The sequence below is a fragment of the Crocodylus siamensis genome, chromosome 2, assembly GCF_052110815.1.
Source record: "Crocodylus siamensis isolate JL-2025a chromosome 2, ASM5211081v1, whole genome shotgun sequence".
Classification (NCBI taxonomy): Eukaryota; Metazoa; Chordata; order Crocodylia; family Crocodylidae; genus Crocodylus; species Crocodylus siamensis.
In genome coordinates, this window is record NC_143396.1 from 169,557,417 (window position 1) to 169,616,488 (window position 59,072).

General features: G+C 49.0%; 4 protein-coding genes across 4 annotated transcripts in view; all 4 read right to left on the reverse strand.

The window, feature by feature from the left end:
* Positions 1–3,235, reverse strand: part of CBLIF (cobalamin binding intrinsic factor) — a 17,352-nt gene extending 14,117 nt beyond the window's left edge. Inside the window, exon 1 of the mRNA XM_090034602.1 lies at positions 3,164–3,235. Within this exon, the coding sequence (XP_089890728.1) occupies positions 3,164–3,235 (72 nt within the window). The remainder of the gene's footprint in view (positions 1–3,163) is intronic.
* Positions 3,236–9,074: 5,839 nt separating this feature from the next.
* TCN1 (transcobalamin 1) lies at positions 9,075–21,926 on the reverse strand. The gene is made up of 9 exons (XM_090034889.1): positions 21,831–21,926; positions 16,143–16,325; positions 15,424–15,573; positions 15,053–15,208; positions 12,863–13,032; positions 12,273–12,444; positions 9,936–10,125; positions 9,444–9,562; positions 9,075–9,136 (listed from the first exon to the last, which is right to left on the reverse strand). The coding sequence occupies exons 1-9, from the start codon at positions 21,907–21,909 to the stop codon at positions 9,075–9,077; spliced, it is 1,281 nt and encodes a 426-aa protein (XP_089891015.1). The 5' UTR covers positions 21,910–21,926.
* A 4,829-nt stretch (positions 21,927–26,755) lies between these two features.
* LOC149871254 (transcobalamin-1-like) lies at positions 26,756–35,205 on the reverse strand. Its single transcript, XM_090034891.1, has 9 exons — positions 35,103–35,205; positions 33,522–33,704; positions 32,877–33,026; positions 32,494–32,649; positions 30,941–31,110; positions 30,351–30,522; positions 27,849–28,026; positions 27,336–27,454; positions 26,756–27,028 (listed from the first exon to the last, which is right to left on the reverse strand). Exons 1-9 carry the CDS (start codon positions 35,179–35,181, stop codon positions 26,967–26,969), a joined length of 1,269 nt encoding a protein of 422 aa, XP_089891017.1. The 5' UTR covers positions 35,182–35,205; the 3' UTR covers positions 26,756–26,966.
* A 5,416-nt stretch (positions 35,206–40,621) lies between these two features.
* LOC149871255 (transcobalamin-1-like) lies at positions 40,622–44,244 on the reverse strand. Its single transcript, XM_090034892.1, has 4 exons — positions 44,146–44,244; positions 42,175–42,334; positions 41,694–41,812; positions 40,622–40,711 (listed from the first exon to the last, which is right to left on the reverse strand). The coding sequence occupies exons 1-4, from the start codon at positions 44,222–44,224 to the stop codon at positions 40,650–40,652; spliced, it is 420 nt and encodes a 139-aa protein (XP_089891018.1). The 5' UTR covers positions 44,225–44,244; the 3' UTR covers positions 40,622–40,649.
* Between the last annotated feature and the right edge of the window lie 14,828 nt (positions 44,245–59,072).

Consider the following 59,072-nt stretch of genomic DNA (forward strand, 5'->3'; position numbering starts at 1 on the left):
TGCATGGATCCCGAAAAGGGGTGCCTTGAGCCCCAGACAGCTGAGAACCAGTGACTTGGGGCACAGACAGCTGTTTTTTCTCCCTGAGAGATTGCTCTGTGCTGCCTCCAGGTGTCACCCTCTGCTCACACTCCGTTTGCTTCCCTTTGCGTACATCCAGCTGAGTGCTGAACTTGTTCAGCTTTCCCAAAAGCAAGGGAGACTTTCACATGCACAGGGTTTTCTGACCACAAGGGAGCTTGTGTTTTCAGGTTTCTAAACTTCTCTGCAGTGGTTTTCATTATTAACCTGGAGCCCTGGTGCATCCTGAAAGAGCAACCAGCTCACCCCTCCCAAGGTTGAAGGTGTGAGGAGGAGGGGAGGTGATACACCACATGAAAGACTTTAAGGGTCAGTTTTGACCTGTGAATGATCATTCATTGCCTTCCTACACTGCAGCATCACTGCTCTGCTTTTGCAACCATAGTTCCCGCAGCCGCTTCTGTCAGCATGTGGAGGTCTCAGGCATCAGCCTGCAACTGCTGATGACCTGTTTCTTGTGACCTGTAGGCCCATTTGGCCATACTGTCCGGGTTTCTGATTCTGATGTGTCACTGCATCTGTGGCTGTGCTCTCGGTTTCTGTCTACCTTGCAGTTCAGCTGTGATCTGGCATCTTGAGTGGAGCTGGGGAATGAGCAAGTATGTTAGCAACAAGGGGAAGATCAGGGAAAGTGTGGGTCCCTTACTGAATGGGGGAGGAGATGATGATGAACAGACTGAAGTACTCAATGCCTTTTTTACCTCTGTCTTCACAGGCAAGGTCAGCTTCCAGACTACTGCACCAGGCAGCACAGTTTGGAGAGGAGGTGAGCAGTCCTCAGTGGTAAAGGAACAAGTTAGGGACTGTTTAGAAAAGCTGGACGTGTACAAGGCCATGGGCTGGATGCAGTGCATCCAGGGGTGCTGAGGGAGTTGCTTGATGTGATTGCAGAGTTGCTGACCATTATCCTTGAAAACTTGTTGCAATTGAGGGGAGGTCCTAGATGATTGGAAAAGGGCAAATATAGTGCCCATCTTTAAGAAAGGGAAGAAGGAAGATCCAGGGAACTACAGGTTAGTCAGTCTTACTTCAGTCCCTGGAAAAATCGTGGAGCAGGTCCTCAAAGAATCCTAAGCACTTTGAGAAGGTGATTAGGAATAGTCAACATGGATTCACCAAGGGCAAGTCATGTCTGACCAACCTGATCACATTCTATGATGAGATATGGCTCTGTGGATGTGGGGAAAGCAGTAGATGTAATATACCTTAATTTATTAAGGCTTTTGATACCATCTCCCAAAGAATTCATGCAAGCAAGCAGAAGAAGTATGAGTTGGATGAATAGACTGTAAGGTGGATAGAAAGCTGGCTGGATTGTCAGGCTCAATAGGTAGTAATCAATGGCTCAATGTCTAGCTGGCAGCCAGTGTCAAGTGGGGTGCTCCAGGGGTTGGTTCTGGGGCCAGTTTTGTTCAATATCTTCATTAATGATCAACCCCAAAATGAAACCCCTAATGTGTCAAGCAGTGAGTTAATATCTTAAGTGCTCTCCGTATATGAGAACATCAAAATGGAAGAGAAATGACACGAAAGAAGAACACACGGAGAAGAAAAGTTTCCAGCAGGTACTGGGATGGAATATAAAACCTCTTATCTAGTCTGCAAGCCCAAACTGGGGAGTGAAGAGCTTAAAAGGGAACAAAGAAAACTTTTTTTCAGCATTCTGTTGCAAAAGCAAAATTTATGGTTTTGCCCCAGACATGCATATAAGAACAGTACATTCATTTACTATTTACATTTCCTCACATTTAAGCAGTAAATTTTGTCAGGTAAGTAATCCTTTTTTGGGGGGTGTAGCTTAACTACACTCACAGCAGCCAGCAGACCTGCTCAGTCAGGACTGACACTACTCAATCAGGACCATCTTTACTTTTAATCTCTCCACCCCTGTTATTACAAGCGTGTAGGCAAAGTTCCAGTTTTTCTGCCCCTAGATGGGCTTCTGAAGACAGAGGAAAAACCTTGAAAAAGTATGAATAACGCTTGAGGATCTCTTGTTCCTATTAGGTTACATCACTTATGAGAGGCTATGAGAGTCGAGCTGCGCCTGCAAAATAAATCACAGTCTCTTATTTTAATATGAACTGGTTAATTTCCTTTATTTCTCACCTGCCACGACTTTGATGGAATAAGGTAGGGACATAAACACAGTCCTTAGAGACGAAGAAGATATTGCGTCTGCGGTTCAGCAAAATAACTCTTCTGCACAATTATTATGCCTCTCTTAGACAAATAACATCTTAGATATATTTAGTTCCCTCTCTCTTTGGGAACTCTCACTTCCTTGGTTGCTTGACCTGTTCTCCTCTGCACGGGTCCCAAGCAAATGGCAACCCTGTGCCACCTTGTATTTTTTACTGATATCAAAATGTGGGGTTCTCTTCCCTTTGTTAATTCTCATCCGCTCCTGTTTCTTTCATTTTTGGGTCCCCAGGAACCTCACTTCAGCTTCCCAAATAAGTCTCTGGGACTCTTTTTCCATTCCTTTCTCTCTGCCATCTGTCGTCTCTTTCTTATAGCTTCTATGTTTCTTCTGGGTTCCTTTCTTCTTCTTTCAGGAATTAATTCCAGGCTCCGTTCCTCTTTAAATCCTTCTGGCTACCTCCTGCATCTCTCTCAGCCACCTCCCCTCGCTTCCTTTGCACACGCAGCTCTTTGTTTTTGTTTTCATTTGGGTCTCTGTCTCCTCCATCCGGGTATCCCTGCCCCTTCTCTCCTTGGGCTCATTGCCAAGGTAAGTTCTCTGTTTCCCTTCACTCCCCTAGACTTCTGTGGCTGGGCAGACTTATTGCCCTGTCACAGTGGCATACATTCCAGTGAGGAGGGGGGAGAAATATTGTACAGTAAAATCTCTGTTATCTGGCATCCCTGGGGTAAGGGTATTGCCGGTTATGTAAAAATTCCAGTTACCAGAGCCCAGCCATGACTTCTATCACCTGACTTTGCCAGATCTCATGTTATTCCTAGACCCCTGGACATGGGAACAGAGCTGTTTCTACTTTCTCTGCTTAAATCATTGGCCAACAGAACTTTCTCAACCTCCAAGACTTCCTTCCCCCTCTCCCTCCCACCCTCACATTACCAGTATGGCGGGCTTGCCACTTTTGCCTAGCAGGCCCAGCTTGGAGAAGGACACTTTGGATTGGTGGAACATTTTGGCATGGGGAAGTTTCGGCATGAAGCAGACAGACAGTGCCAGGACTAACCTGACTGAGTGGAAGACCCTGAGTCCCCAGTTGATGGCTCCTCAGAGAGAACTGTGAGTTGGTGGCAGAGTCGGGTTCCGCAGGGGAGGCATTTCTGAAATAAGTCTCCCCCCACCCCAGAGGGAAGCCCTGGGTGAAAGGTTCCCTCCCAGCTAGACCCATAGGAGGGGAGGCACTCTTGTTAGCTGGAGTCCAGGGGTAGACATGCCTATTATTGTGTAAAGCTGCACCTTATATTTTGTAAGATTATTAACATAATTATGGATATGTTGTACAATATGTGATGGAATTGGTTTAGTTTTATATAATTGGTACCTCATTGGTGTGCTGCCTGTTTATACCATTCTCCCCTTCCTTTTCTACCTGGTTGTACTCTGTCGTTGTTTCCTCTGGTTTCTCTGCAAACTACCCGTTGACCCCAGTGTACCTGGTTCACCCATCTGGGTATTCGCTTCTCCTCCTCACACGGACATCCTGAGGACTAACCAATTGCGCCAGGCCTCTGTAGGGTGCAGGGTTGAGAGAGCCACCCCCAAGAAAGGTTGCTCATTTGGACAAGCAGTCCCAAGAGGTGGTTCTTGGTTTACCGTATTGTAAATATTTATCTGTATACACTTGGTGTTGTTGAATGGTATAATTGGGGATACTTATTGGAAGTTTTTCTTTGATATTTATTGAAATATTTACCTATATATATATATATATATATAGGTTAAGAACAATGTGTATATTATAATTTAATAAACTGTAAATAATTAAGAACATTGGTGTGGAGTTGACTCTATAGAGGAAAGAGGGACCCAAGGTCAAATCGCCAGTGTCCCTCTCACAGCAGTGTCCCTTGCCTCATCTATCCCTTCCAACTGAGAATGGGCACAGCATTGGGTGTTCATGGGTTACACCTGCATCACACCCACTGTCACCTCAGCTATAGGAATGTGGCCTCTTATCCCTCAACCTGACCTGCTCAAGGGCTCCAGGAAATGTGTTAGATTCACTAGGAAGGATATATGCAAGAAAGAAAAAAGAAGAGAGAAGAAAGAAAAAAAGGTCACGTTTGTAGTGACAAGTATAAAAAGTTGAGCTAGACTGGAAGTTTTGAAGGTGCTTACAAAAAGTCAATCCTTGTTTGTGGTTCGACACGTGCACACCCTATTCTGTTCCCATGAGTCATGAACATTCAGCTTAACTATTTGGAAATGTAAGTCGTTACCCTGTCGGCACAGTACTACAGACCTTGCTCTTTCCTATACCCCACATTCCACGGTGGATTGATTCCCATGGAAACAAGTGGAAAGGTAACAGGCTGGGGGGATTTCCAGATTTTACAACACACACTTGAAACCTGCAATGGTCTTAAACTGGAACAGGGGAAGTGTTGGTTGGATATTAGGAAGAACTACAAATGAGACTTGAAATATATTCCTTAGAGAGATTGCAGAATCCCCATCCGTGATGAAGGATAGTAAGTGGGCGAATTTCTATCCCGCAGCTTGAGTGGGGAGCACTTTGTGGGGGCTCAGTGTATCTCAGGCTTTAATGTAAACAATACTTGTAAATAGTTCCTTAATTAGGACATCTAGATGCCTTTTTCACCACAGGGCTAGATGGTAGTCTAGATCTGACAGTAGGCCACAGAGATTGCTTTTTGACTGGTTCTTCATGACAAAGTTTCATTGAACTGGGTAAGTGTTGTTCCCAGGTTAGGACTATAGTTTTGTAACTGTTTTGTTGCAAGTGTGACTGAGTGGGCTTGAGGAAAATGTGTGACTTTCTGAAAGAGCTGGGGGGAGGGAGAAGGCCTCAGCAAGGACAGTGAAGGAGTGGCCCCAGGGTGAACAGAGTAAGGTCTGAATGAGGACAGAGGGAATTGGAGTGGCACAATGAAGACTGTTTGTTTGGAAGCAGCATCCACTGTGCTGTTTGGGACAATCAGCCCTCTGACACCCCTCCTCTTTTAAAGAAGAAGAAACACCCTTCCTCCTTCCCAGGAGCTGGCCAAAAAGAAGGAGCTCCCAGAGGCGCTACATATCACTGGGGAAGCTGGGACTGAGAAGAGCCAAGGTCTCAAAGCCAAAGGCTTATCCTTTGTGAAGCCATGCTAAGGCTGGCTGCAGGGGGTCCTCTCAGGAAAGGAGAGGGAGACCAAATAAAGGTGCTTCCGGGGGGGCTTCCAAAGAAAAGCTTTCCCCTTCCCCTCTAAAAGGGGCAAGGTGATCCTTTTCCTTGTTTTTGTGACACCATCCTTTGAAGTCCTTAATGGCAGGTTAGAGAAACACTTGACTGGAATAGTTTTGACAGGCAGGGGCTGGATTAGATGACCTATTGAAGTCTCTTCCCTCACTGTGATTCTGTATGGGTCATTCTTTCCTTCCAGCTCTTGGTTTAAATGGCCATGGATCAGTTGGGAGGCTGTAGATGATAACACGGAGGCAGGAAAAGAAGGGCTCCTTCAGTTTTTCTCACAGGGGTGGCCATGCAGCAAGGAGAGTCCCAGTGTCAGCTGGGAAACCTTGGAAAGAGGGTGAGAGGGAGCTTCAGGAGGTAGTATGTGTGGCAAGTCACACAGTGTCCCACGATCAGCGGGGATTGAGAGGCTTTCTCCACGTGGATGCTGATGATCTCATCATGTCAGGAAGGAGTCATATAGACTGTTTACAGCACAGGTTATAAATCTATAAAATATGAAGCATAAATTACAATTTCCAAAAAGGCTTATCAAAACACAGTTCACCATTTGTCCTTGTGCTAGATCCATTTGGCCTCTGCTTCCCCCCTCTTTCTGCTTTATCACATCATACAGATTTAAAATAACCACAAACATCCTTTCAGGGAAAGGTCAGCATGTTTAAGCAGAATGAGGTTCCTCAATTTCCACAAGGCAGCTCTGCAACGTGTTACAAGTCACTGTCTTTTTCACACTGCTGTCCTTGAGCTCTGCAGAAACTCACTCCACAGTACCACCTGCAGTGTTACTGTCTGTACTCTTAAAGCTGTGTGAAGGAGGTCCTCCACAATAGTCCATATTATCTTTGCACACACCCCAGGAGGGCACAGGTGGTGTGAGTCCCTGGATCTGCATGCAGGGCAATGGTGGGCTGCTGCTGTGGGCGAGGGCCGGAAAGACACTGGGATCTTCTTGACAGGGGGCTGGGCTGGGCTGCATTTGGGGTGGGCAGCAACAGTACTGGGAGTAGGGCTATGGGGGGGGGGGGTGGCTGGAGCCACTCAAAAATTCATCGTTGCCCCTCCAACTCCCCCCACTTCCAGCACAGCCACTGCCTGCCCAAAATGCAGCCCCCACCATAGCCCCACTCCCAGTGCTGCTGCCTCCTGCCCAGAGCACAACCTGACCCAACCCCCCACCAGGAAGAGCCTCGTGCCTCCCTGGTCCCAGCCCACAGCAGGCAGCTGGCCCTGGTCTTGTGCATGTGACCAGCTAGCTGGCAGTGACCTGGCCCAGGGGTTTTGAAATGGCAAAAGATAATTGGAGGACTTGGGATTCCCTTTCCACACCAATCAGGCCCCAGAGACTCACCCCCCTGTGTCCCCTGATTAGCCCCGTTGGTCACCTGGAGGGAGCTAAAAGGGGCAGCGTGGGCTGACTCAAGGGGAGAGACCAGCAAGGGACAACAAGGAAGGAGCTTCACAGAGCTGCTAAAAGCTGAGCCAGCAGGGCAGGGGCAGTGCTCTGGAAGAGCCTGAAGGAGCAGGACCCGCAGGCAGCAGTGGGACCCTCAGCAGCATGGCGTGCAGCCAGCAGGAGAGGCTCCCCACTGGGCTCCAGGATCCCCTGGGAGAGGCTGCAGCCAGCAGGAGAGGCTCCCCAGCTCCAGCAAGGATCTGAGCAGCGACCTGAGAGGTTCCCAGCTCTGCTTCCAGCTCCTCCAATCACAGGTTAGGTGGCTCAAGTGAGGCCAGGGCTCTGGGAAGGTCAGGATCCCTAGCAGGCTGGAGCAGCACCATCAGCGGTGGCTGTATGGTAGTATCCCTGACTACCACATGAGAGATCTGGGTTCAAGTCCTAGATGAAGTGTCTTAGGGTGAGTATGATATCAAGCAGCAAGTCTTCTTGCAGTGGAAAGGGGCCATTGTGTTTCCCTCATTTCTCCCCCTCCAGGTAGCAAGGCCTTATATTTCCTTGTAATTTTGCATTTTGTGCCCTTTGTATATTTCACCAACCCGTATTGTTTGTTCTGCTGTTTGTGTTTTATATTTTGTTAACCCTGTTTTGGTGGTGATTGTAAGTGTCTAACCTTTGTTGAATCCTGCCCCCTTGGGGCATTGTAGTGTCACCTATACCCTCTGATTTATGCCTGTTATGTTCCCAGTATTAAAAGGTGTATGGTTAAGTCCCCATTGGTGGTCTGGCTCTGCTCTATAGGGGAGGAAAGTCCCTACACCTCCCACAGCGCTTGTGCACCTGCTTTGATCCCTTCAATTGGAGAGGGGGTACCTCTTGGAGTACCTCCCGGGTTACACACAGATCCAGGGGCACACGCCCCCGCGCCTCCCAGGGTGCATGCCTCCCGTGGTAGGAACCGGCATCCCCACCCCGCACCCCCCGGATGAGCCACTTGTGGCTTTGTCCCGCACCCTGCCCCAGCTGTGCAGTGCCTTCCCCTGCCCCAGCCCTAGCCACAGACCCAGCCCCACTCCTCTCATGGCTGGGGCCTTGATCTACACTCCCCCACACCCCTTCCCCCACAACAGACTTACCAGCCAGACCCGACTGCTCTCCACTCTGCCAGGCTGCTCTCCTGGCTGCCTGTGTGCTGCACTATGGCTGCACACATGCACAGGGCAATTTATTGGCCACATTATCAGCCACGTCAGCCAAAAAAGGCTGATTGCCGATACTCTTAATTCTCCTTATATTGGTACTGATCTGATATGGGACCTATGTATCACCTTTAGTGTGACCCAGTAAAAGGGGCAGTGTGAATGGGACCCAGTTATGGTACGTGAAAGAGGCCTTGCATAGGGGCAGAGTTAGGCCCTGGAAAGGGCTACATGAAAGTCAAAAGTAAATTCTAGGAGAGCCCAACACACCACTGACCATCACCTGGGAAGAAAGGGACACTTCTCATTACCTCGAAGTCTGACATCCTGCAAGAGACCGTGACTTCGGGGGTACCTAGCACACAGTGTGATAGTGATTGCAGAGCAGGCCTATTAAGGAGACTGCAGAACGTATCCAGTGCCCTTTAGCCAGTACCATAGAGGGACAGGAAGCTTCAGTGTGAGCCCAGAACTGCACTGGCCAGTGCCATACAGGAGGTGGTAACTCCAGGTAGAACCAACCCCCGCCCCCTGAATTGCCAGTGCCATGATGAGTACAGTAACTCCCTGCCTGGAAGCTGTGCTCAGTGCCCCACAAGCCAAAGTCATTGAAGGGATTGTCACTCAGGGTGTGTGCCCAGTGCTGTGGGAGTGACCTCCCTTTTGTGCTGTGTTTGCAGAGGAGAGGAACAGGTTGGAGGCCCCTTTACCACCCTGTCCCAGTTCTTCCTCCCCTCTCTTTGTCTGGCACAGACCAAATGATGCTGCTCATTGTTGCAAGGTGTTTATTTCAGGGAAGAGAGAGAGAAAGAGAGAGGACTTGGGAAGGATCACAGGACTGTGAATACAAGGCAAGGCCATTTTCTGCACTGAGGGGGAGTCTTGTGCTCTGAGAGGGGATGGGCCTGCACTAAGGAGAAGGCAGGCCCCCCAAAGCCCCTGTACAGAGAAAGAACTGGAGCTGGAAGCTGGATCGTTGCCACAATGTCCTCAGAGCCTTGGAGCTCAGTACTTGCTATATCTGACCTCCAGCCTCTCCTTATTGGAGACAATATAGTTCCCAGCACCTGGAACAAGATGGGAGAGGCAGGGTGAGAGATTGTAAAAGGGCTCAGCACCCCCTCAGGCCTTGCCACCTGGCTTTTCCCTCTGGGGCCATTTGTTTTTTCTCTTTTGCTCATTCTCCCTTTCCCATATACTTCTTTCATCTCTCACCACCCTCTGCCTTACTCCACAAGCTCCCCCCACAGTCTCCTTTCCTTATATACCCATTCCCATCTTACACCGCACCGCAGTCTCTCTACCCCTCACACCTATATCCCTTCCCCAGAGCCCCCCGACAGTTCATCTTGTCCCGTTTTTCTAGTGTCTCACCTCTGTCCAGTGGAACATTCCCACTCAGGAGCTGCCAGTAAGTTCGCTGGTTATTATTAGCCATCAGCCCCTGCACAGACGTGATGTATGGGCCCCAGCTTGAATTTTCATATGTGAACCTACCAGGAGAAAGAAAGAGTCCCACAGGAGATGTGGTGAGCCCTCAGTTCTACACACAGCAATCAGCAGGAACCCTGTCTCCTGACTCCCAATTTGGAGGAAACTCACACCTGCTGGTGAGAGATATAGCAGAACCAAGATGCACCACAGCCTTCTCTTACCTAGCCTGCAGCCACCTCCCACCAATGGGACACCCCCGAGTTGAACAATGCAGAGAAGCAGTTTCCTTATTCTTATCCTCCGCTGGGTCTATCAGCTGACAGCAAGCTGCTTAGGGGAGCAGATCTATTTCCCCACTGCTCTGTGCTGCAGGCTGGCCCACTGCCAAAGACACCAACAGCATATGCTGTGTTTGCCATGCCAGCAGGGTACCTGAATATGGTTGAATTTTTGTCCTCGGCGACCTTCATCACGTCAAAGAAGGAAGAGCCCTGTGGCACGTGAACAGGGATGGTGCCATTGATAAAGTTCTTGACCTTGGCAGAGACAGTATAGTTGACACAAATATGGGGTGGCGGGCTGGTGGGTGGGCTGGGTGTGGTAGTTATGATGTCAAGATCATCTGTGTGGGGAGAAGGAAAGGAGAAACGAGTAAGGAAATGTTACCTTCATGCAGTAGGGACAAGTTTCCTACAGGATAAAATTAGCTACAGTTGAAGTCCCTGACAGGCATTGGGAGCATCAGCGTGATGGGAAAACACCAGGGGAGAGAAAGGGGAAAATATGAAAAACAGAGGGATAAGCTGTACAACAGCACTTCACCAAGCCTATCAGCTGGAATTGAATCCAGGTGTCAGGAACTGTTGTTTAAGAAGGCCTTTGACACTGTCTCTCACCCCATCCTCATCAATAAATTAAGCTTCTGTGGCATTGATGCCTGCACAGTTGGATGGGTAAAAAATTGGCTGATGGGGCACACTCAGAGAGTAGTGGTGGACAGGTTGTACTCAACCTGGTGAGATGTGAGCGGTGGGGTACCTCAGGGCTCTGTCCTCGGGCCTGCACTGTTTAATATCTTCATCAGCGACTTGGACGAGGTGTTGGAAAGCACTCTGTCCAAGTTTGCTGATGACACTAAAATGTGGGGCGAGGTGGACACACTTGAAGGGAGAGAGAGGATTCAAATAGATTTAGACAGACTGCAAATGTGGGCAGACGAGAATAGGATGATGGGGTTCAACGTAGACAAATGCAGGGTGCTGCACCTTGGGAGAAGGAATCCACAGCATACATACAGGAGTTCCCCCCTTGAAAGCACAGAGGCAGAAAGGGATCTTGGAGTCATTACTGACTCCAAGATGAACATGAGCTGCCAATGCCAGACCACAGCCAGCAAGGCCAGCCATACCTTGTCATGCATCCAAAGATGCATCTCAAGCCAGTCTAGAGAGGTGATACTCCCCCTCTACACGGCACTGGTCAGGCCGCAGTTGGAGTACTGCATCCAGTTCTGGGCACCGCACTTTAAAAAGGATGTGGCCAGCTTGGAGAGAGTTCAGAGGAGGGCCACCCGCTTGGTGAGAGGGCAGCAGGACAGGCCCTATGAGGAGAGACTGAGGGACATGAACCTGTTCCGCCTCGACAAGAGGAGGCTGAGGGGGGACCTGGTGGCTTTCTGCAAACTCATCAGGGGAAATCAACAGCAAATAGGTAGAGCCCTTTTTCCCCCAGCACCACCTGGGGTGATGAGGAACAATGGTAATAAGCTGATGGAGAACAGGTTTAGGTTAGAGATCAGTAGGCAATGTTTTACAGTTAGGGTGGCCAGAATCTGGAACCAACTTCCTAGGGAAGTGGTCCTCGCCCCTACCTTGGGCAAATTCAAGAGGAGATTGGATGATGCCCTGTCTGGGGTCTTGTGAACCCAGCATTCATTCCTGCCTGTGGCAGGGGGAGCTACTATGAAACTAAAGCAGGGGGACCATTGGTTTGAGAACCACAGGAGATCTATAATCAGTTACACATCTTAGGCCTGAGGAAGGATACGTAGATGAAATGTGAGGTGTGTGCACATGACACTTTAAAGTGGGCTAAATGCTTTTGCACTGCATTAATGGTGTTGGTGTTTGCACACCTCGGCAGTGTATTGCGCATTAATTCCAGCTGCTGTAGGAAATTTGGCGGCGTAATGCATCTTAAATGACTTGGGGTGCAGCAAACGGAAACTCTTTCAAGGAGTTTTAGAATATTTAGAAAACATTCTATATGGAAAGGAAATCTTTTGTTCAACTTTTTTCAATCTTTGTTTCTGAATTGTCAGTTTACTTCAAAACGTTGAAGAAATTGCACAACAGGTCAGCCCAAAATGTGAACTTTTGGAGGGAGGGAAGGCTCTGAATTACCATTGGAAAGAAAGATGTGATGTTTGCAGCTGTGTGAAAATACTGAGCAATATTCCAGTGAAGTAGGATGTCCCCTTTGCACAGTGTGAAACCATGAGGTGCCTTATGCAAGGTCTAACAAGGAATCACTGGTAGAGAAGGCAATTGAGGGCACTAGTTCAGGACCAGGAAAACCCAGAATTTACCACTAAATGTCTTTCCTCTCTACTTGTACATAAATGGTGAATTAATGGGCTGTGTTCAGCTGCAGAGCCTGTCAGGAGATTTTCCATCAACAGTAGGAGTCACCAGTTCTCAAGTCTTGTCCTGGCTGGACAGAGCTGCTGGGGTCCCTGCAAAGCTGACGTGTTTAGCCTGCTGACCATACCTTTGTCTGCAGAGCAGTTGAGCCCAATTACATTTAGGTAGGTCCGGCCTTCCAGGGATGGGATGATCTGGGACGCAGCCATGGGTAAATCGAACGTTCCCTTGGGAATCTGATCCAGGATCATTTTCAGAGACTCTCTGCAGTTCCACTGGATGCCAGACACAGTTAAGGCCTGTAGGGGAGACAAAGTAGATCTACCTGCCTGGGCTTGGGGAGCCCATGGCCAGCACTGCTCCCATTCCATGATGGTGGATGAGACAGGGCGAGGGAGAGTGCAGACATGGCTGGAGAAGAGAAAGGGTAAGTGGGAGGGGGAATGCAAGGTAGACAAGAGGTCTGGGAACTTAACACCATCTATCTGCTAGTGAGTTTGCTCACAGGCCCACACCCCTGCTTTTCTCTCTGCCTTTATAGCACTGAGAGATGCCTCCATTTGTTGAAATATGTTGACTCTCAAGTCCACTGCTAACATCACCATTGCTGCTGTGCACTGCTGATGCCAAAGCGGCGGCGGAGGCTTGAGGTTGTGGGTGAACCTTGGGTTCACACCCACCTGCTTTTGGGTAATCAGTGGGATTCCTTCCCCTCACCTGCATGGCCAGCCCAGTGCTGTACAGATTCCCAAGCACCCCATTGTGGGAATGAGTCATGATTTCCTGCACCAACTGCTCCATACTCTCTCTGATCTCCTCTCTGACGTCTGGGGTCAGGGTCATTTTCTTCAGGCAGACCTGAGCAAGGATGGAGACTGCGGCAGTGTCTGTGAGGAACAGAAGCATTGCTTAGATGGAGCTGGCACTACCGACCAGGGGTTTCACCCCAGCCCAGAGTCCACAAGGGGAACAGTCACACAGAGCCCCAGCCTCCCCAACTCCTGAGCAGATCCCACAATGGGAACAGCTATGGGTAATCAAAACCTTACTGACCCCAATGCATACCTTACAGGAATAATCACATGGTATCTCAGTCCCTCTGACCCCAGGACAGACTTGATAGAGAAATAATAGAGAAGTAGGGCTAGAAGGGACTTTCAGAAGTTATGTAATCCAACCCTCTGCCTGAGGCAGGATCATTCCTGTCCAAACCATCCCATATATCTATAATCTAACCTCTGAGTAAAACTACCATTAACCCTGACATATCACAAGACATAATACCCTAACCTGCCACATATAAAGCAGAGGGACCATAGCAACCAGCATTCTGCTCCTATAGAAGGTTGTTATTATATGCTCAAGAGATCCTAGAGAGAGGACCATGCCTCGCCCCTACAGAAGAAGGCAAAAAACCCCACAGTCCATACCAATCTGACCATGGGATAAAATCCTTCCTGGCCCCAGCTGTGGCAGTCTGACCCTGAGCAGAGGGGCAAGACCCTTTTGCCAGGAACCTTCAGGTTTACGTCCCAGCAGGAGCATTGGAACACCCTGTGGCAGGGCACCTGTGGTGCCCGCCCCTTTAAGGGACTTGAGCAGGCTGTGGATCAGCCTGCAGGTGCAGTTAGGCCCAATTTGGTGGTCACATGACCACAAGGAGGCCCCTGGATTGGAGGAAGGCTGGGCAGCCAGGGTATAAACCCAGGCCCTAGGAGCTGAGCTGGCAGTTACACCTAGGGAGCCAGTGGAGCAATGTTGCCCAGCCTGAGGACAGCAGCTCCCAGAACACTTGCAAGTCAGGGTCAGAACTATGGGGATGGAGGAGGTTCCTGTCCTGGGGCATGACTCGAAACTGCACTCTACCAGGTTTGGATGGTGCAGTGGGGCTGTCTGTGGTGGGAAGTCTCTAGGAAATACCACACCAGTGCCTCCCTGGTGAAAGGTGAGGACGGGGTGCTGGAAGGCCTCAACCTTGTGGATACCCCATGGAAGGGAAAGGCTAGGGGAGCACACCCTCACAGGAAATCACAGGGGCCCGGGCCCATAGAGTGGGGCCTGAGGCCCAAAGAGTGTACGGCCCAGGAGCCCAATGAGGGAGTAGAGATTGTGGCCCCAGTGAGGGGGAGGAGAGGCAAAGGTATGTCTGAGGATACTTGAGGCCATGTTTGGGCTGAAGTTGAGTACAGCCCAGCTAAGAGGTTGAGGGATATTGAAGTGATTTTGGATGCCATCTGTGAGGCATAGGACATGGTGAAAGGTAAGGTTCAGAACTGTGTATTTCACCCTTGGCATCAGGGCAACAAAATGGGCAACCCCCTGTATATAAGCATGTATTTTTTTGGAAACATCAGAGGCATGGCAGGCGAGGGAGGACAGACTGCCGTAGACAGATTGGGGTCGGGGAGGGGAGCTATGTCGTTACTAGCCTCAATATGGCACTCTGTCACATACCCCAGTCAAAATCCCCAGCCTTGGCTGCAGCTAACATCCAATGCCTCTGAGGAAGGCTGAAAACATGAACACGCACACTCACCTTCCTCTCCCCCTGCCCTGCACATGGGTATGGGCATTTCTTACCAGCCCCATGTGGCAAACAGCAAAGCCCCAAGCATGGGAAATGCCCATCATAGAACATCATATTGTGGTGTTACAGAAGCTCACAGACCACATGACCCAAAGAAAGACCTTGGGATGAGGACACTTCTAGGGGATCCCAGCCGCTCCAACACCAGTGCAGGTGCCATGACTGGGGCAATCACAGGAGATCCTAGACCACCTGTCCTCAGCACAGATCCCAGAGGGGGAGTCATAGATGATCCCAGCCTTCCCTGACTCCCTTTATAATTTCTCTCCTCTGTACCATGTTCCTTCAGGATTCGGAAGAAAGGAGCTCTTGTTACCCACCCACAGAGAACTGGCCAAGGTAATACTTCTTCATGTCCTTGTCTGGCTTAAGGAGGTTGGCAGCTTTAGCAGTCGAGAAGTTGCCTTCAGCCAAGCAGAGGGCCAGCACATCCAAGCTGAGCTGGTAGAAATTGGTGAGGGGGGCTTGGTAGTCCTCTGTGAAGTGAAGTGGACAGCAGAAAGAAAACAGTTAGACACAAATAGAAGGGGCAGAGTAAGGAGAATGGGAACTGAGAAGGGACCAGAACACAGGGGAGAAATCTAGAGACAGAGGTAAAGACAGCAAGAAGGAAGACCAAGTAGCGGGATTGAGGTCAGATGCATTGACAACAGAGGGCTATAGGGTACAGGAAGGGTTGGTGGATCCTCACTCAGGTTCTGCAGCTCATCCTGATACTTCTGCTCCAGGAGCTGAACCAGGTTGATGGTAGAACCGGAGCTGGAGACGTTTCGTGGATTGACACAAGAGGCCAGCTGGGCCATGATGTTGAGGGCCACTTTGCCTGAGCTGTAGGACTCCTCTAGAAGACAGTACAAACAAAGGGGCAGGGATCAGGGGCTGGCCTGTATCCTTGCTCCTTACTCCCTGCCTCCTGCCCCAGCCTCTGCACGTATGCCACACTCCAAACACCAGTCTGTGTCCCTATTACAGTCTGCCTGGGGCTGGGGCTGAGGCTGCTTTGGGAGATTTGTGGGGGCAGGGGTAATGTGTCTGTGCCTGGGCACAGTTCTTTATTCAAGTCATAACTTAAAGCACTCATATCTATTTTGGTGGGCTCAGTTTCCAGGCTGCTTTGGGAGACTGGGGGAGGAGGTAGGGGGAGTCTGTGCCTAGGCAACCATGTTCTTTATTCAAGTCATAGCTTTGAGCACTGGGATCTATTTTGGCAGTGGTATATGCTTTTGAAGTTCAGCCTCTTGGAATTGTGCTGTCTGTGGTTTCAATATGTATTTTAGGGTGTGTGGGGGGAGTGTTTGTATATCTGTGTTTTCTGGGAAGAGTCCATTAGCTAAGGAGCTGGGGGATGGGGAGAGGGGGCCAGGAGTTGGCTCTAGCAGTAAGAGGTTCAGGGTGGGAGTAGAGCCTTACTGGCATGGGACACTGCGTCCTGGCTCAGTCTCTGCAGCAGGCTGTCCTCCACATTACGGCTGTGATTCCTAGCCAGTCTTAGGGCAATCAGGATGCTGGGATTGAGACCGGTTCTGGTGTCCTCTGAAGAGATTATCTTGTTCAGCAGACAGATCAGCTGGGGGCGCTCCTCCTTTGTCACTGCTGCCATGGAGAAAGCAAAAGAGAAGGCCTGTGGAGATTAGGGCTGCCTGTATATGACACGAGATTTCCCGTTTTATGCTGCTGCAACTGTATTTGTGTTTACATGAGCAGGATTTCCTGCCACTTTTAAAGTCTTTTTGGTGCATTAAACTAAAGCTGTTAGGACATAGTTTAGCTTGTGTCGCTGCCCATTACATTGTTGTATCTGGATTTGTGGCATGTAAACATATGCAATTCAAAGACTTGTATTTACTTTCTTTTGTCACCAGGTGGCACTACCCTATTTTTGCAGTTCAGGCCTTTGGCCAGTAGGTGCACTGTTATCTGATGATGTTATATATTTTTTCTTTTTTGGCTCCTGCCCATCCCTCCCTCTCTCCCCCTGCTCCAACAGCTGACTGCAGGCAGCCAGGGCATGGGGTGGGGGTTATCTCTAGTAGTTACCCTAGCACAGAATACTTAATACAGAAATAAATAAAGAAATGTAGAAGCAACCCATATTGCCAATTACTGGTGTCCCTCTGGTAGTGGTCTTGCCTGTACCTTGGCAAATGAGGAAGGGGAAGTGCAGAATGGAGAACAGCAGGGTGAAGACCACTCCAACATGGAGAATCTGGAGATCTTGGGGTGCAATATCCTGCTCACCCCCCACATTCACACTCCTAAAATGGACTCCTGCAGGCTGCTCATACTACTCAATCCCTATCTGTCTGTGTCTCCCCCAACCCATCCCAGCCGGCCAATGAGAGGTGTAATTAGCCTTTCCACAGGGTATAATTCAGGCTGGCTAGGCGGTGGCATGTAATGAGCCCCCCACCCCCAGCCAGCCTCCAAACAACAACCCCCTAATCCAGTCTACCTCCCCCCCATGCCCCGCACATCTTCCACTCCTCATCCACCCCAGAAACCTCCTGCACCAATCTCCTTCACAGCTGGCAGGTCCACCATCCCTGCAGCTGTCACCCCGCTGCGCCTGAACACACGCTCTAGGGTCGCCCATGGCAAGAGTTTTGCTTGTCCACAGCTTGAGGGGAAGTTCCCCCAAACCCCTACACTGATCTCCTTGAAACCTGGCAGGCTTTGTGGCCTCAGTAAAAGCTACCAGCCCTGCAGTTTTGACCCCTCTGTGTTGTAACACACAGCCGTGACATGAGTTTGGCTTTCAAGAATTTGGGGTACAGTTCCCCCCAAACCCGTATACCGACCTACTTGAAACTTGGCAGGTTTCATGCTCTCAGCAGAGGCTACCATCTCTGCAAGTTTCATCCAAATTGGATGAAAAAATCAACAAAGTTATAGATATTTCATTTATTCCCCATTATACCCTATGGCTGGATCTCCAAGGCGGCTCTGAAGCTTCGGCCGGATCGAGGCGGAAACCCGGTCCAGAGCTCCGGATCAGATTGCGCCCATCCAAAGTGGCAGGATCCGAAGCCAGATTGGATCACTGCTGACTTGCACAGGCCTAGTATCCACCTCATGGGCAGAGAGAAGAAACTCTTCTCTGTGAGAACTGCAGACTTACTGAAGAGGGCTTTAAACCAGACAAGCCCAGGGGAGTGCAGGAAGATTCTGCTGCTGAGCACAAATTCACTGTGGGGTATAAGTCATTTGACCAAGAGGACCCAGAGGAGATTATTTATGTAGGGGACATCCAGATAACTACCCATGCCCAGAGACACTTGAAGAGGGACAGAAAACCTGACATAATTAGGGGTAAGCTCAACTGTCTTTATGGAAATGTCAGAAGCATGGGCAGCAAACAGGAGGAACTGGCACTCCTTCTGGCAGATGAGGAATTTGACCTCATTGGATTGACAGAGGCTTGGTGGGACAATATAGACGAATGGGCAGTAGATACTGAGGGCTACAGGCTCTATTGGAAGGATAGGATTCAGAAGAAGGGTGGAGGGGTGGCTGTCTATGTGAAAGAGAAGTACCCCTCCCTGCAGGTTACATTTGATGGCAAGGGGAAGTCCCTTGAGACCCTCTGGGTCAAGATACAAGAGGGCGCATGAGAGCGGGGCCTGATGGTGGGAGTCTAGTATAGACCTCCCCACCAAGAAGAGAAGAGCACAGGGATCTGACCAGAGCAGCCAGTACTAAAGACTTGATTGTCATAGGTGACCGCAACTACCCTGGCCGCTGTTGGGAAGACCATTCAGTCAGCTCCAGCAGATCAACCAACTTCTTGGCAACTGTAGATGACCTGATCTTGACACAGGCTGTGGAGGGGCCGACTAGGAGTAAATCCACTTTGGACTTGGTGCAGACAAAAGGGGAAGATGTGGTAGGTGACCTGAAGATCGGAAGTACTCTGGGTGACAGGGATCATGATTTGATTGGATTCACCACCCACCAAAAGGGTGGGAATTCTACCAACAGAACAGAAGTCGTAGACTTCAGATGTGCAGACTTTGGTAAGCTCAGGAGTCTAGTTGGTAAGGCACTTTGCAACCAGCAATTGGACAACCTGGGAGCTCATGAAGGGTGGCGCTTCCTCAAAAAAATTATTCTCACGGCTCAAAAAGAGGCCATCCCCATTCAGTCAAAAAGAGGAAAAGGGGTCAAGAGGCCTGTCTGGCTCAACAGCCACATTAGGGAACTTCTCAAAAAGAAAAAAAGAAAAAAAAGAAAAAAAGAAACATACATGTTGTAGCCTAGGTATACCCAAGGGTGTGCCCTGATCACAATCACAAGGGAATGGTGAGAGGTGAGGGTGCTGTAGTAGGGGTCACCACCACTGACTCATGGTTCCCTCCTACCTCTATAGAGTTAGACTCAAGACAGGCTCTTAACTATTTACAGTATTTATTAACATATAATATACATAAATATAAAACTAAATATTATATACTTATATTTACACAAAAGACATTAACCAATAACCAAGGTCAAACCCTAAATAACACTGGGGAAGAATCACACCCAACTACAACCCCCCAGGGAAAACAACATGTATCCACAATGAACCCACAGCTTTTCCACCCCACAGTGGGGAAACCATATTCAATTAAAGGATCATGAAAAATTTAACAGCAGAAATGTGATTTTACCCATACAGAGAAACAGTTCCCTCTTTCTTTAATGTAGAATGATAGGCATCAAATCCCAGTTAGGGGACCTAACATTCAAGAAAAACCAATAGGGTGTTTTTCAAAAATTACTCTGTCCTATGATAGCACTATTTACCCATCACAGATCAACAATTTCAGCAGCATCACACAATACAATATCACAATACAGCATTTCAATATAAGGTGCAAACATAAACAATCTTAATAACATCTACTCCTTAACTGGGGGGAGTGTGTCCAGGAAGCAACAGGGGCCCTCCTCTTAGGGCCTTGACTGGGTGAGGGGCTGTTTACCCAGACCCTTCTCTGGGCCTGCCCATCCCAAATTTCTTTCCCCTTTAGGACCCAAGGGCCCAATGACTCATGCTCACTCAGATGGCAGTGGTCAAGGTGCAGCTTGCTGAGGTCTCCTCCATGCTGCTGCTGGAGCACCCCTCCAGGCCTTCCCTGTGCCACTGGGCTCCTCCCCACCCTGTGCCTCACTCTATTCTCAACCCTTTATATCTGTGTTATCATATCCTATATACAGTTACAAAAATTCATGTATAAATTTTCATTACTATGTAACATGGGGGGAATGGAAAGGGATGGGAGGGGATGATTCACACGGCTTGTTGTCAGGAACACCACGGGGTCACCTACTAGGAGACCGGCCCGAGCCTAGGCTGGTGTAAGTGGCAGGGTTTTGGGGTGACTGTGGCCTGGCATGGGGTATGTGGAGGGAGATTTAGCATTAGACTCCTGGTGAGGGTCAGGCTGAGGGTGGGGATTGTGGAGGCCATTTACCAGCAAACATGCTCCTCCTGCTGTTACTCATTAGAAAACACATTATTACAGGTATATTGGTATTTGGCACTCCCTGATGGAATCTGTGAGGAATTACACATGGGACTTAAGACATTCAAAAGCCCATGGTGTGCAAACACAAACGCGATGCATCAAAATAACTCAGGTAAAAATTTTTAAGGTGCATTAAATTAACGAGGACCAAACACCATGATGTGTACAAATGCCCTAGGACTTGTAATGCATAATCACTATTGCTACTTTTCAGCCCCTGTCTCACTCCCAGACCTAGCTAGTGACAGGGGAGAAGGTCTTTGGGAATGAGCCAGGCAAGGGGAATCAGTCCTGGGTAAACTACTTACCTGAAGTATCAGTACTTAGCTTATCAGTCCTGGGTAAAATACTAGAGCTTTTGGTTTTGCTTTACAAGATGTTGGCTCAGATCAGCCAAAACTAGAACATATGGTAAATTCCTGCTGCTGGTAGCCAGTTGTTTTAGTTACAGAAAAATATTTAAAAAATTGAAACCTTTCAAGTTTTTTCCATCCTAAGCTGCATTTTGCTTCAAAATAGACTTTATTTTTAATTGACTTCACATTGTTAAAAAAGTTCATTTGAACTTGAAAATGGAACATTTTTTATTATAATTTTCTGATTTTGTGGTTTGACCTTCAAAAAACACATCGATTCAAAATAGATATCCCTCACTCCCATCCCCCTCTGTGTTTTGCAGTTCCAATGACCTGAAATATCAATACTTTGCATTACTCTACTTGTGCCCTGTGGATTTTTCCTTCTCCTCCTTGGCCCTTGGGCACACCTAAGTCTTTCTATTACAGACTAGTTCAGATTAGCAAAGTGTGGGCATGATCTACAAGCCCCCTGCTGTACCCCAGGGGATGGGGGGTGGGAGTGTGGAACAAGAGCTAACCAGGGGCTGGTGCTCCCACAGACACATGCCATGTCCCAGCACAGAGGTAGCTGCCCCCTTTACCACCCTGAATTCTTCGTCTGCTATATGGCAGGCATGTCCCAGAGTAGGTGCATGAGGAAGTTAGAGGGGACAAGCTGCTAGGCCTGGTGGCTGGGGATAATGGGATTCTTGTATTGTTCAGGGATGATGCCAAGACAACCTGAGCCTGTCTGACCCATGAGGCATCACAAAGGGAAATACCCCTCTGAGTCACCAGTAGCAGCTTCCAAGAAGTCATTGCATTAACCCTGTTTTACCAGTAGTACAGAGCAAGACAACAGGGACCGTCTCTTTGAATCCGGGTATAGTTCTCAGCATGGGTCTGATACCCCCTCCCAGCCACCTCCCCTCCCCAAGGTGTTGCTATCATTTCTGGTTCTGCCCATACCACTTACTCACCTGACTACTCAGCTGGGAACGGGAAAGGAGGAATCCAGCACAACTTTGCCTTGAAGAGGGGGAACTGAGGTGAGCAGCAGAATAGCGAGGTGGCTGACTGTTTGCCACCCAGCTGAATCCCTTCTACCTCTGTGCCTCAGTTTCCCCACATGTCAGAGGAAAGGCGTCCCACTTCCTTTCAGACAGCCCTCAGAATACAAGCCCAGCAGGACCACCACAAAGTACAAGGATTGAGGACACATGGAGACTAGTGCAGCTCAGTCTACTCACCACAACCATAGCAAAGCCCCCCTGTGGGGAGGACCAGGAGCAGGAAGCCTGCCAGGGGGATTGCCAGAGACACCATCATTCTTCTGGGACTGCTTTCCTTGCCTCGGTCAAAAACTGGCTGTGCTGAGCACTAGACCTGGGATTTATCAGCTGGAAGGAGGTGGGGACTCCACGATCTCCTCCCCTGGTTTGCCTCACCCTGGGGCTGCTGCTTCCCCATACCAGAAGAAGGCTGTTGAGCAATGCCATACTGTGGGTGTGCACCACTAGGAAGGCAGGTACACAGAGATGCCAAGGGCTGCCAACAGAGGTCTAAGTGGACTTTTCCAGGCCACATTTCCCTTCTTTTCCCCTAAGGTTGAGTTGGTGTCTGCTGCTCTGGCAGCCCTAATCCATGGCTGCTTCACACCTCATGCCAGGCCTGCACAGGTGCCCAGTGCTACCTCAGCAAAGTTGGTGTGAGAATAACTGTCAGGAAGCCTGCCTAATCCCTTGCTTTTGCTCAGGTCATTGAACAGAGATGGTCTAGCTACAGGGCAGGTTGGAGAAGCACCTGCAGAACTGCTGGAGAGCTCAGGGCTGGGATGGCAGGGGGCTTTGGGTTAGGATGGATGGGCCCCGTAAGAGCTGGCTAAATGAGGAACAGGACTTGTGCAAGAGGAGGGACATGGACCCTGATTTATGTGCTGGTAGAGCTTGTGGGGGCACAGGATTACAATATGGAGGACCTCATATTTCAGGAATACACCTGGGGCAGGAGCTGCTAGCAGTTCTGAATCTTGGGCCATTGGATCTCCACATTTGGCACCTCAAACAAGTCATGATGAAAAAAACCTAGGCCCGGAGCACTCTGTGCTTTGGTTTCTGAACAGGAAGATGGGGTAAAGTTGCTTCCTGGCTCATGAGTGAGGAAGGGCTGATTTTTTCATCTGTCAACAAGAATGGGTCAAAGCTGATCAGCCACAACTATTTTTCAGTGAAAAGTGCTGATTCAGCAACTGTGAAAGCCAGGGCACTTAACAAGAATTAAATTAGCATCATATCAGTCTTCTGAGGCTTGTAACATGCTGGAGCCTTCTTACTCCATCCACTTGACTTCCTCCTAGGTTGTCTGAGTGAGAGGTGTCCTGGGTTAATAGGTCTTCCTCCTTCAAGCATGAAAGCTTAGTGTCTGGCTGGCCAGTGCTGTGTTTTGGTAGCAGTCTCTATAACTCTATGCCTAGAGAGATTTGATGAGACAATGATAAAGCATTGTTTCTTTTATAGTGGTTGCAACTAGAGAGGGAAAGGATTGGCTGTCTTGCAGGTGTGTAATACAGGGAGCTGTCCTATGAGCACTCTTATCTGCTGACCAATATTACTTGTGAAATACGCCCAGACCAGAGGGGGAGTGGGGTATTGGGGGAGTGGGGTACTGATATGAGAAATCTGGGTTTTGTTCCTTAAGGCATATTACGTGACCTTGTTGCAGTTACGGAAATCCTTGTAATCTGTGGGTGCCTCAACCCGAATGCCCCAAAGCTCAGGCACGCATGATTCTTCTTTCCTGACTCCAGTTCTGTTTCCTTCTTGAGATGTGGAACTGGACGTTGCCACATGCATGAACCAGGACACTGCCTTGAACCTTGGGCCTGCCACTCCAGAGCTGACTACTCGTACAGGGCAAGGCTGGCATGAGCCTCCAGCAGGGCCTAACCCGCTTACCACAGATTGTCACCAGAGCGGCCGGTCAGGGTTCAATCTGACTCTACTTTGATGTTTTCTTCAGCTTCCTCTCTGCTCTGTCTTGCAGTTTCTTGACCCAGCTTGCTTTCCAACTCTGTACCTGGATTCTGTTTGCCCCTCCTGGCCCTAGTCAGCACCTTGATCCTGTGTGGCCCCAGACCTGGCCACCCATGTGGCAGTGTGATACTATTTGCCTTTTTGAGGGTTAATTCTTGTGGTTGTTCTCTGGGATGTGGAGTCATATTGCATCAGTATAAAATATTTACTGCTGCTGATTGTGTTGGAAGTACAGGTTTCCCTCGCTTTATGCAAGTTCCATATGTGCAAATTCACTTTTATGTGATGATCCTTTTTATACCAAAAATTCGTTATGTGTGAGGTAAATTCACTCTTATGCTATCAGTGTGCTGGAAGCCCGCAGCCTGTTGCTTTGTGTGGTGCGTTACAGGGACTGACACACATCAAAATATAGTCTCCTGTGTGGATCTGTGCTCCTCGCTTGTTGTCGGCAGCACGTGTTTCTGTAGCTGCCATCCCCATTATGATAGTGCCCCATGCTTGTGTATACTGTCTGCCGTTGGCAAGTACCAAAATTGCTATGTAAAAGTGGTAGAAATTTGTCTGGGAGTCAGTTCAGTACAGGCGAGGTCTTGGAACATATCCTTATTGTTACATTGTAAAGTGGGTTCCCTTTATGCAAATTTGAATTATGAGCCTTTTTCCAGGAACATGTGTATAGCATAAAGCAAGGGAAACCTGTAGGTGATATAAGGCAGCTGGAAAGTATTCCAGACTTACTCTGAATATATATGATATGTACTTATAATGATAGCACTTCTGTTTACACACTCTTGGCAGAAAATGTGACAGATGGTGTGTGGGAGACTCTGGTCTGTTTGGGAAGACTTATTTTGTGCAGATGGAGTCTCTTTCAGAGCAAGGAAGAAAACTGGGTTTTTCAGTTTGACAGTCTTCTCCAGAGCAAATCTTCAATGTTCAGCAAGTCAAAAGTTCAACAGTTCATTGGGCAAAAAAAGAAGGGAAAAAAAATAAGTCTTTGCTTCCAAGCTCATTGTCTTCCTTGTATTGCACTATTTCTTTAAAAGAAAGCTTGGAACAAGGTTTCTTTAAACCAAAATATTAGAGTTTAGGATTGCACTACACCAATAACCCTAACACTCTCCTATTGATGTTGCTATGGCCAGTGCTGTCAAGGGCAGAATCACAGTCCAGGAACCCACTGCCCAACCCCCAAGGGAGAAGTGACACTAAAGTGAGACGAGTGCCCTATTGGCCAGGGCCATAGAAGAGGAAAATGACTCTAGGCCATATCTCATGTCCTAGACACCAGTCTCACAGGGGGGACAGTGACTGCAGAACAAACACAGCATTGCATTGACCAACATCATAAAAGGGGAGGGTGACCTCAGTCTGAGCCCATAGTCCTATTGGTCAACCTCCTAGACAGAATGGTGATCTCGGTGTGAGCTTGGTGCTGTGTTAGAGGAGGATGGTTAGGGCTGTGCAAAGCAGCACCATTGTGCTTTGACTTTCATTTCCATGTCTCGATGGAGCAGTGTTTCATTTTGAGTTTTGTTTCCTTCTGAAAGCATTGTTCTGTTTCATTTTGTCGAAACTATTTCGCTGTTTTGATGCTGTTTTGACCTTTTGCCGATAGGCTATTCTGCACCCAGTGCCGGGAAGATCAGTGCTCCTGTGATCCGGCAAGCAGCTTAGGGGCCCACACCCCCAGAAGGAGAGTCTGGCAAAGCCACACAGCCCTCCCAGGGGTGTGGGTGGGCCCCTGATCTGCCTGCCACATGACAGGAGGCTGCTGCTGCTGGCGGGACTGCCACCAAAGGCAAGTAAGCCTGGCTTCGAAACTCAAAACATTTTGAAACTTTTGAAACATTTCAAGTGCCCTTGTTTCATTTTGAAGCTGTTTCGAAGGCTTTTGTTTCATTTCAGTTTCACTGTTTTGAGCTCAAAATGCATCGAATCAGCTTCAAAATGAAACACCAGGCACATTTTTGCACAGCCCTAATGTTTATTCCAAGTACATGGTCTGTACCCAACCATATAACACCATGGACACGTTGATGACTCAAACGTATCCCCAGTACCCACTTTTTTGGAAGGAAGCGTGACTTCAGCACATGCCTAGGACCCTGCTGGCCAGCACAATAATGGGAATATCCAATTGCCTAGCATCACTGATAGGATGGTGATTCAAAGGCATGCACAGCCCTCCAGTGACCTGTGATTCTAGAGTGTATCGAACACCTTATATGCTAACAAGAGAGAGGGTACAATGACTCCAGGGAATTCCCACTGCCCTACTGACTGGAGCTACGGAGGCCACAGTGACTTCAGTGTGAGCCCAGTACCCTATTGACCAATATCATGGAGGGACATGGACTTCAGGGCATGCCTAGCACCCCTTTGTGCAGTGTGCCAGAGGGGATGGTGAATCCAGGGTGTGCCCTGCAGTCCATTTGCAAATGCCATGGATGGACAGGTTATTTCTGATTTTGCCCTGCACTCAAGTGGCCATGGATGGGAGGGTGCCTCCAGGATAGGTGCCCATTAATGTATTAGCTGATGCCATGAAGAGGAGGGTCTTTAGGATGGTCAACCCACAGAAGGGACAGTGAATTTTAGGAAAGCACAGAACACTAATGACCATCACCAAGGAAGAAATGGTCACTCCTTATTACTTCACAGTCTGACTCCCTGCAGGACACCGGAACTTCAGAGGTACCTAGCACACAGTGGGATGGATAGTGACTCCAGAGCAGGCTTAGTAAGCAGACTGCAGAACATCCCCATTGCCCTTTAGCCAGTGTCACAGAGGGGCAGGGAGCTTCAGTGTGAGCCCAGAGCCCCACTGGCCAGTGCCATACAGGAGATGGTAACTCCAGGTAGAACCACCCCCTGCCCCCTGCATCAGCCAATGCCATGTTGAGGGCTGTGACTCCCTGCCTGGAAGCTGTGCTCAGTGCCTCATAAGCCAAAGTCACTGAAGGGATTGTCACTCAGGGTGTGTGCCCAGTGCTGTGGGAGTGACCCCCCTTTTGTGCTGTGTTTGCAGAAGAGAGGAGCAGGTTGGAGGCCCCTTTACCACCCTGTCCCAGTTCTTCCTCCCTCCCTTTTGTCTGGCACAGACCAAATGCTGCTGCTCATTGTTGCAAGGTGTTTATTTCAGGGAAGAGAGAGAGAAAGAGAGAGGACTTGGGAAGGATCACAGTGAATACAAGGCAAGGCCATTTTCTGCACTGAGGGGGAGTCTCGTGCTCTGAGAGGGGATGGGCCTGCACTAAGGAGAAGGCAGGCCCCCCAAAGCCCCTGTACAGAGAAAGAACTGGAGCTGGAAGCTGGATCGTTGCCACAATGTCCTCAGAGCCTTGGAGCTCAGTACTTGCTATATCTGACCTCCAGCCTCTCCTTATGGGAGACAATATAGTTCCCAGCACCTGGAACAAGATGGGAGAGGCAGGGTGAGAGATTGTAAAAGGGTTCAGCACCCCCTCAGGCCTTGCCACCTGGCTTTTCCCTCTGGGGCCATTTGTTTTTTCTCTTTTGCTCATTCTCCCTTTCCCATATACTTCTTTCATCTCTCACCACCCTCTGCCTTACTCCACAAGCTCCCCCCACAGTCTCCTTTCCTTATATACCCATTCCCATCTTACACCGCACCGCAGTCTCTCTACCCCTCACACCTATATCCCTTCCCCAGAGCCCCCCGACAGTTCATCTTGTCCCGTTTTTCTAGTGTCTCACCTCTGTCCAGCGGAACTTTCCCACTCAGGAGCTGCCAGTAAGTTCGCTGGTTATTATTAGCCATCAGCCCCTGCACAGACGTGATGTATGGGCCCCAGCTTGAATTTTCATATGTGAACCTACCAGGAGAAAGAAAGAGTCCTGCAGGAGATCTGGTGAGCCCTTGCTCCTAAACACAGCAATCAGCAGGAACCCTGTCTTTTGACTTCCAGTTCAGAGGGGGCATCTGACTTGGGATGTCATAGCTAGAAACTTGTGTCTGCTGGTGAGAGATATAGCAGAACCAAGAGCCTTCCCCTATCCAACCTGCAGCCACCTCAAGCCAATGAGACACCCCCAAGTTGAACAATGTAGAGAAGCAGTTTCCTCATCCTTATCCTCCACTGGGTCTATCAGCTGTCACAAGCTGCTTAGGGGAGCAGATCTATTTCCCCATGCTCCTGTGCTGCAGGCTGGCCTACACTGCCACAGACACCAATGGCATATGCTGGATTTGTCATGCCAGCAGGGTACCTGAATATTTTGCATTTTTTTTCCATGGCAACGTTCATCACATCAAAGAAGGTAGAGCCCCGTGGCACATGAACAGTGATGGTGTCCTTGATAAAGGTTTTGACTTTGGCGGAGACAGTATACTTGACATGAATAAGGCACGGTCTGGTGGGTGGGCTGGGTGTAGTTATGATGTCATCTGCGTGGGGAGGAGGAAAGGAGAAACAAGTGAGGAGAAGTCACTTTCAAACATTAGGGACAGCTTTCCCACAGGATACAGTTAACTCCAGTTGAAGTCCCGGATGGGCACTGGGGGCATATGACAGACGTATCAGTATTAGAGCCTTTCTGGGAGTGGCTCCGCCCTCCTGTAATGGGTCAACCACCTGCTTACTCACCTGCCATGCCTTGATCTTACTTGATTAGAAGATGGTTGTAATCAGCGGGAGGCTGCCCATTTTTCCATGCCCCGGTGACAGGGGGCGCTACCTGTGGCTCCTTTTCCTCCCCTACACTGCAGCCCAAGCCTCGCAGATGGAATTGACGTGGTTTGACCTGGGTCTTGCTGTTTTCTGGCCCTCCTCTTTACTCCCGGGGCTCCTCACTGCCCCCCCCCTCTCTTGCTCTGGGGCTCCTCGCTGCCCCCTTCTCTCAGGGCTCCTCGCCGCCCCCTAGCTCCGGGGCTTCTCACTGACCCCCCTCCCCCAGCTCCAGGGTTTCTCGCTGCCCCCTAGGTCCGGGGCTCCCTACTGCTCCCTCTCGCTCCAGGGCTTCTCCTTACTGCCCCCTCTCGCTCCAGGGCTCCTGGGCTGGGGCCAATGCGCCCCCAAACAATGTTGCACCCTCTCCGGTGCCAGGAGACCCCACGCTATCATGGAGCTCCTATGAGGCCTCCTCCAACCCCTTATAGCCTCACCCGGTCCTCCAGTCAAAACACTAAACATAAAATATAAAGCCCCCAGGCTACAACAAAAAACTAGACCGTGTGGTTGAACAAAAATCTACTCCCTACTAGAGAGCGAGGGAGTGGGAGAAGAAGGGCTCCACCAACCTCAGCAGTGACCAGGGGATGCTCTCATGGCCAGAGTCCTCCCCTCTGTCTGTCCAAGCTGAGTCCCTACTCCCACAGCTGCAGGAGAGGGACTGCCCTCCTGGCCTCCCACCTGGGCTTAAAAAGGGATAAGCCCTGCCCCTTCCTGGTCAGCTGGTTTTACTAGTTGCCCCGGCAACCAGCACCTGTGCAGCCATGGTGACTGGCAGCTGAGCCTCCCCTTTCTGCCACTGGGGTCTCCCCAGAGCAGTCTCCGCTCTCAGGCGCAGGGAACCTGCGTGCACTGCGACAGGGCATCAGCTTGATGGGAAAACACAAGAGAGAAAGGGGAAAATATGAAAAACAGAGGGATAAGCTATACAACAGCATTTCACCAAGCCTATCAGCTGGAATTGAATCCAGGTGTCATGAACTGTTGTTTGAACTAAAGCAGTAGGACCGTTGGTTTGAGAACCACAGGATATAATCAGGCCTGAGGAAGGATATTATGATATCAAAAAACCTTTCCTTTATTTATGCCAACCACTCAAAAGGTCCAATAAAAGTTGTCCCCTCCTGGATCATCACAGCAACATGACCGCAACACTACTCTTACACATTGTAATCAACAGAGGAAGATACAGAGCCACACAAGCTTAGGACAAGCGTCCAATGGGAACCCTCAGCCTGAGCTACACGTGTAGCCTGAGCTACATCTGCATCCCTGACATACAGATACGGGCAATAGTTTTGAGTGGAAATGTTTTTCAAGGAAAAAAATGAGGATTTGGCATCACCAAGACTTTTTTTTTTTTTTGGTGAATTTGGTTCAGTTTTCCAGAGTTGAAGGCAGGGAGTGGGGGCTGAGGCTCTGGGAGGTTTGGTGCCAAAAGCAACTACTCAGGGGGGAAGACCAGAAAAGAGCAAAAGATTATGGTTGCAAATGGTTTCTTGAGAGTTCTTTAACTTTAAGGGAAATGTATTCTATACGGAAAGAAAATGCTTTGTTCAACTTTGTGCAATTTTTGTTTCTGACTTTTCAGCTCACTTTAAAAATGTTGAAAACAATGCACAACAGGTCAGCCCAAAATGTGAACTTTTGGAGGGAGGGAAGGCTCTGAATTACCATTGGAAAGAAAGATGTGATGTTTGCAGCTGTATAAAAATACTGAGCAATATTCCAGTGAAGTAGGATGTCCCCTTTGCACAGTGTGAAACCATGAGGTGCCTTATGCAAGGTCTAACAAGGAATCACTGGTAGAGAAGGCAATTGAGGGCACTAGTTCAGGACCAGGAAAACCCAGAATTTACCACTAAATGTCTTTCCTCTCTACTTGTACATAAATGGTGAATTAATGGGCTGTGTTCAGCTGCAGAGCCTGTCAGGAGATTTTCCATCAACAGTAGGAGTCACCAGTTCTCAAGTCTTGTCCTGGCTGGACAGAGCTGCTGGGGTCCCTGCAAAGCTAATGTGTTTAGCCTGCTGCCCATACCTTTGTCTGGACAGCAGTTGAGCCCAATTACATTTAGGTAGGTCCGGCCTTCCAGGGATGGGATGATCTGGGACGCAGCCATGGGTAAATCGAACGTTCCCTTAGGAATCTGATCCAGGATCATTTTCAGAGACTCTCTGCAGTTCCACCGGATGCCAGACACAGTTAAGGCCTGTAGGGGAGACAAAGTAGATCTACCTGCCTGGGCTTGGGGAGCCCATGGCCAGCACTGCTCCCATTCCATGATGGTGGATGAAACAGGGCGAGGGAGAGTGCAGACATGGCTGGAGAAGAGAAAGGGTAAGTGGGAGGGGGAATGCAAGGTAGACAAGAGGTCTGGGAACTTAACACCATCTATCTGCTAGTGAGTTTGCTCACAGGCCCACACCCCTGCTTTTCTCTCTGCCTTTATAGCACTGAGAGATGCCTCCATTTGTTGAAATATGTTGACTCTCAAGTCCACTGCTAACATCACCATTGCTGCTGTGCACTGCTGATGCCAAAGCGGCAGCGGGGGCTTGAGGTTGTGGGTGAACCTTGGGTTCACACCCACCTGCTTTTGGGTAATCAGTGGGATTCCTTCCCCTCACCTGCATGGCCAGCCCAGTGCTGTACAGATTCCCAAGCACCCCATTGTGGGAATGAGTCATGATTTCCTGCACCAACTGCTCCACACTCTCTCTGATCTCCTCTCTGACGTCTGGGGTCAGGGTCATTTTTTTCAGGCAGACCTGAGCAAGGATGGAGACTGCGGCAGTGTCTGTGAGGAACAGAAGCATTGCTTAGATGGAGCTGGCACTACCGACCAGGGGTTTCACCCCAGCCCAGAGTCCACAAGGGGAACAGTCACACAGAGCCCCAGCCTCCCCAACTCCTGAGCAGATCCCACAATGGCAACAGCCATGGCATATCACAACCCTACTGACCCCAATGTATATCCTGCAGGAATAATCACATGGTATCTCAGCCCCTCTGACCCCAGGACAGACTTTATAGAGAAATCATACAAATCATAGATAAGTAGGGCTAGAAGGTACCTCCAGAGGTCATCTAGTGCAACCCACTACCTGAGGCAGGATCAGTCCTATGCAAAACATCCCATACATCCATAATTTAAGCTCTGAGTAAAATTACCACCAACCCTGACACAACACAAGACATAGTACCCTAACCTGTCATATGTAAAGCGAAGGGACAATAGCAACCAGCTTTCTGCTCCTAGAAAAGGTTGTTATTATATGCTCAAGAGAAGGGGTGACTGGTGCCTCCTGGGTCGGGGGGGGGGCACAATTTGTGGGTGGGCCTGGGAGCAGGCCTAAAGCCCAATATCCTATGCTTCTGTGCCACAGCTTAGTGTCCACTCCCCCCGCCCCCTGCCCCAAACACGGCACCAGCCCACGTGGCAAAAAAACTTCTGTGTCCTAAGCAGTGCGGAGTTGGGGGCCAATCCCCGTACCCTCCCTATCAGTCACCTGTGTTCAAGAGATCCCAGAGCGAGGGCCATGTCCCGCCACTACAGAAGAAGGCAAAACCTCCCACAGTCCATAACAATCTGACCATAGGGTAAAATTCCTTCCTGGCCCCAAGTGTGGCCATCAGTCTGACCCTGAGCAGAGGGCAAGACCCTTTTGCCAGGAACCTCCAGGTTAAAGTGTCAGCAGGAGCACTGGAACACCCCAGTCAAAATCCTCAGCCTTGGCTGCAACCATCACTCAATGCCTCTGAGGAACACACACACACACACACACACACACACACACACACACACACACACACACGTACACGTGCACCCCCCGCCAGCCCATGTGGCTCAAAGGGGTGGGTGGGCAACCAGGAAAGCCCACAAGCATGGGAAATGCCCATCATACAACAAAGGCAGGAATTATCATATTGTGGTGTTACAGAAGCTCACAGACCACATGACCCCAAGAAAGACCCTGTGATGAGGACACTCCTAGGGGAACCCAGCCTCTCCAACACCAGCGCAGGTGCCATGACTGGGGCAATCACAAGAGATCCTAGACCATCTGTCCCCAGCACAGATCCCAGAGGGGGAGTCATAGATGATCCCAGCCTTCCCTGACTCCCTTCCTCTGTATCATGTTCCTTCAGGATCCGGAAGAAAGGAGCTCTTGTTACCCACCCACAGAGAACTGGCCAAGGTAATACTTCTTCATGTCCTTGTCTGGCTTAAGGAGGTTGGCAGCTTTAGCAGTCGAGAAGTTGCCTTCAGCCAAGCAGAGGGCCAGCACATCCAAGCTGAGCTGGTAGAAGCTGGTGAGGGGGGCTTGGTATTCCTCTGCGAAGTAAAGTGGACAGCAGAAAGAAAACAGTTAGACACAGACAGAGGGCCCAGCGTGGAGGGGGTGGAGTAAGGAGAATGGGGACTGAGGAGGGACCAGGACACAGGGGAGGCAGGAAGACACAGAGGCAGAGACAGCAAAAAGGAGGGTCAGGCTGGGATTGAGTCAGATGCATTGGCAGCAGAGGGGTGTAAGGTACAGAAAGGGTTTGGTGGATCCTCACTCAGGTTCTGCAGCTCATCCTGATACTTCTGCTCCAGGAGCTGAACCAGGTTGATGGTAGAACCGGAGCTGGAGACGCTTCGTGGATTGACACAAGAGGCCAGCTGGGCCATGATGTTGAGGGCCACTTTGCCTGAGCTGTAGGACTCCTCTAGAAGACAGTACAAACAAAGGGGCAGGGATCAGGGGCTGGCCTGTATCCTTGCTCCTTACTCCCTGCCTCCTGCCCCAGCCTCTGCACGTATGCCACACTCCAAACACCAGTCTGTGTCCCTGTTACAGTCTGCCTGGGGCTGGGGCTGAGGCTGCTTTGGGAGATTTGTGGGGGCAGGGGGTAATGTGTCTGTGCCTGGGCACAGTTCGTTTTTCAAGTCGTAACTTAGAGCACTCACATCTATTTTGGTGTGCTCAGTTTCCAGGCTGAGGTATAAGCTTTTGATTTGCAGGCTCTTGTGATGGTACTGTTTGTGGTGCCGATATGTAATAGGGGAGGTGGCGGTGGGGAGGGAGTAGCTGTATATCTGCATTTGTTGGGGAGACTCCATTAGCTAATGGGCCAGGGGGCAAGGGTGGAGAGGAGTGGAACCACTGAGCACGTCATTAAGGTGAGGGCAGTAAGGGGTTCAGGGTGCGGATAGAGCCTTACTGGCATGGGACACTGCGTCCTGGCTGAGTCTCTGCAGCAGGCTGTCCTCCACGTTACAGTCGTGACTCTTGGCCAGTCTTAGGGCAATCAGGACACTGGGATTCAGACCTGTTCTGGTGTCCTCTGAAGAGATTATCTTATTCAGTAGAGAGTTCACCCGGGGGCGCTCCTTCCCTGTCACCGCTGCCATTGAGAAGCCAAAAGAGAAGGCCTGTGTGGATTAGGATTTGTAATACTATATAATCACCACTGCCACTTTGCAGCCCCTGCCCCACTCCCAGACCTAGCTAGGGACAGGGGAGAAGGTCTTTGGGCATAATCCAGACAAGGGGCATCAGTCCTGGGTAAACTACTTAGGTAAAGTATCAGAATTTAGCTTATAAGTCCTGGGTAAAATACTAGAGCTTTTGGTTTTGCTCCACAAGATGTTGGCTCAGATCAGCCAAAACCAGAATGCCTGGTAAATTCCTGCTGCTGGTAGCCGGTTGTTTCAGTTACAGAAAAATATTCAAAAAATTGAAACTTTTCAGGTTTTCTCCATCCCTAGCTGTATTTTGTTTCAGAATTGGCTTTATTTTTAATTGACTTCATAGTGTTAAAAAAGTTAATCTGAAATGGAACATGTTATTATCAATATTTACTGATTTTGTGGTTTGCCCAACCTTCCAAAAAATATCAATACTTTGCATTACTCTACTTGTGCCCCGTTGGTTTTTCCTTTTCCTCCTTGGCCCCTTCAACAAGTCCCTTGGGCACACCTAAGTCTTTCTATTACAGACTAGTTCTTGTTAGCAAAGTGTGGGCATGATCTATAAGCCCCCTGCTGTACCCCAGGGGATGTGGGGTGGGAGTGTGGAACAAGAGCTAACCAGGGGCTGGTGCTCCCACAGACACATGCCATGTCCCGGCACAGAGGTAGCTGCCCCCTTTACCACCCTGAATTCTCCGTCTGCTATGTGGCAAGCATTTCCAAGAGCAGGTGCATGAGGAAGTTAGAGGGGATAAGCTGGTATGGCCTGGTGGCTGGGGATAATGGGACTCTTGTATGGTCTAGGGAAGACAGAAAGGCAGCCTGAGCCTGTCTGACCCATGAGGCATCACAAAGGGAAATACCCCTCTGAGTTACCAGTAGCAGCTTCCAAGAAGTCATTGCATTAACCCTGTTTTACCAGTAGTACAGAGCAAGACAACAGGGACCGTCTCTTTGAATCCGGGTATAGTTCTCAGCATGGGTCTGATACCCCCTCCCAGCCACCTCCCCTCCCCAAGGTGTTGCTATCATTTCTGGTTCTGCCCATACCACTTACTCACCTGACTACTCAGCTGGGAACGGGAAAGGAGGAATCCAGCACAACTTTGCCTTGAAGAGGGGGAACTGAGGTGAGCAGCAGAATAGCGAGGTGGCTGACTGTTTGCCACCCAGCTGAATCCCTTCTACCTCTGTGCCTCAGTTTCCCCACATGTCAGAGGAAAGGCGTCCCACTTCCTTTCAGACAGCCCTCAGAATACAAGCCCAGCAGGACCACCACAAAGTACAAGGATTGAGGACACATGGAGACTAGTGCAGCTCAGTCTACTCACCACAACCATAGCAAAGCCCCCCTGTGGGGAGGACCAGGAGCAGGAAGCCTGCCAGGGGGATTGCCAGAGACACCATCATTCTTCTGGGACTGCTTTCCTTGCCTCGGTCAAAAACTGGCTGTGCTGAGCACTAGACCTGGGATTTATCAGCTGGAAGGAGGTGGGGACTCCACGATCTCCTCCCCTGGTTTGCCTCACCCTGGGGCTGCTGCTTCCCCATGCCAGAAGAAGGCTGTTGAGCAATGCCATACTGTGGGTGTGCACCACTAGGAAGGCAGGTACACAGAGATGCCAAGGGCTGCCAACAGAGGTCTAAGTGGACTTTTCCAGGCCACATTTCCCTTCTTTTCCCCTAAGGTTGAGTTGGTGTCTGCTGCTCTGGCAGCCCTAATCCATGGCTGCTTCACACCTCATGCCAGGCCTGCACAGGTGCCCAGTGCTACCTCAGCAAAGTTGGTGTGAGAATAACTGTCAGGAAGCCTGCCTAATCCCTTGCTTTTGCTCAGGTCATTGAACAGAGATGGTCCAGCTACAGGGCAGGTTGGAGAAGCACCTGCAGAACTGCTGGAGAGCTCAGGGCTGGGATGGCAGGGGGCTTTGGGTTAGGATGGATGGGCCCCGTAAGAGCTGGCTAAATGAGGAACAGGACTTGTGCAAGAGGAGGGACATGGACCCTGATTTATGTGCTGGTAGAGCTTGTGGGGGCACAGGATTACAATATGGAGGACCTCATATTTCAGGAATACACCTGGGGCAGGAGCTGCTAGCAGTTCTGAATCTTGGGCCATTGGATCTCCACATTTGGCACCTCAAACAAGTCATGATGGAAAAAACCTAGGCCCGGAGCACTCTGTGCTTTGGTTTCTGAACAGGAAGATGGGGTAAAGTTGCTTCCTGGCTCATGAGTGAGGAAGGGCTGATTTTTTCATCTGTCAACAAGAATGGGTCAAAGCTGATCAGCCACAACTATTTTTCAGTGAAAAGTGCTGATTCAGCAACTGTGAAAGCCAGGGCACTTAACAAGAATTAAATTAGCAACGATAATACTAATAATGACCTGTACCAAAAATGGAAACATCAAAGCCTTTTGATTCTCCAATTCTGAGTAATTATTTGCTTTGTAATTCCTTTGTTGTTCATTAGTAATAAAGAATGCATCCAAAACCCTCTCAAAATGATGTCATTTTCCTTTTGATTTGGGTTTGCAAAATCTGTGGAAAAGGTTCGTTATGGCTCAACCCGAAATGAAGTTTTTTTGGCCAATATTTTGAAATGGGAAAATACTTTGTTTGAGGGCTGTACTTGCCTGGGAGTACAAAAGAAAAGCAGGCCACGTAGGCTAGTGGACACCAACGTTTTGGCAAGCATACCACAAATTAAGCCTGCTTCCTTCCCAACTGCTAGTCCCTGCTCCATCCCTGCCTCATTTGCAGCTGTGCTTTTTGCCCTGTGCTCCCTGCCCAGTCAGCTGCTCTGCTTTCTGCCATATGTGCTGTTGTGCCACCTTTCCCTTCTCTGATCTGTTGCATACAAACAGTGGCTTCTTCTGTCACTTGTAGCATGTGCCACAGATTGGTCACCCCTGATTTAAACTTTTGCCTGGATGCAGGGGGTCCAACTGTTTGCAGGGAACAGCATGACGACAAGGGAGGCAAACTGCCACCCTCATACTCTTCCAGGAAAGGCACCTAGGATCACTAACCAATACATAAAACATGACAGTGAAAGGGCATTTATTTTGCCCTCAGAGGAGGGTAGGGGTAGAAGAATAAGTACTACTGAAATTTGAACAGTCAATGATGAGTGACTGCACTTGCTTGCTAAAGCATGGGCACTTGCATGCCCTGATCAGTGCTTGCTCCTCTCCAAAGTGAGAAGAAAGACAACACAGCTTTGAGTGATGCTGGCAGTGGCTGTCCTCTCATCGGAGGAGTGGCAATCACCTGAGTACTGCCCCAGGTGTAAAAGCAACACATGGGAAGTAGCAAGCTCTCAGCTGGCTGCTTCTTTTGCAGTGGTTGCAGAATGAAGGCTCCTCCGGGGAGCTGGGCTTTCTCTTACTTGTTGTGGCTGGTGCTCAAGCTCCTCTAGGTGAAGCTGGGAAACAAAGGGTGTGAGCAGGAGCAACCTGGCTTCCCACTCTGCCACATCACGTGGTTTGTGTGGGAGGAGGGAAGAGGGACATTCTAGCTCAACATTTTTGGCCAGAGATGGAAATGCTGGATGACAGAGGCTGTTTGGTATACTGTAGCTCTTTGTGCGGTGAGAGGAGGTAGTCCCCAGCCCTGGCACAATCGATCCTGTTGCAAGTCTGCACTGGACGTTCATGCTGTGGCCCATCTGCTGAGTCAGGGGGTGGATGTTTCCAGCCCCTTCTGGGAAATGCCAGTCTCTCACCTGGGGATGAGGTGTGGAAGCTGTTCTGCTGCCCAGGCACTGGCTTCAAAATCTGTTCCCAAGGGACCTTCCCTAGGCGGCTCCATGACAAGTCTTTAGTGTGCCCAGATTTTATATTTAGTTGAAGTGAGGTGAGCATTTTGCTTGCTGGAAGGGGAACAGACAAATGTTTGCATCATATCAGTCTTCTGAGGCTTGTAACATGCTGGAGCCTTCTTACTCCATCCACTTGACTTCCTCCTAGGTTGTCTGAGTGAGAGGTGTTCTGGGTTAATAGGTCTTCCTCCTTCAAGCATGAAAGCTTAGTGTCTGGCTGGCCAGTGCTGTGTTTTGGTAGCAGTCTCTATAACTCTATGCCTAGAGAGATTTGATGAGACAATGATAAAGCATTGTTTCTTTTATAGTGGTTGCAACTAGAGAGGGAAAGGATTGGCTGTCTTGCAGGTGTGTAATACAGGGAGCTGTCCTATGAGCACTCTTATCTGCTGACCAATATTACTTGTGAAATACGCCCAGACCAGAGGGGGAGTGGGGTATTGGGGGAGTGGGGTACTGATATGAGAAATCTGGGTTTTGTTCCTTAAGGCATATTGCGTGACCTTGTTGCAGTTACGGAAATCCTTGTAATCTGTGGGTGCCTCAACCCGAATGCCCCAAAGCTCAGGCACACATGATTCTTCTTTCCTGACTCCAGTTCTGTTTCCTTCTTGAGATGTGGAACTGGACGTTGCCACATGCACGAACCAGGATACTGCCTTGAACCTTGGGCCTGCCACTCCAGAGCTGACTACTTGTACAGGGCAAGGCTGGCATGAGCCTCCAGCAGGGCCTAACCTGCTTACCACATATTGCCACCAGAGTGGCCAGTCAGGGTTTAATCTGACTCAAGACTACTTTGATGTTTTCTTCAGCTTCCTCTCTGCTCTGTCTTGCAGTTTCTTGACCCAGCTTACTTTCCAACTCTGCTCTCTGCCTGTTCTGGCTTTCCAGCTCAGCTCACTCATGGGTCCCACTTCCAGATTGACCTCCTGGTTTCCTGACCCAGTTTGTACCTGGATTCTGTTTGCCCCTCCTGGCCCTAGTCTGCACCTTGATCCTGTGTGGCCCCAGACCTGGCCACCCATGTCCCAGTGTGATAGTATGCGCCTTTTTGAGGGTTAATTCTCTTGGTTGTTCCCTGGGATGTGGAGTCATATTGCATCAGTATAAAGTATTTACTGCTGCTGATTGTGTTGGAAGTACAGGTTTCCCTCGCTTTATGCAAGTTCCATATGTGCAAATTCACTTTTATGTGATGATCCTTTTTATACCAAAAATTTGTTACGTGTGAGGTAAATTCATTCTTATGCTATCAGTGTGCTGGAAGCCCGCAGCCTGTTGCTTTGTGTGGTGCGTTACAGGGACTGACACACATCAAAATATAGTCTCCTGTGTGGATCTGTGCTCATCACTTGTTGTCTGCAGCACGTGTTTCTGTAGCTGCCATCCCCATTATGATAGTGCCCCATGCTTGTGTATATTGTCTGCTGTTGGTGAGTACCAAAATTGCCTTGTAAAAGTGGCAGAAATGCGTCAGGGAGTTAGTTCAGTACAGGTGAGCCTGGCTTCAAAACTCAAAACATTTTGAAACTTTTGAAACATTTCGAGTGCCCTTGTTTCATTTCGAAGCTGTTTCAAAGGCTTTTGTTTCATTTCAATTTCGATGTTTTGAGCTCAAAATGCATCGAAACAGCTTCAAAATGAAACACCAGGCACATTTTTGCACAGCCCTAATGTTTATTCCAAGTACATGGTCTGTACCCAACCATATAACACCATGGACACGTTGATGACTCAAACGTATCCCCAGTACCCACTTTTTTGAAAGGAAGCGTGACTTCAGCACATGCCTAGGACCCTGCTGGCCAGCACAATAATGGGAATATCCAATTGCCTAGCATCACTGATAGGATGGTGATTCAAAGGCATGCACAGCCCTCCAGTGACCTGTGATTCTAGAGTGTATCGAACACCTTATATGCTAACAAGAGAGAGGGTACAATGACTCCAGGGAATTCCCACTGCCCTACTGACTGGAGCTACGGAGGCCACAGTGACTTCAGTGTGAGCCCAGTACCCTATTGACCAATATCATGGAGGGACATGGACTTCAGGGCATGCCTAGCACCCCTTTGTGCAGTGTGCCAGAGGGGATGGTGAATCCAGGGTGTGCCCTGCAGTCCATTGCAAATGCCATGGATGGACAGGTTATTTCTGATTTTGCCCTGCACTCAAGTGGCCATGGATGGGAGGGTGCCTCCAAGATAGGTGCCCATTAATGTATTAGCTGATGCCATGAAGAGGAGGGTCTTTAGGATGGTCAACCCACAGAAGGGACAGTGAATTTCAGGAAAGCACAGAACACTAATGACCATCACCAAGGAAGAAATGGTCACTCCTCATTACTTCACAATCTGACTCCCTGCAGGACACCGGGACTTCAGAGGTACCTAGCACACAGTGGGATGGATAGTGACTCCAGAGCAGGCTTAGTAAGCAGACTGCAGAACATCCCCATTGCCCTTTAGCCAGTGCCACAGAGGGGCAGGGAGCTTCAGCGTGAGCCCAGAGCCCCACTGGCCAGTGCCATACAGGAGATGGTAACTCCAGGTAGAACCACCCCCTGCCCCCTGCATCAGCCAATGCCATGTTGAGGGCTGTGACTCCCTGCCTGGAAGCTGTGCTCAGTGCCTCATAAGCCAAAGTCACTGAAGGGATTGTCACTCAGGGTGTGTGCCCAGTGCTGTGGGAGTGACCCCCCTTTTGTGCTGTGTTTGCAGAAGAGAGGAGCAGGTTAGAGGCCCCTTTACCACCCCATCCCAGTTCTTCCTCCCTCCCTTTTGTCTGGCACAGACCAAATGATGCTGCAGGTTGTTGCAAGGGGTTTATTTCAGGGGGGACAGAGAAAAAGAGAGGACTTGGGAAGGATCACAGGACTGTAAATACAAGGTAAGACCATTTTTACAGACCATTTTGCTGTGGGCAAGTTTCCTGCTTTGGGAGGTGATGGACTTAAACTAAAGAGAAGGCAGGCACCCCCAAACCCTGCACAGTGAAAAAACAGGAGCTGGAGACTGTATCCCTGCCACGATGTCTTCAGAGTCTTGGAGCTCAGTACTTGCTATATCTGACCTCCAGCCTCTCCCATTTGGTGACTTTGTAGTTACCAGCACCTGGAACAAGAGGGGAGAGGCAGGGTGAGAGACTGTTAAAGAGTTCAGGACCCCTTCAGGCCTGGCAGCCTGGCTTCTCCCTTTGGGCCTGTCTTCCTCTTTTGCTCATATCCTTTCTCTTGTTCTTTTCTTTCCTTTATGTCTCTCCAGTTCTGTCCCCCAATCCCTTTCCTCCCCAGTCTGCTTTCCTCATATCCCACCCCCACCAGCACCTCTATATCTTTCATACGTGCATCCCTTCACCGGACAGGGTTGCCAACTGTCTGTACATTTTGGACACTCCATAAAAAATGCTCTAAAAATGCCTGTCCATAAAAATCCCTAAAATCATTTTCCCTTCTTTAAAAACAAAAAGCAACCACAGCTTTACACTCCCCAGGAAGAAAAAAGGTATGGCATCCCTGAAAGACAGGAGCACAGCAAAACCACCTGCAGTCTGAGCCAATGTTGCTCTTTGCTCCTGCTGCCTGCAGGTGAACAGCTCTCGTCAGGGTTTTTGCTCAGTGTAGCCTGATAAACCCCTCCCTGCTCTCTAACCATGTGCTTGGTTCCTATGCTATCTAGTGTCTCTAACAGCTGCTGGCATGAAGGTACAGAGACAGGGGCCAGTGTGGACAGGATGGAGGTGCTGGCCAGTGGGGGAGAGGTGGTAGGTGGGGATCCATGTAATTGCAAGGGAAACAGGGACAGCAGGGGCAAGGCGGGGGGCGGGGGCAGGGGGCAGCAGGGTATAGGGTGCAGTTGGGGGGACCCCTGTCTCAGGGGCAGAAGAGTGTAAAATCACTACTGCAGTCACACAGTTGCCAACACAAGGCATGTAAAAAAGTTACAGTAAAACTACACCTGGAAAAAAAATATCAGTAAAAACTGTGTAGATTGTCAGTAAGAAAAATTAATTCTTGGGTTTGCTCCCTGCACCAGAGACCCTTGTCAGCTCTCCTGCCCTATCGCCTCTCCTGCTCCTGCTCTCCTGGTACCTTACCTTTATCCAGGCGGACATCGTTACTCAGGAGCTCCCAGTAAGTGCGCTGGTTGTCACTGGCCATCAACCCCTGCACGGATGTGATATATGGGCCCAAGTTTGAAGCTTCATAGCCGAACCTACCAGAAAAAAAAGAGTCCCACAGGAGACCCAGTGAATCCTCACTTCTACACAGGGCAGTGAGCAGAGATCCTCTCCCCTGACTCCTGCTTTAGAAGGGCACATGACCAAGAATACAGTGCAGCTGGAGACCCATGTCTCTTCCCCAACCCAACCTCCAGCCTTTCTACTCTTAGAAGACAACATCCAGATGAACAATGCAGAGGAACACGTCCTCCATCCCTACCCTCTATCCAGTCTATTAGCCATCAGCAAACTGCTGAGGGGAGAAGATCCATTTCCCCACCTCCCCTGTGCTGTGGAGTAGCCCACGCTGCCACAAATACCAACACATGCTGCATTTGCCACTCCAGCAGGATACCTGAATTCACTGCAGTCTTTTGCCACAGCAGCATTCATCACATCAAAGAAGGTAGAGCCTCGGCGCACATAAAGTAGTACAGTATGATTGGTGAAGGTACTGACATCGGCAGAGATAGTATACAAGACAAAGTCTTTGTTGGGGAACAGGCTGAAGTCCTCTGTGTGGGGAGGAGGATAGAGAGGAACAAGTAAAGAAGGGTCACCTCCACACTGCAGGGAGCAAGTCCCCTGAAGGATACAATGACTCCTTGAAGTCAAGGAGGATATTCAGATCCTGACAGGTATTTGAAGACACAGCTTGATGGGAAAACATCAGCGGAAAGAAAAGGGAAAATACAAAGACAGATATGAGCTGTGCAACAGGACTTTACCCACCTTATCACCTGGGATCGAATCTATGGCCTTAAGACAGTGATTCTCAACCTTTTTAGGCTCAAGGCATCCCTCCATAGATTTTCTAAGTTCCTATTTGAAATATCTGAGATTATCTTGCGAATCATATATACGTGTCTGCACACCCAACAATGCTAATATTATGCAAAACCCTGCCACATCCTTAAAAGCCTTTTGGGGTGCCACAGCACCTTGACTGAGAATCGCTGACTCAAATCCATAACTCAGAGTCTTTATTCTTTCAGCTAAAACAAAAGGACCATTGGTTTGAAAGCCATAGGAGAGCTATAATAATTTACATATTGTAGTCAATAGAGGGAGAGAAAGAACTCCTTTAGCAGGTGGCATCTCACTATTAGCTGTATCTGGAGCCTGTCACTCCTTCCTTGACACTCAGACTTGGGTGAATTTTTTGGGCTGAAATGTTTTTCAAGAAAAAGAAATATTTGACAATGCCAAAACATTTTTTTTTTCAAATTTGGGTTAGTTTTGTTAGGGCAGGGGGGCAGGTTAAGTGCTACCACCCCCTGCCACAAAAATCCCCACTCAGAAAAAAAAACAGGTTTGTCAGTTTTTTAAAAAGCCTAAAAACAAATCTCCCCCTCCAATTCCACCAGTGTTTTAGAGCTGTCAACAAACTGAAAAATCAATACTTTGCACAGCTCTAATTGTACCCCATTGATTTTTCCCTTTTGTCCTCAACTCCCCTCAAGCATCTCTTGCATATGCAGGTCTTTTTATTACAGCATCTTTCCAGCTGGCAAAATGTGGGCATGATCTCTGAGCCCCTCCAGGAGAGGTGGGGTAGGAATGTGAAGCTAGAGCTAGACAGGGGCTCATGTTGCCACAGACATGACATCCTGACCCAGAAGTAGCTGCATCATTTACTTCAGTGTGCCTTTTTTCTTTCATGGGCCAGGCATGTAATATTCCATGGCAGGTGCAAGAGGAAATAGAGATACGAGGGGACAAGGCGCCATGGCATGAAAGCCAAAATCAATGTGGCTATTATAAATTGCATTCTGAGGATGAGCCTGCCCATCAGATGAGGTGTCTGGAAGGGAAATTCCCTCCTGAGTCACTGAAAGCAGTTTCCATGGAGTCACTATATTAACCCTGTTGTTCCAGTGCTGACTTTTCTCTAGTGCAAAAAAGAAAAAGAGAACTGTTTCTTTAAATACAAGTTTGCTGAGCTGGGGTGGCTCTCAGCAGAGGTCTGATACCCAGCTCCCCACCTCTCCCCCTTTCTCCTCCCTTCCCCTCCCTGGATTGATGCTATCATTACTGGGTCTGTTCATACCAGTTAATTAAACCTGGAATAGAAAGGCAGGAACCTGGCACAAATTCCTTTTGGGGAAGGGGCACTAGGGTGAGCAGCATGGCTTCAGCGGTATCAGGCCTCCCGTGTTTGCCATCACCTGCATCCCTTCTACTTCTGTGCCTCAGTCATGTCAGAGGAAAGGAGTCCCACTGCCCCGCAGATGGCCCACTGGCCTCTGATTGTGAGCCCAGCAGGACCTCCACAAAGTATAGGGGTTGAGGACACATGGAGACTAGCGCAACTCATTCTACTCACCACTATCCTGGCACAGCCCCCCTGTGGGGAGGACCAGGAGCAGGAAGCCTGCCAGGGGGATTGCCAGAGACAGCATCATTCTTCTGTGACTGTTTTCCCCTCGGTCCAAAACCGGTTGTGCTGAACACTGGACCCGGCATTTATTAGCTGGAAGGGGGTGGGAACTCCATGATCTCCTCCCCTGGTTTGCCTCACCTGGCAGTTGTTGCTTCCCTGTAGGAGATGAGGGCTGTTGAGCAATGCCATACTGTGGGTGTGCACCACTAGGAAGGCAGGTACACAGAGATGCCAAGGGCTGTAGGGCCCCTGCCTGCCCTTGAGAACTCTCCACTGCTCTGGGGCAGGGCGCTGCCAGAGGTCTAAATGGACTTTTCCATGCCACATTTCACTTCTTTTCCCCTGGGGTTGAGTTGGTGTCTCTTGATCCATGTCTGCCTCACACCACATGCCAGGCCTGTACAGGTGCCTGGTGCTACCTTATCAAAGTTGGTGGGCTATCATGAAGCCTGCCTTGTCCCTTACTGTTGCTCAAGTCATTGAACAGAGATGGTCCAGCTAAAGGGCAGGTTGGAGGAGCACCTGCAGAACTGCTGGATAGCCCAAGGCTGGGATGGCAGGGGACTGTGGGTCAAGATGGAGGGGTACTGGCAGAGCTGTCGGGGAGCCCTGGACTGGCATAGCAGGGGGCTGTCTGCTCAGGAGTGAGGGGCACCCACAGAGCTCAGGGCTGGCACGGCAGGAGGCTTTGGGTTAGGATGAAGGGGCACTGTTGGAGATGGGTAAATGAGGAACAGGACTGGAGCAAGAGGAGGGGCATGGATCTGGATTTAGTGCACTTGTCGGGCTTGTGGGGGGCACAGGGTTACAATATGGAGGACCTCATATTTCAGGAATACAATGACTTCACCTGGAGCAGGGGCTGGTAGTAGTTCTGAATCTCAGACCATTATCTCTCCACATCCGGCACCCCAAACTAGCAGCAATTGAAAAAAGCAACCCAACCTAGGCATGAAGTTCTTTACGCCTTGTTTTTTTTAAACAGGAAGATGAAGCAATGTTCCTTTCTGGCTGTCTGAGAGGGGAAGGGCTGCATATTTCTTCTGCCAAGATGAGAATGGGCTTAAACTGATCAACCCCAACTATTTTCAGCAAAAAGTGTTGATTCAGCAACTACTATAGCCATAATAATTAACATGAATTAAATTAGCAAGAATAACACTAGTAATGATCTGAACAAAAATGGAAATGTCAAAGCATTTTGATTTTCCAATTTTGAGCAACTGTTTGCTTTGTACTTCCCTTATTGTCTGTTAGAAATAAAGAATACATAAAAAAACCTCTCAAAATTATAACATTACCCTTTTTTGGAGGGTGGGGGAGGGTGTCCAAAAACTGGAAAATTTTTGTTGTGGATCAGCCTGAAAATGATATTATTTTTTGGATTTTTTTGGAATGGGAAAGTCCTTTGCTTTAGGCTGAATCTCTTTGCTGTCCTTGCCTGGGAGGAACAAAAGAGAAGCAGATTACCTAGACTTTTGTCTGTACGTAGGGGTTTTGGTCTCAAACTGCTTGCAGGATGCAGACAACAAGACAGCAGGGAAGGCAAACTGTGCCACCTCCCCATACTCTTTTCAAAAAGGCCTCTGAGGTCACTAACCAATACATAAAGCAGTAAAAGTGCACTTAAAGGGCAAGGAGGGGTACTACTGAGATTTGAACCATCAACCACAAGTGACAGCACATGCTGTCTGAGATGCACCAGCACTTGCATGTCCTGATCAGCACTTGTTCCTCTCAAAGGTGGGGAGAAAGGGAACACAGTGCTGAGTGATGCTGGGGGTGACTGTCCTCTCATTGGAGGAATGGCAGTCACCTGAATACTGCCCCAGGTATAAAAGCAGGGTAGCATGACTAGCAGGCTCTCAGCTGGTTGCTTCTTATGCAGTGGTTGCAGAATGGAGGTTCCTGGGGGGAGCTGGGTTTTGTCTTTCTTGGTCACTGTGACTTGTGTTCAAGCTACTCCGGGTAAAGTTGGGGAGTAAAGGATGTGGGTAGGATCAAACTGACTTCTCACTTTTTGCCTCCTTACTCTGCTTGTTTGGGAGGGAGGTACTCTGGATGACAGAGGCTGCTTGGTGTTTTGTAGCCTTTTGTGGGGTGAGAGGAGGTAGTGCCTGGTCCTGGCACAGTTGAGCCTGTTGGGTCTCAGCACAGATATCCAGTGTAGATTCACATCTGCTGGGTTAGGGGGTGAATGTTTCCAGCCCCTTCTAAGAAATGCCAGTCTCCCAATTAGGGGTGGGGTGTAAAAGCTGTTTTGCTGCCCAGGCACTGGCTACAAAAGCTGTTACAAAGGGACCTTTCCTAGGAGGCTTGGTGGCATGTCTGTAGTCCATTCAGATTCAATATTTAATTGAAGTGCTGTGCGTATTCTGTTTGCTAGAGGGAGAAGAGATGCCTATCTATATCACATTAGCCTTCTCAGGCCTGTACTGTGCTAAAGGCTTCTTATTCCACCCACTTGACTTCCTCATAAGCAGTCTGAGTGAGAGTTGTCCTGGGCTAATACATCTGTATCCTGCAAATATGAAAGCTTAGCTTATGGCTGCCACAGTGCTGCCTTTCCGTAGCTGTTCCCATTTTTCTGGGTCTAGAGAGATATGATGAGACTATGATAGAGCTTTTTTTCATTTGTGGTGGCTCCACCTGGAGTAGGAAGGAACTGGCTGTCTTGCAAGTTTGAAGTTCAGGGAGTTATCCCATGAGCACTCCTACCTGCCAACCTAGATAACCTGTGAAAGATGCTTTTGCCTAATGGGGTTGATATGATATATCTGGCTTCTATTTAGCTCTCTCTTCCTAGTGACTTGGTGACAGATGCAAGGCACTACAGTGGTGTAGATGCACCCCTACTCTTTCCTGTAGCTATTGCTGTCTTTAGCTGACCCAAGTGCAGGAGGAGCCCCAGAGCTGCTTCTTTCTCACTCTAACATTGGGCTGAGCCCATGCAGGGTGCCAGCTTTGGCAGGTTACAATGGCAGCAGTGCACAGGTTCCCCTTTCCTGTCCCTGCTGCCAGCCAGTGGGGGGGATACCTATTGTGGGGGAAGGGTATAGTGGGAATGGGAAGCAGGTGAGCCTTACTAGCTAAAAGCAGGTGCTGAAAAGAAGAACCTGCATGCTGCTGTTGTCTCTTGCCAAGCTTGGTACCCCATGCTGTAGCTCCCCACAGCCTTGGCTGGAGTGGGGCAATTGCTGGCTTTGACCACCCCTGGTGACAGCAGTGGTGTCAGTGGGGAATGAGTAATCCCTCTGTGCAGCTCCCTGGTGTCCATTACTGACCCAGGGGCTCTAGCTGCTCCTCACTCCAATTCCTTCACTGTCTGATTGGGAGCTGTGCCCCACGCCACTTCAGTAAATCTGCTCTGTTGACTTATTGTGACCTAGTGGCAGGTACTGAAATCATTGCAGTTGAATTGCCTGTCAGTCTCTGGGTGCCTCAGCCTGGATACCCCAATGCTCAGGCATCCAAAGACTCAATGGTTCTTTTTTTCCTGATTCCTAGTTCTGTCCTATCCCTGAGATATACAGCTGAAAGTTGCCTCATGTATGTGTCTTTGAGGGTTAAACTCCTTGGTTGTTCCTTGGAACTTGGTGCAGTGTCAAAAGCTGCCATACAGGTGCCATAGTTCTATATCTGGCAAGTATTCCAGACTTACTCTGGATTTGCATCAAATCATTATATTGATTTAATGCTTCTGTTTTTTTTTCTGTCAAGAGTGCGTAATGTGACAGCTGGCATGTAGGGGATCTTGGTCTGTTTGAGAAGTCTTAGTTTGTGCAGATGGAATCTCTCTTGGAACAGAGAAGAAAGCTGGATTGTTCAGGTTCAGTCTTCAAATTCTTACCTTCTGGTCCAAAGCAAATCTTAGTGTTCAGCAAACAAAACCTCAGCACTTTAACTGATTGAAAAAGAAGGGAAGAAAATAAGTCTCTACTTCCAAGCTTATTGTCTCTTTTTTGTATTGCACTGATGTCTTGAAAGGCAGTCTTGGGACTTTGGTTTAAAGAAACATTCTAATACAAGGTTTAGTTTCAAACCCGGTTGCTTTTTACTTACTTATTTTCTCCAGAACCTGTTTTGAAACTGAGACACTTGAAAAATATTTGATGTTTGGACCCCCTTAAAATGCAAAAATAGAGATGGGGCAAAAGATTCTTTAGACCCAACATGGCTACTGTGCTCAACTAGTTGCAGAAATATAGCGTGGCAGGTGGGGTCTGCAAAGGTGGTCTTGCTTTCATGATGCCTGGGTCTGTTTTGTGGTGGGAGAGATGAACTATTAGCTAACAAGTGCCAGTTCACTGACCACATGCCAAATGACTCACCCTCTCAGCCCTACCTTCTTCTGTTGGTACCAAGCAAGACTTCTTGCACTGTCAGTAATATCGATGGTGGAGGAAGAGAACTCTGTTATCCAAAGTCTGATGGTTGGACACTGGTGGGAGGTGTCACATCAAATTTTCCTAGCAAAAGATCACTTCTGATCCTACTCCTTTTGGATATAGGAGGAAGGCTTAACATGGAGCAAAGGGACCCAGGGTGCCTCTAGTCGAAGCAGTGTGAATCCAAGTGCCTGATATGTAGATTGCTATTGGTCTTATTTGTAGCATTTGCTTTCTGGACATCAGTATAGCTGTTGCAGAAGCCATCATCACCTGCTCCCATGTTCCCTGGACTTAGGGTCATTCCTGGGGTGATTTTTTTTTTGGGGGGGGGGGGCTGCTTTGCTTGGAGCAGCATCCCTACAGCAATGTAGTGGCAAGTCTCCACTGAGCCCCCTGTGCCCTCTCTTCAGTCTCTGTGACATGTGGCAGCTTCCGGATCCTGATCACAGTGCTTGTAGACCTCTTTGGGAATGGTGTGCACGTTGCTGCAAATGAACTGACCCTGGGGGCCAGCTGTGCTGTGACTGCTGTTCAGCCAGATAGATTCCAGCTGAATTACCCTTTGTCTGCCTGCGGTGCTACCATGGAGGTGAGATGGAGACCAGCAGTGCTGGTGTGGGTCAACCTCTTGTTCAATGTGGGGCTCCTGATTGAATTGCCTTAGCAATGTGTCTCTTCCCTTGAGTGCACAGGAATGCTTGGTTCCCATTTTTGGTTCCCAGATTTGCCTACTTGGCTGTTTGGGGTCCTTCCTGAATACAGATGATGCCCTTTCCAATGCAGGCTGACAAAGAGCAATCTAGGAGCAAGTGCACCAATTTCCTAGGCTCACTGGACAAACAGAGTATTTCATTTTCTGCCCACAGCCAAAATCAGGGCAATGGTGCATTCTTTCTAGTGCACTGCAGGGCACATGGAGGGCTTGACACTGTCAACATTACCTACCCACAGGACCAAGTGCTGCAGCGAATACTAAAGGAGCTCTGTGAACCTCAACTTGTGAAATCACTTGGGTAACTTCTGCATTTCTTGTGTAGAATAGATGATAGTCTTGAAGAGGAAGATAGACTTTGAATAAGGGCAAAGGGTTAGAGGAGTGAGAAGAGTCCAGGGCTCATTGCTTTGATTTGTGGTCTTTCCTTGGGAAGTGAATCGCCCATTCACTGAATGGTACATCCTGCTTGCCATGGAAGTAGCTATTATGGGTCTATATTAATATTAATGTGTGAGGTGTCATTGTAGCCCACTATCCAGGGATTGCATAACTCTTAGTTGTTTGTCCCTAAAAATTTGACTTGGCTAAAGCTAAAAGACTGTAGCTCATGGGTGGCCAGTAAATGCTTGGGCTCCTAGTAATAAGAGTTTCCTCTTACTGGAGTTATTTACTCCCTCCACTAGCTGGCGCATCTTGCGGGGGGAGGGGGATGGCACTGCTAAGTTTGTTAATTTGGCTTTACAATGACTTGTATCCCATTTGGCTGATATAAAGGGTAGGTCTCCTTAAAAATCTCACCTGCATGTTTTAGGGTGTCTATAGTCCTTAATACAATCGTATCCTATTTAAAGTTGCATCAAATAAGAGGTAGAACCTTGCTAGACAGCTGTATGCTTATCTGTTTACCTAATGTTAATGGCCATCAACTGGCCAAATTGTTACTCTGGCCAGAGCATTCCAATTAGTGGTAATGTCCATGAGAATAAGTTGATACTTTTGACTCGGACATCAGCACAACCCAGGTAGTACTATGTTAAAACAGCTAAACAAGACCTGGGGCTTTGAGTAAGGAAACTGTCCTATACAGAAAATCAGGAGATGGTGAAAAGCACCTAAAATGAAAGTCTCCCTTAAAAATTTATGCTCAATAATGTCTCTTACTCTCTCTTTTTTTTTTTTTTTTTAAGCTAACAAGAATATTTATAAGCAAAGTGTTACTATTCATAAGTTTCTTAAGTTGTAATGATCCTTTTTTTTTATCTACTAAGGAAAGCTAAACAAGAGGCTAAATATTACTGTCAAATTCAGCTTTCCTGATATGGTCTTGTCTCTCCTCCAAGAGGAAAAGAACAGGAGAAAAACAAACTGAAGTTTTGATCTCTGTTGACTTTGGCACCTAGAAGCAAACCTGGCAAATGGTCTGTTCTGCCACTTTGAGACTTCACTGGACCCTAACCAATCTTGACTGTTTGGGACACTGTTTTTGACTGCCTTGACAGTCGCACAATAACAGGAGTGATGTGGAAGAGGCAGTGCTGACAGTCCAAGCCAGACTCTGATTAATCAGAAGCAATGAAATGAGGAAGTTTGAGAAATGAGGGTGGTGTAGGAAGAAAAGACGCAAGAGCAGGAACAACTATTCTGTGCCACGTGGCTTTCGGGCTGTAGCTGAATCCAGTGAAGTAATGATCTCATTGGAGTCCCACTTTCTGGCATGGTCTGGTCAGAACATCTTGCAGGATCAGGGCAATAGAGGACCAGTGTCCTGTCTTGTGGGTTCCCAAGAAATGGTGTTCATGGCTGCCATAATGGAAAGACTTTTTCATTCCAGCCAGTTTGAGGTCAGGAGATTATACTAAGGACTGCAAAAAAGGCAGAACAGCCATTCCTCTCATTTTGGTCAGCATTTTAGGGTCAGGCATATTGGTTCATTTCTTGTCCCATGTCCCTCTTGTTTACTGGGCATAACAAGTAATATCTGGAGAACTACTTTCTCCTCTCAACACAGTTGCATGGGTTGGCTGGACTCAACTAGTTTCTCCATCTTGCTGAATTTTTTGTAAACAAACTCTCTCTAACAAGCTGAATGAGCCTATGGAGTGCAGGCCTTGGCATAATGCTTCCATTCTGGGATATGGCTGACTAGATTTCACTGCTGCTGAGTAGATGTTGGGGGGGGGGGGGCAAAATAGCCTTTGGGGTAACTCTTGGCTTTGTTTGCTTTGCATAGCTCCTCCCAGACAGCATCCGCTACAGAAACATCCTCTACTACAGACCTTCTGCTGTAGGGGGTGTGATCCGAGCCAGTCCCTTCTCCCTCCCCATAGACTGCTTCTACCCCAGGTGAGTGCTAGGTCTAAGTGCCTACTTGCTCAAGCTGGAGGCTAAGATTTGTCTCAGCTTGTTTCAAAAACAAGTTGTTGCGGCCCCCATCCCTCCTTCCTGAGCTTTCATCCTTTTTACCTGACATGACCTAGCCATTGCAGGGTCCTCCTAAGTTTTGCAATGGGTTAGTGTTCCTGCATCCCTGCTTTCACTCTGAAAAGTCTGCTCTGAATGGAGTATGGTTCAGTCTCTGCAGATGGGGGCAGGTTCATGGCATGCACTTCCTTGAACTGTACGAGTTTACACCTGACCAGAGGCTTGGTGGGGGCTTCACACTTGCTAGTTACATTACACTGGTGCCAAGCACTACCAAGTTAATGCTGAGGCAAGAGGATAAAGATCCAAGCCCTAGATGCAATAGATCTCCCAAAAGCCTACTAGCCCAAGCCTGCCCAGCTCAGGAAATCTGGAGAGGGGAGGGAATTTTGACACTAAAACATGTAATTAGGGGAGCAGGACAAGAGGGAGGGGGAACAAAATGGTTCCTAGCCTTGTTGTACAGGAGGGCTACAGAACGTGGCATTCGGATCTTGGCTCACCAGGTATGGAGAAGTGATTTGAGACTCTGCTTCATTCCAGGACAGGGAATGTTTCCACCTTAGGACTCCAGCCTACCTGGGTCCCCTTTAGCTCTACTGTAATTCACAGACAGCGCTTGGATTTTGCCTTGGACATCTATGACAGTGAGTGTTCACTTGATTTCAGCAGGCTATAGAAGCCCTTTGGGGGATTGGTTACCTCCACATCCTAGTTAGTCTCTGACTAAATATAAAGCCCCATAGTCAGGCTTCACTCAGGCCTCTGTCTACAGTGTAGGTAAAGGGGTGGGAGTTGGAACCAGTGCCCATCAACCCAGACTTCATGCTGTAGCCAACATTTTGTTCTGGGGTGGGAACAGAGATCTGGGTGAGTGAGTTCTCTTGTTTTCTGTAGGTACCTGGTCATCCCCCCTGTCTGATCCATCTTACCACTTTGGTGACTTGATAAACATCCAGGCATCAGTAAAAACAGACAGCCATGTACCTCTGAAAATCTATGTGGATGAGTGTGTGGCCCAGCCAAGTGTGGAGTCCTCCATGAAATACAAGATTATCACAAACTATGGGTGAGTCTCGGAGTAGTAAGCAGATGTCTGTGATGGTGTGTGAAGTAGTATAAGCTTGGGTTCAGGGTATTTATTAGAGTTGAGTGGCAGCTGGGTCATGGGGCTTTAAAGGCAAGGGGTGGGCAAGCTGGTTGGCTTTTTATAGGAATGGTATGGACTGCTTCTGAACTACACATCTCCAGGCTTTTAGAGGCCATGAAACTCCCTGCTTGTTGCTTCAATTTCACATGATTCATGACACGGCAGACCTGGGACATGTGCACATCATAGCAGACTTAAGCTGTTTCTTGGATCCTGGTCTGGGTAGCCAGTGATCTTATCCCTCCTCTGTGCCTTATCCTCTCTTCAGGTGCTTTGTGGATGCAGAGCACAGCCGCTCCCAGTTCCTCACTCCTCAAAGAGACAACTTCCTCCGCTTCCAGCTGGACCCCTTCCTCTTCACTGGTGCTCCCAACAACCAGGTGTCTACTGGGAGGAAGTGTTTGGAAAGGGGTGGTGGAGAGGAAGTCAGACTTTCCCCTGCAAGGTTGGGTGGGAGCTGCAGAAGATTGCTGCCATCTTCAAGCCAGCCTGAGGGACTTTCACTGGCTTCTGTGAGGAGATGAGACAAGCTCTCCTGCAATCTCTTTTGGAGACCTAGATGACTAGGGATGGCCAGAGGGGTTTTGGATGGCAGAGTACTTGTAGGAACTTTTTTCTTCTCTTGTCCTCACGTAGAGTGACCCTTGATTTGCTGAGCCACTTTCCCAGTGGGAGGGTATTGTGCTATGTTGTCTCTGTCCTGGACCTTGGCTTGTTCCCATACAGAGCCACGTCCTGTTTTGACATCTTGTGTACTTTCAGATCTACCTTTTCTGCCATCTAAAAGCAGTGGCTCCTGGCCCTGCCAATGCACAAAATAAGGCCTGCTCTTATGACCATACTGCTGCAGCCTGGCGCTCCCAGGAAGGGGGTGACTGCTCCTGCTGTGCTGCTCCTGTTGGTTGTGGGAGCAGGAGAAGACACCGGCATGCCCTTCACAAGAGGGAAGGTAAACCTTGCCCTTGCCTCCATATACATTTAGAAGAGCACAAACTGTGCTAATTGTTGAAGTGAGGGACACTCTCCCTGGGGTTCTCCATTCTTCTACATCCTTCATCAACAGAGGATGGGCTGCTCATGTGGACTGTAGAGGAAAGGAATTCCTTTTCCTGTTCTGCTATGACAAAACACCTCCTCTGTAACTAGCCCCTACAGAGCTGAGCTCACCTGCTGCTATCCAGCACACTTACCAGAGTGATTAGAGCTTCTTGCTTCCTACACATGAAGCCTCCACCTCCATATGTTGCTAGTATTGGGGTTAATGCATCTGACTAACCTTCCTTCTGCAGGGCTCCTTGATGAAGCAGACATCCAGCTTGGTCCCTTCCAGCTGGGTTCTACCACATCCAGCTCCCCTGTTATGTTCAGTTCCAGCTCTATGAAGATGGCATCAACAGAGTCCACCTCAGCCCTACTGGAGACACTGACAGTGGCTTCCACTATCCCCAGCACACCAGATGCCACCCACCCAATCTTATTTTCTCCATGGCAGCCAGTGAACCCTATTGTGAGAGAGGAAGCCAAAGAGACTTCTGGTTTGTGAGAGCTTTCCAGTCATGGGCTTGAACTGAAGAATTTCCAGTGACCAAATGGCTCCCAGATCTGTCTTGCTGTCGGCAATCTGATCAGCCGGTTTAGTTATTGGCCCAATTCACAGAATTGATTTAATAGGATCACAGCAATTTTTTTTTTTTTTTTTTTTAAATCTAGGCCCAAAACCCTTGGGGGGGGGGAATAAGGGGGGGATCAGAACTTGGTATCTTGAGGCCAAATCTATTGCAAGTATATCTCTGCACCACTAAAGTGAGGGGAAACTAGGACAGTGGGAGTCTTGGGGCTCCCCTACCCTTCCCACCCCTACAGCTTGGCCTCATTTAGAGGCAGTGCCTGGCAGAAACAAGCCTACCATACCAAATGGCTGAGGCCAAACTCATGTCTGAAATGATTTGGGGAAAGGTCTGTCCAGCCCAGCTGCCTTGAGCTTTCGCTCCTAAGCATTTCTCTGCTTTCTCTTCCCACAGGGCTGCATCTCCCTTTCTCTGTCACTACTTTGACTATTGCGGTGATGAGTTGCTGCTTTGTCTTCCTGGGGATCCTGGGTTGTTACTGCTCCATGAGACACTACCAGAGGGGGTACCCGATGGGAGCTGCTGATGCTGCCCCCACTGAGTCTGGTGCTGTTGCCATGGCACCCACAGCCTCTGGGGACCCCAAAGTGGCCTCTGAAAAAGATGATGCTGGGGTGGCTGCGTCCTGTGGTGCTTCCAGATCTGTATGAACTCTTCAGCATATCTTTGAAAAATAATAGTCATGGAATAAACCATTCAGAGTTGAAGAGGATGTTTTGTTGCATGGGAGCAGCTGCTGGAGGAGCTGAATGGGGATTTTAAAGAGCCAAATGGCTGTCGGTGAAGAAATCTCTTCTGATGCAGGCATGTTACTTTGAACTAGATTAGACCTGGGGGAAAGGGGACAACGCAAATACAAAAAGCTGTCTCTGGAAGTCTGATTCTTTATCCTGAATATGGTGTTGATGACTCCATTTTCCCCTTAAGGAATAGCTTCCACTGAATAGGGGACAAATTGCAGCCTTCTGCACCATGCTGACCATTACCACAGGCCCGCAGCTTGCCAGCAGTAAACACTTAAGCATTTGTACAAGTGATGCCATTACCATGTACACATGCTGAAAATGGTTACTTTGTGTGGCTTAATGGCATCACACTGTACAAGTGCGAGAGCTTTTTGGGGAGGTGGGGGGTGGGGTTTAAATGAGTTTGCATTGTTTCAAACTAAACTACATCCTGATGTTGCAAATTGCAATGATGTAGCTGCTGGCTCACTGCCCCCACCCCGCTTCCTCCCCTGGCCACAGGAGAGGCAGGCAGGCTCCACTCGGGGGGGAGGAGTAAGGATTGGGCCCTTTGCTGCTTCTGCCTTCAGCAGGATCTTGCAGCTGGCAGGACACCTGGGTCTATTGCGAATGGGCTGGCTTGCCCCTGAAGCAGCCTGTGAAGACAGCAGGAGAGTGGCTGAGTTTGCTGGTGGTCGGAGAAAGTGGCAGGGATGGTGCATAGGGCACTGGAAACCCGAGTGGGCTGCTTGCTGGTCAGATGCTTTCCCAGCCTGGAGGTACCTGATCCAAAAACTTCCCCAAGCCTGCCCAGGCTTCTAGCATCCTGTACACCATCCCTGACACCTTCTTGGGCTGCCAACACACCCAGCCACCTTCCTGCCACCTTCCCACACTGGTGCAGGGGCAACTGGGTGTGCCGAAGGTGATGGGAATGGTGCATGAGGTGCTGGAAGCCTGGACGGGATAAAGTAAGTGCTGGATTGGGTGCCTCCAATCTGGGGCAGCACCTGGCCAGCTAGCAGCTCACGTGGGCAGCCCTGTGCCCCATGCACTGTCTCTGCCTTCTCCAGCCACCCTCCTTCTGCCTCCTTGCGCTACCCCAGGGGCAAGCCAGCCTGTTCCCAGGCAGCACCTACACTGAAGGCAGAAGCAGTGAGGGGCCCTTTTTTTGGGTGCAGCCTGCCTGCCTCTCCTGCAGAGGGGTGTGTGTGGTGGCATTAGCTGCTGGTGTGCCAAGTGACCTCTGAGCTGTAGGGAGCCCTGGTCCTTCCTTTCACGGTGGCAGTGCCCCATAGGGCTGCCCAGTGGGCTCATTGCTGCCTGAGCTTGGGGCCAGGGAGTTGGATCAGGCCAGGTACTGCCTCCGAGCTGGGGCAGTAGCCTGCCTGGGTGGCTCCAGGGGGCACCACTGCTGCAGGGGGAAGGACTGGGGTCCCCTGCAGCCTAGGTGCCCCCTGGCTCACCAGCAGCTTGCTGCCCACCTCCTCCCAAACGAAGGGCATGCTCCAGCTCTGACCACCCCGGCCCCCTCCAAAAAAAAAATAAAAAAAATCGGGCCCCTTGTCATAATGTGGTGGAAAAATTGGAATGGTTTAGGACTCGTGGTTTTATTCTATGCCCCCTCTATTGAAACAGTTCTGCATAGAATAAAACCCTGAGTCCTAAATCCCTGGCATGTGTACAAGTGCCCTTAGAACCAAAAATTTCAAGCTTTGCCTTCTCCTCAGCTGTGCACGAAAAGCAAGTTTAATGCTTTCCAAAAAGAGCCAGGGCTATTAGCCCAGCTCTGGGTCCTCCCTTTCCTTCCCTTTTTCCATGTTGTCTTGGTACAATAATAAATGTCTTATGCCTGAACTGAGACCTTAACATCTCTTTGAAAGCAAAGCTCAGGACCTAGTAATGGATAGAAGCATTGTCTGACCTCTGTATTCTCATGGGAATTCTGTGCTTGCTTCTTCTCACTAGAGCTGGAGGCTTGGCAGGGACCTAGCTTGGGCCAACACAGTTGCTTCTGTTTTAGCTCTGCTAATGAAATACTAGGATTTAGATGTGTGAGGGGAAGGGGGGCGATGCCTCCAAATACACTTAACAACTCTTCTGGTTGAGTGGGGGGGGGAAAAGAAGGCTTTGTCAAAACTGGGGGGAAAAATAGTCTAGAACGATTACAGAACAAGCCTCATTTGAATATGGATTTTTTTTTTTTTTTTTTGCAGGGAAAACGGGTTTTGGGGTGAGTGGGGGAGGTGGGAAGAAGGAAAGAGTTTCTTATATTTATATTGCCTTAGTTTTTTTAAAATCAAGTGTCTCTTCTTGGTTAGGTTGACCATAAAGAAATCTGGGTCACTGTCCCCCACCCCTCCTCCCTGCCCTTTACCTTAAGTCAGTGGAGGTAGGGTAGCATGCCAGGCAAGTAGAGACCCTGGCACGCCTGCCTGCAAACTGCTTTGTGCTACTCAAACTCCCAGCCAGACAGAGCCCCATGCCGCTGCATTTTCCAGGACGCACATTATAATTCTCGACAGCCAGCTGGGACTGACCTCTGAAATCTGGGACAGTCCTGGCTAAATTAGGATGGTCACCCTACTCTTAGTTATGTTTTAAAAATCAGATGTCTCTGCCTGGGAAAAAATAGACTCCAGTTTTTCCTATTTAAATTCATTCCTCCCTGTTCCTTGCTCATTCCAGGGATGATGGCTGATTGTCTAAGCACACAAGTGTTTGAAACCCAGCCCTGTTTGAGGTGGGTGATAATAGCAATGACTGCAGCAATCTGTATGGATACTTTCCCACCTCTCTGCTGCTTTTTACTGTAATGCTTGTTCTGCATATCCTGCCCATTTAGTCTCACTGGACTATATCTAGCAAGTCTGTTAATCAATCCCTGACCCCTGCCCTGCTAGTGAGCGACTGCCCTAGTTCCGAGGAGGAGGACTACCATAATTGACAACATAGCTCCATTTCTGTCCCCCACCACCCCGGCACTCCCCAACGAGGTTAGAATAGGAATTCTTCCCAGTAGGGGTTGCTATTGAACAAGTCATTGCTATGTATGGCCTCCCATTTTAGCTATGCCCTGATGCATGTGTCTGTTAAACTGCTTTATTTAGTGGTTCCTCAGTCTTTGCTGCTTAGCCCAAGATTCCCTGTCATCATTCACCAGAGCAGAAAAAAGCATGATGCTAGTTGGAAATCAGTGCTGTGGGAAATCAGGTGAGGAGGGGGATGGTAGATGGCCCTTGCATATTTGCCTGGCTGAAAAATGCATTGTGTGTGGTGAGAGAGAGAGGTAGGAAGGATGCAGAGAAACGTTTCTGTGGCATGGCTACTTTTGGGGTCCTACAGTAGTGGTACAAAGCCAGCATGTCTTCCCCATCATTTAAAGGCCTATTAGGACATAGAAAGTCACCAGCCTGTATATTAATGCCTAACCCAACACCAACCTAGGCAATGGGTGTTCATGGCTTGGGGGTGTTAGCTGAGGGAGGGGTAGATGCTGAAGCATTATTGCAGTGAGTTGGGCAGGCCAGGCAAGATGTGATCAAGCCTTGGGTCAGGGCTAAGAGGTACATGAAAGCAAGGGAGGTGGCTTCCAGGAATGTCTGGTGGTTGTGGTAATCCCCCTCCATCTTTCCTCATTGAGGACTGAAGGATCTTCTCTATTTCTAGCACAGACATGTTGGTCTATTGCCCCTCTCACTGTTTGTGTGTTCTTCTGCCTTCCTCCAGAGTTGCTGATCCCTGCATTTGCCTTATGTCCTCCTTTCCCAGTTCTCTGAAGTCACCCAAACCCACAGACTGTTCATCTTTTCTTCAGATGACCTCCCTTGCCCCTGAGAT

Bases quoted from the DNA above. Each gene is read 5' to 3' on its own strand.
- LOC149871254 (XM_090034891.1), bottom strand. From the start codon at position 35,181: ATGATGGTGTCTCTGGCAATCCCCCTGGCAGGCTTCCTGCTCCTGGTC. The intron at 33,705-35,102 runs GTGAGTAGACTG...TCTCAATGGCAG, and splicing joins GGGGCTTTGCTATGGTTGTG to CGGTGACAGGGAAGGAGCGC. The intron at 33,027-33,521 runs GTAAGGCTCTAT...ACTGTCTTCTAG, and splicing joins GGACGCAGTGTCCCATGCCA to AGGAGTCCTACAGCTCAGGC.
- LOC149871255 (XM_090034892.1), bottom strand. From the start codon at position 44,224: ATGATGCTGTCTCTGGCAATCCCCCTGGCAGGCTTCCTGCTCCTGGTC. The intron at 42,335-44,145 runs GTGAGTAGAATG...CTCCCCACACAG, and splicing joins GGGGCTGTGCCAGGATAGTG to AGGACTTCAGCCTGTTCCCC. The intron at 41,813-42,174 runs GTATCCTGCTGG...TTTTTCTGGTAG, and splicing joins AAAGACTGCAGTGAATTCAG to GTTCGGCTATGAAGCTTCAA.
- TCN1 (XM_090034889.1), bottom strand. From the start codon at position 21,909: ATGATGGTGTCTCTGGCAATCCCCCTGGCAGGCTTCCTGCTCCTGGTC. The intron at 16,326-21,830 runs GTGAGTAGACTG...TCTCCATGGCAG, and splicing joins GGGGCTTTGCTATGGTTGTG to CAGTGACAAAGGAGGAGCGC. The intron at 13,033-15,052 runs GTGGGTAACAAG...TGTTCCTCACAG, and splicing joins CCTTGGCCAGTTCTCTGTGG to ACACTGCCGCAGTCTCCATC.